This window comes from Daucus carota, chromosome 5, assembly GCF_001625215.2.
Source record: "Daucus carota subsp. sativus chromosome 5, DH1 v3.0, whole genome shotgun sequence".
Lineage (NCBI taxonomy): Eukaryota > Viridiplantae > Streptophyta > Magnoliopsida > Apiales > Apiaceae > Daucus > Daucus carota.
This window is the reverse complement of record NC_030385.2, coordinates 37,778,055-37,839,002: the sequence shown is the minus strand read 5'-3', so window position 1 is coordinate 37,839,002 and position 60,948 is coordinate 37,778,055. Positions and strand designations below refer to the sequence as shown.

The following is a 60,948-nucleotide window of genomic DNA, read 5'->3' as shown; positions in this document are numbered from 1 at the left end:
AAATATCACGTTTAATAAATCAGTGCTTTATTATCCATGAAATATTTCTTTTCAATATTGTACAAATATTTAGTTTTCTAATAAAGATTTTTCAAAATATTGTAAAAGTATTTAGTTACAGAATTAACTTGCGAAATCTATTTTAGCAAACTTATATGTTTTCTTGTTAAGAATTCTATAAAGTGCTTTTTAAATATAAATTAAGTTAGTACTATTTTTCAATAATAAAATTTTGAGATTCTTTAAAAAAAACTTAAATATAGTTCACCGTGTTAATATTCTTTCAATTACTTAAAATAGACGTTTTATGTCAATTTTATAAATAAATATTTAAAAATTATACTATATCCATTCTCCGATATTTGAGCGTATATTTTAAAGAATCTCAGAACATTTTACAGAATCTCAATTTTCATTTATGACCAATTATTTGATTAACATAAATAATAAGATATGTAATCAATTGAATTCTTTATTTATATTCTCCATATCTTAATCAATCAACCAGAGAATTTAATGTATATTAGCTTTGAATTTCAAATTTCAAATTTTCAAAAGATTGACCATGATGAAAATAGTTATTCATCAGAGATTGTTTCAAATATTGTGTAAATATCACGTTTAGTAAATCAGTGCTTTATTATCCATGAAATATTTCTTTTCAATATTGTACAAATATTTAGTTTTCAAATAAAGATTCTTCAAAATATTGTAAAAGTATTTATTACAGAATTAACTTGCGAAATCTATTATAGCAAATTTATATGTTTTCTTGTTATGAATTCTATAAGGTACTCTTTAAATATAAATTAAGTTAGTACTATTTTTCAATAATAAAATTTTGAGATTCTTTAAAAAAAACTTAAATATAGTTCACCGTGTTAACATTCTTTCAATTACTTAAAATAGACGTTTTATGTAAATTTTATAAATAAATATTTAAAAATTCTACTATATCCATTCTTCGATATTTAAGTGTACATTTATAGAATCTCAAAACATTTTAAAGAATCTCAATTTAATTTGAATTATACTTTATTATATATACTAGAATTTATTATTAAATATTCTTTTTATATAGGGTCTCGATCAATGCTTAAAATAGAACCATTAGGGTTCTGCTCACAGCCCTATAATTTTCATAGATTTTCAAGATTTAAATCTAAATATATGTTTTTTCGCATAATTGGGTGTTCAAAAGTAATTTCAAAATTTTCAAAAAATATAAATATGACGGTAATTAATAGATTCCCTAAGAAAATATAATTTTATTAAAATTCAATTATTTAGAAAGATAAATATGAAGTTAATTAGTAGATTTTTTTAAAGGAATATAGTTATGGTAAAATTCAAATATTTGAACCAATTTAGACAATATATTTGTGTATTAAAATAAAATACACAAGTATTTATTATAAAAATATTTTTTGTCGCGAGATTCTCTTAAGTGTTTTAAATAAATGAAAATTGTAATTTATTATATTCTATTTTAATAATGGAAAACTAGTTAGTAATTAGATTCCACAACTTTTCTTATACAGATAAAAAGATAAATATGATGAAGATTAGTAGATTCTTTAGGAGAATATAATTATATTAATATTTAATTTTAAAAAGATAGATATGACAGTAATTAGAAGATTCTTTAAAAGAAATATAACTGTAGTAAAATTAAATTATTTAAAACATTTGAGAGAATATATTTGTGTAATAAAATAAATACACAAATATTTGTTTGAGAAATATAATTTGTCGGGAGATTCTTTTAAGTGTTTTAAATAACTGAAAATCTTAATTTATTATATTCCATTTTAGTAATGAGAAATATGGCTTATTAGATAACAGAACACCTATTAGATTAATATTCTATAATATAAATTTTAGTATTTTAAATTTTATACTACCTCCATCCCAAATTAGATGACCCCGTTGACTTTGGGCACGTAACTTTAGGTGCATTGACTGTCTACTTCCGAAACTTATTTTTTTATTTTTTCTTTTGTAAATGAAAATTTTATATTTTAATTTTTATTTACAAAAATAAAATTTTACAAACAAGTCATATAGCTAGGGGTGTACATGGTTCGGGTTGGGCGGGTTAAAGAAATTTAACGATCTAACCCGATTAAATCGGGTTTTCAAATTTTCAACCCAAACCATAAAAATTAAATTCATAAGCCAAACCAATTTGTATGACTTCGGTTCGGATTGGTTCGGATCGGTTTGATCGGGTTATGAAATATAAAATAATTTCTTTTCCATATTCTAGCAAAACCAAGTTTCGACACATCAAAAGATTGAAACTTTAACTGAATGTATTACAACAAGCAGGTGAAATACCCGGTATATACAAAATGAGTTAAGCACTATAACATCTTAAAAAACCTGCACTACTGACCAAAACACTTAAAGCTCGATACCAAGTTAACCTCGATACTAAAAACTTCAGAATTACAACAATAAATTAAAAAATTAAGTTGAACGGAAACAATTAGCAAAACACAACAAATCAACAATTAGCAAAGCACAACAAATCAACAATTAGTTATATGGACTAGGCTAATATATTATGGGTTATTAAGGTGGGGTGAATGATTTTTATATGTAATTTAATATTTTTTAATCGGGTTGGGTTGGATCGGTTAAAAAAAACCGAAACCCGTGTCCAACCCAATTAAATCGGGTTACTCATTTTTTAATCCAATTATCAATCGGGTCAAAAAAGTTCGGATTGGTTCGGATGAAATATGGTCGGTTTCACCGACCCGTGTACACCCCTACATATAGCTATACGGTCAATGAACCTTAAATTGTGTGCCCAAAGTCAACGGGGTCATCTAATTTGGGATTGAGGGAGTAATAATTAAAATATTGGTGAAGTTGTTTGTGAGAACTTCAGAACTGTATCATAGGCAAGTAACATTTGTAAAAAAGATTTGGTCCACAGCCATCCTTTGAAGCATCACCATCAATAATGATTCTTTTGTCTGGGCACTGTGAAGCAACATGGAATAGACAAAGTGAGATTGTCATTAAAACTCTTTCATCGGAACAGAACTTGGATTCTCTTGACCAACATATTATATTTGCCAAAAATTGAAGAATCTTTAATGGTAATTATATATAAAACCTCACAACACATCTTAGAATAATGCTTAAAGGGATTCTTTACAAATATATTGTAGTCGTTTTTTTTCCAAGAATCACTGAAAATGTAGTGAAAGTGCTTTGGAACTTAATAAAATTACTGAGATTTCTACAGTTACAAACCTCACCCCCTTTGGTTATATCTTGCTTTTCAATTTTTGCTCCACAGCAATCCTGTGAAGCATAATCATCACTGATTATTCCTTCCTTTAGACCCTAATTAGCATTTATGAAATACACAACAGAAAAATATAAAATTGTGACTCTTTCTGGTAAACACATTTTAGAATCTGATGACCAACATATTATATTGACAAAGATTATAGAATAGTTTTTTTAATATGACATCATATAGAATCCAAGAATTCAAATCCTCTAACTATTCTTTTGGCTTGGTTTAGCAGCATGAGTTCCGTGATTGCCCGGCATAATAGCAATTTGCTTCTGCTTTCGAGCAATAAATCAAGACTTTGAATTTTCTTTCCATCATAGAAGTTGTTGCAGCCCATAGGGAATCAAGAGATGATGTTGGCATGCTGTTGTTGCTTCAGTTATATCAACTTTGAATTCTTGCAATGATCCACTAATACAAAGCTAAACAAACACAGACTCATAAACTTGAAAAGGAACGCAAAGACATCTATGACTTGGTACGCAGGATACGCAATCGAACCCCAACTCGGAAAAACGACTCGGCAAAAAAATCAAAAGAAAACGCACTGCTCAAACAACTTGGTAACCATCGAACGAAAATTGACAGAAAACAGGGGACGGGGTTGTCTTTGGTGTGGGTTTAGAAATCAAGCAGGGTGATGGTTCTTTAAAGAATCCAGATCAATGATGTTCGCATGCTGTTGTTTCTTGTGCACCAGCGCATCGATCGTCTTCACTTAACCACGAAGTTTATCACATGATAAGGGTATTCCTTCAAATTAAACACCACCACCGAATTAAACCCTGTCTGCGTAATCCGTTCTTTTTGGTCATTTGACAAACCCGATATACATCACATAACGAAACCAGTTCACACTGCTGAATAAAAACAACAAATCGTAGTTAGTGCTAAATTCATTGTTTCCCAAGAGATTAGTTAACGGAACCGATTAAAACACCCACTAAACATTAATAAGATAAAATGCAAACCTTGTAATTTTCTCGCTGTTCTTTATCATGGAATTCTGCAACTAAGTTGTTGTACGTCTGTGATTGTAGAAGATAAGAGTATGTTTTGTATTATGTGTGTTTCTATATATCTAAATAATGAGAATATTGCATAATCTTTCCTTTTAAAATTTTATTGTGATTGATTTGTATGCAATTAAATGTGATACAAATTTCCATGTTTAAAAGATTCTTTGCTGATCAGGTCCAAAATAGAAAGCCATTTACCCAGCATATATATGATTATTACAATAATGCCATTAAATTAATGGGTTTTAGAGCATCTCCAACCATACAAAGCCCTTGGCTAAAAAATGAGTTGGCATTCCAAAATTAAAAAATATAGCCAACGTCCTGAAAAAATAGCACTCCAACCACGTGAACCTGTTGTCTATAATTTTAGCCAACCTCTTATGGATGGCTAAATTTGTCGAACCTCTACAGGTCTGTAAGAAATCTGTAGGAAGATTGCACATCATTTATTACTATATTAAACTGATATATTCTATTTTAACAATCTAAAATATTAATAACATACTATTTTTAAATTATAGCCAACCAATATAGCCAATACCATTGAAGCAAAATGTATTACAGGTTCAGCAAATTTTACATAATGTCTTACAGGTCCAATTTAGCCATCGATTATAGCCAACACCGTTGGAGATGCTCTTAAATCGTTATAATATTAGAATATATCTACGGTTGTTATTAGATCTCTCAGTTCTCTTGATAGTAAGGTTCTCCCTCGAACCTTACTCATATATATATATTACTATATGTCTTTTTTTTTTCTTATTTTGAACAAACAAGCGAAGATAATAACGCCAAACAAGACTTTGAGAGTATAATTCTTCTGATCTACGCGGTAAGGGTGGGGAGTGGGGACATCAATATTTCCGCACGCGGCCTATGGCTTCTTGCTCTTATAATAGGATTATAAAAAGGGTTTGTCTAGTGTGTGCGGTGTGCCCATGAGCACATGCTAAGCACTAAAAACAATGAAATTGGAGGTTTTTGATTGGTTTGGTTGTTGTAATTGCAAGGGGGTCCACCATTATTCAAAAGTGTAAGTTAATCAAAACATAAGGAACTTATCAAATTTTGTGCTTAATGTGTGCCCATGGACACACCATAGAAAAACCGTTATAAAAAACCAATAGCAATAAGTAAGAACTGTGGGAAGTGAGAAGCAAAGGTTTTGCTATGTTTACAATTACAACACAAGAATGTCACATGTACCTAAGTTTTCATCAAACATATCTAAGATTCCAAAAGTATATGATTAAACTTCAACTCAAAATATACAGTTGCAAAGATACTAATAGTGGAGCTGAAAAGCACTAATAATGCATACCAATATGTTGCCGCAGCTTTACATCTGTAAAAAGAAAGTTATTTTGTGTAACAAATCTTTACAACTCTCAAGCCCTTCTATTTGCACAAGTGTTCAATTTTCCTATGCAAAAATATAAAAATTACAAATATAAACTTGTTGTAAACCTTATTTTCTTCAATCAAGGAAAAAGATACAGAAAATAATAGTAATTGCAATCTAGGCATCAAATCCTCATCTTGTTCGAACAACTCCATCAGTTCCAGCCATCATAGCATACTTATCCTTCCTAGTTAAACTTGTGCATTCAAATCCTAATGATCCGGCCATCACCCTTTGAATATAATTCGCAACTTCTATTGATGATTTCTCAGATTTCACTGTCAGCTCTGATGGCAATTGATTCAAGAACGTGATCTCGTATGTTGGCCTAGGATTCATGAAGGTAAAATATGGGTCGAGACACTTGTAACCCCTAGTCGTCGTTCCATAAAACAGGCTCTGCTTTGTATTGATGGCCACCGGGACAATTCTATCTGTCAGCTCTGCAAATAATGCACTAAACCTCAGTAGAAATGGTTCGCGGCAAGTTGTGCCTTCAGGACATATGACCAAGTCACCTTCCTCAAGTAACTTCTTTATATTTGAGGCATCTCTTTCGCGGTCTCTTGATAATGCAACCGCTTTAATAGGAGAAATCATTTCAGAGAATTTGCTTATGCTATATGTGACACAACTGATTTTTCTTCCTAGTGCCACGGCTGTGATGACAGGGTCCACTACAGTCCGGTGGTTACAAACAAAGAGAACCCCGCTCTGGCCATTTCGAGGGGCAGGAGGAGGATTGCCTTTAACGACTAGATTGATCCCCAGGATTTTATAGTTGTACCTGACAATTTTTTCTGGTAACCAGATATTGACATAAACTCTAACAACTGACAAAATGATGCCTAATGGCATCCATAAGAATGTCAGTAATGCCACAAATGGTGTAGGCCTTTGAACCAGACGACCCTCGTGGAAGATCACTGGCCTTAACAGCTTGTTTCTTGGTAGTGGCTCACGTCGCGTTCTTGGAACCATGAAACCTTCCTGCATTTACCAATAAATTCTATAGTCATTTCGACTAATGTAAACATCATATAATTTTTTTAATAATTGCTAATAAATGTAGAGTAGGGAGAAAAATCAGATAGTAGCGTTTTCATACACATTTGATGAGGTCAATATTATATATTCATTCACAATCCAAGACTCTGATTGAATGAACGAGTGGTTGAACATGATACCTACATGTTGGATTTATACTACTTAAATTTTAATCAGGAAATTAAAACAAGCTACTACTCTCTTTAGCATCTGAAGAACAGAGTAGGCGGAAAGGCACTTTTGGTAAGGAATTCTGGCTTATAAGTGAGAAAATAAACGCAGACAAGAAGTGATTGTACCTTGCAAACAGACATGAAATCATGGTCCGTTTCACGATCCCCGAGGCCTAAATCTGGAACATTTGTGCCGAATTCTTTGAGAATAGCAGCTTTTTTATGTTCACCAACCAGAACCCCTGGCTTCTTAACAAATCCAGTAGCTCTCCCAGATTTAGAAACTTCCAATTCTGTCCCCAGAACCTTATCAGCCCCTAGAAAATTCGTCACAAACGGCTCCACCATAATTCTTGGATTCGCCGTGACAATATACCTCTTCCCGAATGAATTAAATACTTCCCAAGTATCCGGATGAACATCTTCAGCATAAAACTTAGGCAACACGGAACGTGACACCAGCTCAATGTCTCCAATTTTCAAGCCCGAAACAGAAATGAAAATAAATACATTTATCGCAACACTTTCTGAGATAAACAAGTACGTCACATAAACAAACGGAACCGATAGCAAAAGCAAAATGGCACGAAAAATGCTCCCGGCTTCTAATGCAACAAGCATGTAGTAAGGAAAAGCACTTCTGGACACGAGAAGCGTGCCATCGAGATCAGCTGCGACAGTCTGATTCGATCTCCCAGCTGTGTTACATTTCGTGATAGGCTCGAAATGGCGGTGAGCAGCCATGACAGAAGAGAAAAATGCTTAGCAGTGAGAGCTTTAGGCCTGGTTTCGTTGTGTGAATTGAGTTATGTTATGGACAGAGTTGGATCAAGAGGCTTTATATAGAGAAGAAACTTTTAGTATTTTTTTTTAATTATGCATGGAAATTATATGAAGCTATAGTTATTGTAGTCTTGAATACATTGAATTAATTAGCCTACTTTTGTTATAAGCATAATTATGTTGAAATGTAGTGGCAGTTGAGGGTGGGAAAATGAGAGGTTTGAGTAGTTGAGATTCCATAACCAATTTTAGATTTTTGTGGACAATCTACGACCGATTTCTATTAAATAGTCCACTAGTTCAGTCTATCCAAAGAGAAAATTTACTCCAGAACTAACTTCACAAGGACTCAACATGCAAAATTTCATAGATAAGTTTTCTTCATATTAGTTATAATAAAAAAATTATTATTTAAAAATTGTTAAAAAAAAAAAAGACCCGCAAATAGGTTCAGATTTCGGGAAAGTGAAAATGGTTCCGTATAGATATTTCTGTGACCAATTATATACATTCATTATATTCTGTTTCATTTATTTTGACTTTATTTTTATTTTATAACACCTTTATTACATGTTTGGTTCACAAAAATTATCTAATTTTTCACCGACCTCAGAAACAATAAAATTAGAGTAAGGCTTTATTCTATACTAACCTTGATGACTAGCTGCTTCTTGTTTTGTTGCCAATTGTTGGTCAAAAGATTTTCCTTACCCTACTTTGAATTTGATAGCACACTTTTATTACCGCATATAATTTTCTTTGCCGTGAACTACGAACACATTGCTTGCTTAATTTTGTAAGCAAGTTAGGTTACGAGTTGAAATTTGTAATTGTGGTTATGAAGTTGTGCCACATCTCTATCTTCGCACATGAATGAAACAAATTGGTACGAATAAATATATTCACATGTTTGAAAGAGAATTTGCAGCTTGCTCGCTCATTTATTTTGTAATCATCTTCTGAACTACTTTGATTTCGTGGCTCTATTTTCAGTTAAGCCTTTAAGTTTGTGGCTCTATTTTTGGGTAAAGTTTGGGCTTACAAAATTAGAAACATTTATAATAGTAGTTGAGCTGAAAGTTCACGTAAATAACAAGTTGGACGTGGAGTGCTCATTTTTTGCCACTCAAACAGGTTTTCTAATTTTCTTATATCACAAAGTTTCGATAATTAGATGAGAATGTGGTCTCATTTTTGTTGAATATATATTATTAAATTATTCATTTTTATACTGATCTAGCGTTATATCATACTTCAATTTTCATGATATCAAGATCTTGTTCCATTTGAACACGCTTGGATAGTCGGGTTTATCTCCGGTTGTCAACAAATAACTAGTTATACGACGTTCAGAAATCCAATAAGTGGTCGCCCGGCAGGCTAAATGCACATTGAAGACCTGTATTTTGACATGGAAACATGTTCCGTAACCTCTGATTGCATGCTTTGCAACGAGCTAATTTAGGACACCTGGGTCTGAGCTAATTTAGTAAATGCAAAAGATATTCGATTTCATCAGGGTGGAGGGGACAGGAGCTCTCTTAAGTTTTAGGGGCCGATTGGGTTAGCTTAAAAAAAGTGACTTCTTGCTTATAATATAGAAGTGGAGTAGAAATGAGAAGTAAATAAGTTAATAAAATGTTTGGAAAAGAAGCATAAGCTGTGAGAGAGAAACTAGCATTCTCAGCTTCTTAAAAGTGCTTCTACTTCTTTATACAAACGGGTTAAGAAAAGCAGAAGCCAGAAGCAGGAGTTAGTTCTCGTTTCCAAACAGGTCTTACCCATCAAACATGTACACTCAATCTGTCTTAAATAAAAAAAGAAATCGTCATCAGCAATTTTTTCTTTTTCGTTTGTATAAATTAGTTACAATGAATATCTCTCTTAAATAGCGATTTTGAATAATACGCATTTTGTTTGATATGATTAAAAGAATGATATAAAAAGTTTTCGTTCACATTTAAAGAGCATGCAAATGACTATATTTTAACGATACTAGGTAAAATATTTATTAAAAATATTATATATTTAATGTATAAATAAATATTCAATGAATATAATTAATATATAACATGAGTAAAGTTCAATGGAGTACACAATATATTGGAGTATTGGAGTACAAAGTTGGATAAAATGTAATCTATCATCTAAATTTCAATTTTTTTGTTCAATAATATTCAGAAACATTTAATAACCTGCACATTATGTTCTACACAACATAAACATTGTAATCAAAAGGTAGAATAATGACTTTTATAAATTACAGGACTCTATGTTCTGCAATATAACTAATAAGCAGAACAATAATGTTAATACTTGTTAAAGTTGAAAGATAATTAAAGATTGATAGACAATTATGTGCAAGACAACTTATAAATGATAGATTGTATATAAATTTGTATAATCAAATATATTATTTATGATTAAACTAAAAAATTAAGACTTGTACTCTAATACTCCAATGTTTTTGTGTACTCCATAGAACTTAACTCAACATGACAATATGTAACATGTTGTGTGAAAATATTAGCATAGGAGTGAGTATATATTTATTTTGACAACTTATATCAAATAAATTAAAAAAAGATAAGAAAAATGAAAGTGTAATTCCATAGTGATTATTTTGATATTGGTATAAATAAACATAAAAACAAATGCACTTAGAAATCCTTTTTAATATGATATTTTATTTTATTTAATTCTATCAATAGTCAAATGGTCAACTGTAGTTAAAAAATATTATTTTAAAAATACTTTTATTTCGTATAAATATAAGAGAAACTCGTCTTTTCCCAACAAATAAAGAGAAGGAAAACTCATCTTTTATCAATAATAAAAGATATTTTTCATTGCAGCGATCTTGATTTTTTATCATAATTTAGTTTTAAAAAAAATGATGATTATTTTTATATTTGAAATTCAAAAAGTTTAGATCTTTCCCGCCCATTAAAAACTTTCTTTCAACTTATTTGATGTTAAGAAGTTAAACTTTTGATATATTAAATTAAAAAGTGTTAAGAAATTTACTTACAATAAAGTCTGAAATCGGAAAAGTTAATTATAATTTTTAAATATATGGGGTGTTTGGTTCGTCCGACTTATGTGTTTATAAGTTAGAATCACTTATTCGTACCGTTTGCGTCAAAAGTCAAAAAACACTTAAAAGAAGTTGGAAATACGGGCATGTTTGTTTGTAAGAAGCAGCTTCTGCTTCCGACTTTTGTTTTTCTTGACCCGTTTGTGTAAACTGAGAATGCTAGCTTCTCTCTCAGGGTTTCTGCTTCTTTTCCAAACACTTTATTGACTTATTTACTTCTCACTTCTAATGCACTTTTTTTTTCGCCACATCTAATGCACTTTTTTACTTTAAACAAATAATCACTTTTTTTAAAGTTGCCTAAACGGCCCCTTGGTTTTTTTCCGCAGCTTCTACTTATTTCCATAACACTTTAATCACTTATAAATCTTAACTTGTTTTTTTCAACTTCACTTTTTTATTTTAAAAAATAAACATTTATTTTAAACTCGTCAAACGACCACATATTCTACCAAACAAGAGACCTTTTTTCACAAAATTAAAAGTAAAAAAATAAAATATTCTGATATTTCAAATTTTCAATATTGTTTTCCAAACCATTTTCACTTCCATAATATGTATATACATATATTATTTAATAAATAGTCCCAATCCAATTTTTACCTCTCAACTAAGAGATAATTATTAAATTATTAAAAAAATGAAAATATTTAAAATTAAGTGGGCTTCAGTTTAAGGGTTAAGCAATCGGGAAAACGTTGAGGCCAAATATAGATCACACGCGTCGGTCCCGTTCTGCAGCCCCCATCATTGGAGTTGGACAGCGCCCTTCAATTCTCAGAGATATTCAAATTGCAAGTACCAGGCGGATGAAGAAATATGCTGATGACTCATGATTTCATTATATACGCACATGCTCTGTGAATATATAATCAAGTAAGCAATTTTATTTTGTATCGCCGGTTTTCTTTTCCAGTGATTTTAGTTTTTCAGATTATAAATATTCCAGGTAAAGCATCTGCGATGCACCACTCCGATGCCACCTCCCCATAGTTTGCAGTATTCATTCAATTATTACGGGTATTTCTAGTATGCCGCTATGGGCACACTGACAATTACTTTATGTAGGATGTTTTATGTTAGGGGGTACAAAAAAATTTAACATATAATGCAAGAAGATGAAATCAAATGTTCATTAAGAAGCAAGCAATTTATCTCTTAAACATGCAGTTATTACAATGAGACTCTTCTAATATCGAATTATGTGTACAATGAGAATGAAATGGTAGAGGTTTAGCCACTCTTCAATAATATTCATAAGATATATGCAGATATTTGTATAAAAAAGGTGAAAAAATAATGTGGTGTCATGTCCCCCCAAGAGCTCCAGGGTAGACCCGCCTCTGGTCCCTCGAGTCCATATATTTTCCACAAGTAAAATATAGCTTAAAATATTGCAAAACATATTATTTTCGAATGATGTTCTACAAACAACACTATGTTATTGAAAATATTGCGGATCCTGTACGCTTTACAAGTAGAACATTGAGAAATGTATTATTCTATAAAACATGCTTAGTTTGTGAACATACATATTTTACTTGTGTATGAGATTTGTAAGATTTTATCGAATTAATGATATTTGTGAGACATATTTTGCAAGATAACACTTTTTACAAGATATTTTTAAAAACGCATATCATTTTGGTGTTAGATTAAGTTGACAAGTGAAACTAAAAAGTGGCGATAAGTAGTAATTATGGTAAAAGATCCTATATTTGACAATGGTCTGAGCGGCTTTAGTTTTTTCTTAAGCTATTCATATTAATAGGTCTATAGATTAGCTGATACGCTCTATGTTTGGGTGTTTGGTTTGAAACAGTGTTGTAAAAAACGCATTAAGTGGGCACCTAAGTGGAATCGGCCTTAAAGCTCCAAGCTTGTGAGACATGAACCACTTTGTGAACACTTCTCTTTAATGAACCAACACTAACCATTTTTTTTGGCTTGATCCAAGCTCGAATAAAATTCAAGTTCGAACTCGATGCTTTTTTAATGAGCGATACATGATCACTCTACAGTGTAGTTCGGCTCGGCCCTTTTAAAGCCCTACTCATATAACGTACTCTATAGTTTGGTTCGGCTCAGCCCATTTAAAGCCCTACCCATATAACTTAACCATGCGTTGTCGATAAGAGAAAGACTAGGTACCTGAATAAAAAATAAGGAAAATAGTTCCTTATGTATTAAAATATTAAGGGCGCTACGTGGCCTTCTAGAAAATAGATTAGTGTCCATCCTGCCATGTGTATACATATAAGAAAACCATATGTGTTAATGTTAAGTAAGAGAACTGGATAAGTATGAACTTACCGAATATGTTTTGACAAAAAGTGGAGATCCATCAAGTTTAGATCTGGAAAAATAGGAAGGAAGCGAAAGGCCTCAAGCAGAGCAGCGGTGAAGGAAAAATAATAAATAATCAAATTTCTGCTCCAAGCTTCTACATTTCCGGTACCCTTACTCTCTATTGGTTTACATATTAATTCTTGTGTAATTTTATATTAATCGTATCTGTGTGTAATTGTGTGTTTGTGCTAATATGTAGGGAAAATAGTGTAAGAGTAGAGAAATTTATGTGATAAGTCATCTCAAATTAGTCTTGTTCATCATTGCCAAGTATGTGTATTTGTGGCCTTAGATTGAAGTGTGTGCACTTGTATTGATAGATTTAATAAGATAATTAAGCAATTAAATTCAAGAAATTCGTGGGTCTCCTGTTATGCACAAGAAATTAGCCAAAATAGATATGATGTTCTTAGCAAATATGCAAATATACATATATATATGGGACTAAAAATTTGTATATTTGATTTCAGGTATATTTACGAGAATCAGTATAAGAAATTTATATCAACCCTCGTTAGGCCAAATCTTAAAGCTTTTATGACTCCTCGTTATTTGTTTAGTCTTCATATTTGGTAAAAAAATAATAATTTGTATATTTTGGACATGGTGGTGGATACTGTGTCTAATTATATAGCAGGATTTTAATTATTTATTTTTGTTATCTGATTCTAATTGTCTTTCTAAACTAGTAGTCATTAATTAAGGAGCACAATACATGTATATAATATATTTGATTCTAGAATATGTGTTTAAGACAAATGGAAAATAAGTTAGATTCAAGGCTATGCAAGTAAAAAATAACAGATAGTTTTCCAAAGGTTTTAGTTTGTTAAATTGTGTGAGAACCTTGTTGCTATTGGATGTGTACACTTGTTTCCGATTTTTCTCTTGACATGAATTACAATTGTTACTCTAATATTAGTACTCTGTTCGGTGTCAGCCTATTAGTGTGTCTATTCTTGCTGTGGAACTCTACATCTGAGATATTTCGATATAACTTACTGGGTGTCTGTTACTCTACCTAGTAGGATATGGATGGTTACTCCTTTTTCCTGTTTTTATCCTGATATGGTATCGGTCAAAGCTTTTAATTGCATGTGTTTGATGCTTCTCATATCTAAAACAATTTTTCTCTCCTTTCTCCAGGTATTTTTACTTCTCATTTTAACCAGTTTGTATTAAGACAATGACGAGGGACTTGCAACTATCTGTAAAGGAATTGAACTTATCTGTGAGGGAGGCAACATCAATATTTGAGTTACCGGAAGAGCTTCTTAAGGAAATCCTCTCAAGACTACCAGCAAGATCACTTCTGAGCTGCCGATGTGTGTGCAAGCGCTTTAACATAGTGACCAGAAATTCTAATTTTATAGCTTCTCATGTCAAGCGTGCCAGCACTTTAAATACCACCAAGTTTTGTTCAGCTTTCATTTTTGGAAGTGATTTGATTGGAGGCTTATATGAGCACATTCTTCTGAAGAACACAAATGATTCTGTAACTTTTTCGTATGTGAGGCCAAGTAATCCTGTCTCATGCAACATCTCAATTGTAGGTTGCTGCAATGGTCTTTTTTGTGCTGAAGTTGAGTCCCCTTGTGTTGAGAATGGAAGTCACTTTTTGATCTGGAATCCTATTACCCGAGAAAATTTGTTTGTTCAGAAACCAGTTAACTCTTCAAGAAATCCATATATCATTGCTCTTGCATTTGGTTTCAGCCACAAGATCAATGGTTATAAGCTGGTAAGGATTGTTTCTTATCCTAAACTAGGGAAGTCTTCGGTAACTGTCGAGGTGTACAAGGTGACCACCGGAGACTGGAGTGTATTTGATGTAACAACTCTTCCATGTCATGAGCCTGATCAAGTGCCCCCGTGTTTCAATGATCCATTGATACTCTTTGATATCTCTGTTCCTTTTTTCATCCGACCTTTGAAACAGGCATTTCATTGGGTTACTGATTCTGCTGGTATTGAAGATAGACTTTCGAAAGCAGTAGTTTCATTCGACATTGAAGAAGAACAATTAAATTTTTTTTCATGGCTGGATCCTTTTAAAATTCCTCTAGAAGAGCCAGTGGTTATAGATACATTAAATGACTCACTATCTCTGATTGTTCCTCGCACTAGTTTTCTCAACTCAAGCTTTGATATATGGGTGATGGATGACTACGGGAAACAGGTGTCTTGGACTAGGCGGTTTACTGTTGAGCGGTTTGATGGAATTGCACGACCACTAGGATATTGGACAGATGATCTTCTTATAATGACAACATATGAGAGATATTTCTTTTTTTATAACCTTAAAACCCAAGAACTGAAGAACTCTCCGTTTTTGAGGTGTTTCACTACATTCTGTGATTATGTTGAAACTTTGGAAACAGTCAGCCGGGAGATTGCAGATGCAGGAAGGGCTGTTCAGTGAGGTACTTCCCTGCCCTGGCATAGTATATCTATTAACACTGCATGATCTAATATCTGAAGCATTATTGAAGAATGAATAATTATAGCATCCAATCAGAAACATGAAAGCAGATAGCTTTGCTTTTGTAGCGCACACACCCTGTTCAGAAAAAGTAATGTGGCTTTTGGGTGCTTTGCTCTACTTTGCATTGTAGCCAGTGGCGGACCCAGGAATAAATGTCAATGGGGGCACAACAATTCTTTTTTTTTAAAAATATGATATAGTAAAATAAAAGATATATTAAATGACTTGAAATTATTTGAGTAAAAGATGTGCATATATGTTGTAGACATAAAACAAGTTATAAAGTCGAGAGCTTGGCTACTTTTCTTTCATTCATGCTTGCCCAGTTATCCATTAGCATAAACTTGTAAAGGCAGTAGCTAAATTTATCACAAATATGAGTTTGGGCCAGAAGTTCACTGGGGGCCCATGCCTCCACTACATTGACTGTAGGTCCGCCACTGATTGTAGCACACACAGACATACTTTCAGTAAAACTAATGTGGCTTTTGGGGGCTTTGCTCTCCTTTGATTTGTAGCGCACACACCCTGTTCAGTAAAAACTAATGTGGCTTACGGGAGCTTTGCTTTGAAACCCCCCCTTCCCCCATCCACCCAACACACACACTCACACGCACACACTCTGTTCTGTAAAAATTCGTGTGGCTTTGGCAACTTCACTCGATTTTGCTTCAAGCTCGTGTGCACAGACACACAGACGTTATGGTCCTAATTTTGGTGAATTTTTGGAAAATATCGACTCTGTAACATGTTCAACTGTCTTTTTAGTTATTGGACAACCACTGTTTCTCATTACCCTGTCGAAAAGCTTAAGTTATTTCTGAATTAATCAAATGTAACATGTGCTACTTCTGTAATTGGGAGGACTTTTAGTTTTGTTATTTTCTTAACCACTTCAATTTCAATAAGCAACATGCAATATACAAGACATGCTATATACCCACTTTCTTGTTTGCACAAATGATGTTTGTTAAAAACACTATTATGGAGTAGTTTGGTCTGCTGAGTGGTATCGTGTTGTAATGAGGAATCGGGTTAACTACTGTGGGGTTGAGGCATCAAACCTGATATCATGTGATTGGTTAAGTACTGGAATAAACTATATATTTGAGCGAAAATATTATTGAATCATTGATTCAATTAATACAACTAATATATTTTTATATATTTTTAGTTATTTACATGTAATTATACAAATAATGATGAAAATAATAATAAAATTTGATTTCTCATACCCAAGTTTCATGCCCAACTCCTCCCTTGGTATCAAAAACTCATACCTTGGGGGTTTGAGGTATGAGTTCTATATTAGCTTTCTCAACAAAACGCAAGGTATGAGTTTGAAATGAACAGATCTCATAACTGATACCTAGAAAGGCCGAACCAAACCACCCCTATATGGTGAAATTGGTAGAGGTATGTCAGGTCAGAGGTCACCAGTCCCGAAATAAAAAGTTGGATTGGATTTGTATTCGTGACCGTATATAAATTTGGATTAGATTTGTATTTTTGTAAGTGCTTGCTCGAATAACAAATTTAGTGCAATTTGACTGGTGTGTTAATCTGTTGTGGGCTAGCGTCTGGTATAAAGTGTTAACATGAGTTTGTGAATTCATTAGATAGTACTAAGGATTTAGGAATATCTGGCATGTGTAATATTGATCTTACAATAAACAGATTTCATATCTCACTGACATATGTTATAATATCTGAAAGCTGAAAATTGCATCCTGGTGATATTGTTATCTGCTTTAATCCCGGTGTTTATATGGCATTCAGGCATAGAATCTGGAGCAGGAGGAGCTTTTCTGCCGATTTATAAAGACACTATTCTCTAGTTGCTGTTATTATCTCTGCTGCCTATGTGCACACTAGTCTTCAGCTGGCCAAACTGTTCAAAGGACTAGCTGCTGCCCATATCTCATTTCTGTTGTCCAAGGTTGGTGTTCGGGACCTCCATTCTCCAGCTTGACGGGGAGTATTCAACACTGCGATCTTTTCAATTTACTGCTAAGCAAGTTTCCTATGTGGTTTCTTTGTTCTATAACTTTCCAAAAATGCAAGGTCTATTATTCTGTTTTCCTATGTAGACAGCATTGTACAAAAGGTTCTGGGAGATGAGAAAGTAGAAACAATTACTTTTTGACTTTTTACCAGAGTTTTGCACAATGTATTAAACAAGTAGTTAAGCAGTTTGCTAGGTTATACTATATTTGTTTGATTATGATATATTTTTTATTCTGTTAATGAAAGCTATTTAGTAATGGATCGTAAATTCCAGCATCTAAACCTGTCAAATTAGACTCTTTTACAAAATGTAAACAAAAATACCTGAAACGGTCAAACCAACCTCAAGAAAAGTTAAACTAACAGCGACGGAAATTTCCTCAACCGCGACATATTAAAATTAAACGTGTATATAATTGATTTTTTTTTAATATATAATAGTTTTTCTTGATCTAATTGAAACTTCAAATTTATCATTTACATTGAAAATCATTGAAATTATTTAAATTAAAATAATTTATCACTTGTGTGTGCGAAATAGTAAAGTACTTGCTAAGGCGGGCAATTTCGGGTTTCGGGTCGGGTTCGAGTTGATTTTAAGTCAACCCGAACCCGAAAAACTCCAATCCAAATTCATATTTTACGGATGGAATTCGTATCGGGTTGCTAAGTCGGGTCTAATATTGCCACGCGTGTTGCTAACCATGGACACAGGAAGGGTAAAACAATACAGGAATAAAATGTGGGCGGGTCGTGGGTTAAGCTATTGATAAACACGTCTGGTCCAACTCTCCCCCAGCTCCATCATTTGAGTTTGATCATTTGGGTCTGGTTCTTGTAGTTTATAGACGGGACCCACTTAATTGGATTTGAAGCTTCTTAAGTCGGATCAATGTGGATCTCAAGCTTCTTACGTTGGATCAATGTAAGCTTACTTCGGCCTTGTTATACGCACAACTTTACACTTACCATGATCCATGAATTACACTTCTCGTTTGGCTACATTTAGTAATTAGAAGCAGCATTATAGATGTCACTGTATCTGTTATGTGTGTACTTTTTTAAACAACTAGAGCCAAACCAGGATTGTATCTTATTTTATCATCTTATTGTAGTTCTTATTCCATCATATGAAAGAACCAAACTAGAGCCATTTGTCTGCCTTGGTTGCTTTATTGGATATGTTGTTAGGATCCTATCTCTTAACGACTACGAGTTTCACGAAATGTGATATTTGGGAACACAAAATGTTCTCATTGTTTAAAATTGACACTTCCACTAATATCCCTCATTTTACGTATCCTTTTGTTGGTCTACATCCAACAGATGAAAATATAGATTCACTTGCATCTTCTTACATATTTCAGCAAATTCTCCAATTGAGCTCATTCAACCATCTTCATTTGCTAATATTCCTTCAACAAAAGTTTAGTCTGAAAAATCTGATGTTGAGCCTACCACTCTTCCAAATGAGCCCATTCACCGCTTTAGTTGGGTAAGAAAACCTTATGTTCAACTTAATGATTATTATGTTTATGGTGGTATACAATAGTTACATGAGTCTCAAACGTATAAAAAGGCTAGTGTCAACCCTCTTTGGCACAAAGCAATGGAAAAACTTCATGCCTTAGACAAACTCATACTTGGAATTTGGTTACTTTACCTCCCGTAAAAACAACGGATCTTCAAAATCAGATGGGTCCATTGCTAGATACCAAGCTCGTATAGTTGCTAGAGGCTTTACTCAAGAATATGGAATTGACTATGAAGAAACATCTGCACCAGTTGCTCTTCTCACATCCGTTCGAAGCTTACTAGCCGTTGGAGCTTCAAAACATTAGGACATGTTGCAAGTGGATGTCAAAAATATTTTTCTGAATAGAGATCTACATGAGGAAGTGTATCTAAACCTCCTCCAAGTTTTTCACACTCTCCAAATCAAGTGTTTAAGCCTAACAAGCTCTTTATGGGCTTACCCAAGTAGCTCGTGCTTAATTTAAAAATTTTAGCTCAATAATTCAACAATTGTGATTTTTTTTATTCCATGTGATCAATGCCCTTTTTATTCGACGATTAGAAAATGGAATTCTTGATGATCTGATCATTACTAGAGATGACATCATAGGGATTCTTAATTCTAACAATTTCTCAGTCAACAATTTGAGATAAAAGATTTTGGTTTATTGAGCTACTTTTGGGGTTTTCTTGAGGTCTCTTCTGTCACTAACGTCTGCATTCTTTCACAAGTCAAGTATGCATCTAATCTTTTGTTGAAATCTGGAATTAGTATCACTAAGTTTACATCTACACCTCTAGAATACGAGGCTAAACTCAATGCTGAAGATGATAAATTACTTTCCAATCCTACATTATATCTTTAATAGGCTGGAAGTTTAATTTATCGAACTACCACTCGTCCAGACATAACACCATGTTGGTCACATTATAAGTCAATTTATGGCAGCTCCTCGTACTCCTCACTATACAGTTGTCCTTCACATATTTCGTTAGGTCAAAGGCACCTATTTTCATGGATAACATTATTCATATAACTCTTCACTTGAGTTACATGCCTACTCTGATGCTGATTGGGGTGGTGAGCCATTTACTAGATGTTCAACTACATGATTATGTTTTTTTCTTGGTGATTCTCTTACCTCTTGAGGTAGTAAGAAACAATCACTTGCTTCTAAGTCAACTTCCGAGTCAGAATATCGAGCTCTTGCTGACACCACACAAGAATTAATTTGGCTAAGATGGTTACTTAAGGATAAGAATAAACATTCTCCGGCACTTATTGTGATATCAAAAGTGTAGTCGACCATTGCTCATAATGATGTCTTCCATGAATGCACTAAACATATTGAGATTTTACCCGTCAACAAGTTGCAAAAGGCAAAGTTTGTTTGCAAAGTGTGTCAACAAGTTGCAAAAGGCAGAGTATGTTTGCAAATTGTATCCAGTGCTGACAATACTTCAACTTTTTTTAAAAATCTCATTCTCCTTGCAAATTTTATGCTCAAGTTGATTTTTTACACGACTTCAGCTTGAGGGGGAGTGTTAAATATGTCTACAACTATCATTCATGTTCACAAAGTCTAAGCAGTGAGCAGTAGTAGTTAAACCATAAAGTAGTTGTTAGTTCACTAGTTATATTCAATAAGGTACAACTTTTTTGTACAGGCTTTGTACGCTATATATTAGTTCATAGTAATGTATCTCAAACACACAAGCTTGATAGCAACTTACAGTAATACAAAGTTTTACTCTCTCTGACATTACTCTTCATCACATATACTTATGCTTGCACTTATATATACACATGAGTAATATATATATATATATATATATATATATATATATATATATATATATATATATATATATATATGGGTCAGGTTCGAGATAGAACCAAGTTCTTGTTAGAACTTAGAACTCGCTGAGTACCATTAGATGTGAGTATATTATATGGTTGAGATTGAAATTACATTTAATTGTGAAGTACTATATGCATTAAATATGTACATATTTATGACCATTAACTAATCACTTTAAATAAAATGACTTACTTACCATAACTAGTTTTAGTTTTCATTTTAATTATTATATATTGCTGCAGTATACTCTATTTTGTGAATAAATTATTTTCTATGTGTTTTTAATTATATCATACTATTATTGAGGAACATATAAATTACAATATACAAATATATTCGATATATCATTTTTTATATATTTAAAATATATAAGAAATATATCTTTTTATGACATATATTGATTAAAATGAAAAAAAATACTATTGCGGTATGTCATAAATTATACTCTTATACTATTGTTGAACTAATACAAAAATAACATAACTATGGTATATACCATTGCAGTATATGTAAGTAATAGATAAAATAATATATTCAATTCAGAAATACGATATAAGCGAAAATGAAATTATTAGTGAATTGATTATTTTATCTGTAATTTAAATATACTGCAATGGTATACTATAGCATATTTATGAATTGAGTTGATTATTTTATCTAGTAATTAGATATACTGCAATAGTATACTATAATTATATCATATGTGATATATTTCCTGAAATAGTGAGATATGATATATAATTTATTACCTAATATAATGTAAAACATAATGTGTGCTTTAATAAGGGAAGATATTAAATGATTTAATATAAATGCCCTTTAGATCATAGCCATAGATTTTGAATAAATCTAACGGATGTCTACGGTCCTAAGTTCTAATTCTAGTATAGGTTCTGACTTGAACCTCACCCATATATATATATATATATATATATATATATATATTCACATAGCAGATAAGTATTCCAACATTGTGTATGTTATATAGGCTAGCAACCAATACATGTTTTTTTTCCTGCAGTTATTGTTCTTTTAATAATTTAGATTTGGTTGGTTGTTTGGTTTGGGAAAAGCTCACTCAGAGTTTAGTGCAGTTATAAATAAGTTGAGCTTGAACATATTTTTTGGGATCGATTTATAAATGAGCAGAACTTGATCACAATAGAATTTGGCTCCATATTTTGTGAATTAGTTCGATTGAATGTGCTTGTAGACATTTGCAAACAAGTTCGATAAGTAAATGTGTGAACAAGTTGGATATATGGTTTCATTAGTAGTTATAATTAGGCTCATACTCGATTATTAAAATATACTTGGTTCCCTTATCTTATTATATTAGTTTAAGCTTCTTATTTTTTTACTAGATAATATATGGGTCATGTTCCAGAGAGAACCATTAGAGAGAGAACCATAGAACTCTTACCTTATTAGGTAAGGGTTCTACAGCAGAACTTTTAAGTATTAGTTGGAGTTCTGCAGCAGAACTTCACAAAAAAATGTCAATATCTATGGATTATATTTTTAAATTATTTTTGAACACACACAACGATGAAAAAACATGAAAAAGACATGTATTTAAATTTAGATCCTAAAAATCTATTTAAAATTTAGGGTTCTGCAGCAGAACCCTAGTGGTTCTATGGTTCTATTTTAAGGAGTGGTTCTCTTTTGAGCGCGACCCTATATATATATTGTATTGTTGTGATGGACAATTTTCATTGTTAACAATATACAAAAAGCAATATTCCTATGATTTGAGCACAAGCTCGCGAAAATGTTTATGATATATTCATTACAACAAATTTACAAATATGCATGTGATGTTGATGAATTGTTCGTGACAATTAAGGTTGAGAGCTTCGTGAGCAATATTTATTATTTATTTGTTACAACAAATTGAAAATATGTTAGTGATGTTTATGTTAATGAGTTGTTTGCGAGCACATGATTGTAAAACATGAACCCTTTGTGAAGATCTCTTTCTTTACTGAACCAAACTAAACTCTCTTGTTTGGCTCAATCCAAGCTCAAATAGAGTTCAAGTTCAAACTCGATGCTTTTTTATTGCGCGATACATCATTACTCTACAATTTAGTTCGGTTGCCCATTTAAAGCCCTACTCATATAACTTAACTATACATTGTAATGCGATGAGAGAAACACTAGGTGCCCGAATAAAAAATAAGGAAAAAAGTTCCTTATGCTAAGTGCGCTACGTGGCCTTCTATAAAATAGATTAGTGTCCATCTGCCATGTGTATACATATAAGAAAACCATCTGTATATATGTCAACTAAAAGAACTTAATAAGTGTGAACTTACCGAATATGTTTTGACAAAAAGTGGAGATCCATCAAGTTTAAGATCAGGAAGAATAAGAAGTGAAAGGCCTCAAGCAGAGCAGCGGTGAAGGAAAAATAATAAATAAATAAAATTTCTGCTCCAAGCTTCTACATTTACGGTACCCTTTTACTCTCTATTGGTTCATATATTAATTTCTTGTGTAATTTTATATTAATCGTATCTGTGTGTAATTGTGTGTTTGTGCTAATATGTACGAGAAAGTAGTGTAAGAATAGAGACGTATATGTGATAAGTGTCATCTCAAATTATTTTGTTCCTCTTAGCCAAGTATGTGTATCACTGGCCTTAGTTTTAAGTGTTGTGTCTAAAAACTTTGTGTGAGCTTGTATTGTTAGGTTTAATAAGCTATCTAAGCAATTAAGTTCAAGAAATTCGAGGGTCTCCTGTTATTTACAAGAAGTTAGCCAAAACAGTTACGATGTTCTTAATTAATATATGCACTTATATGGGACTAAATTTGTATATTTGATTTAAGGTATATTTGAGATTCAATGTAAGAAATTTATATCAACCTTCATTAAACCAAATCCTAAAGCTTTTATGACTCATGGTTATTTGTTTAGTCTTCATATTTGGTAAAAACATATAGTAATCTGTATATTGTGGACATGGTGGTGGACATTTTAACTAATTATATAGCAGGATTTTAGTTATTTATATTGTTATCTGATTCTAATTGCCTTCCTAAAATAGTATTCATTAATGAAGTAGCTAAATACAGATGTGATTCTAGAATATGTGTTTAAGACAACGACAAGTAAGTTATATTCAAGGCCATGTGAGTAAAAAATAATAAAAAGAAAGGTTGTGGGTTGTTAAATTATGTGAGAAACTTGTTGCTATTGAATGCTTTTTTAATGAGCGATACATGATCACTCTACAGTGTGGTTTGGCTCGGCCCATTTAAAGCCCTACTCATATAACATACTCTATAGTTTGGTTCGGCTCAGCCCATTTAAAGCCCTACTCATGCGTTGTCGATAAGAGAAATACTAGGTACCTGAATAAAAAATAAGGAAAATAGTTCCTTATGTATTAAAATATAAAGGGCGCTACGTGGCCTTCTAGAAAATAGATTAGTGTCCATCTTGCCATGTGTATACATATAAGAAAACCATATGTGTTAATGTTAAGTGAGAGAACTGGATAAGTATGAACTTACCGAATATGTTTTGACAAAAAGTGGAGATCCATCAAGTTTAAGATCTGGAAAAATAGGAAGGAAGCGAAAGGCCTCAAGCAGAGCAGCGGTGAAGGAAAAATAATAAATAATCAAATTTCTGCTCCAAGCTTCTACATTTCCGGTACCCTTTTACTCTCTATTGGTTTATATATTATTTCTTGTGTAATTTTATATTAATCGTATCTGTGTGTAATTGTGTGTTTGTGCTAATATGTATGGGAAATAGTGTAAGAGTAGAGAAGTTTATCTGATAAGTCATGTCAAATTAGTTTTGTTCATCATCGCCAAGATGTGTATCTGTGGCCTTAGATTGAAGTGTGTGCACTTATATAGCAGGATTTTAATTATTTATTTTCGTATTCTGATTCTAATTGTCTTTCTAAACTAGTATTCATTAATTAAGGAGCACAATACATGTATATAATTATTTGATTATAGAATATGTGTTTATGACAAATGGAAAATAACTTAGATTCAAGGCTATGCAATTAAAAAAATAACAAATAGTAGTTCAAAGGTTTTAGTTTGTTAAATTATGTGAGAACCTTGTTGCTTTTGGATGTGTACACTTGTTTCCGATTTATCTCTTGATATGGAATCCGTGAAAGTCTCTTGGTCCATTCACTTGAAAGTGCTGGTTACTTCCTGTTTTTGATTTGAATTACAATTGTTACTCTAATTTTATTACTCTGTTCGGTGTCAGCCTATTAGTGTATCTGTTCTTGCTGTGGAACTCTATCTGAGATATTTCGATATAACTTACTGGGTGTCCGTTACTCTATTGCTAGTACGATACGGATGGTTACTCCTTTTTCCTGTTTTTATCCTGATATGGTGTCAGTCAAAGCCTCTGGTCCTTTTAATTGCATGTGGTTGTTTCTCATTTCTAAAACATTTTTTCTCTCCTTTCTCCAGGTATTTCTACTTCTCATTTCAACCATCTTGTATTAAGACAATGACGAGGGACTTGCAACTATCTGTAAAGGAGTTGCAATTATCTGTAAGGGAGGCAACATCAATATTTGAGTTACCGGAAGAGCTTCTCATAGAAATCCTCTCAAGACTGCCAGCGAGATCACTTCTGAGCTGCCGACGCGTGTGCCAGCGCTTTAACATAGTGACCAGAAGTCCTAATCTTATAGCTACTCATGTCAAGCGCGCCAGCACTTTAAATACCACCAAGTTTTGTTCAGCTTTCATTTTTGGAAGTAATTGGATTGGAGGCGGATATGAGCACATTCTTCTTAAGAACACAAATGATTCTGTAACTTTTTCGTATGTGAGGCCAAGTAATCCTCTCTCATGCAACATCTCAATTGTAGGTTGCTGCAATGGTCTTTTTTGTGCTGAAGTTGAGTCCCCTTGTGATGAGAATGGAGGTCACTTTTTGATCTGGAATCCTATTACCAGAGAAAACCGTTATGTTTTGAAACCAAATGTTAACTCTTCAAGAAATCCATATATTATTGCTCTTGCATTTGGTTACAGCCACAACACCAATGATTATAAGGTGGTAAGGATTGTTTCTTATCCTAATCAAGGGAAATCTTCAGTAACAGTAGAGGTGTATAAGATGACCACCGAAGACTGGAGTGTATACGATGTAACAACTCTTCCATGTTCTGAGCCTGATCAAGTGCCCTCTCAATTCAATGATCCATTGATACTCTTCGGTATCTCTTCTCCTTATTTCATCCGACCTTTGAAACAGGCATTTCACTGGATTACTGATTCCGCAGGTATTGAGGATAGACTTTCGAAAGCAGTAGTGTCATTCGACATCGAAGAAGAACAACTCAATTTTTTTTCTTGGCTGGATCCTTTTAAAATTCCTCTTGAAGAGCCAGTGATAATCGATACATTGAATGATTCACTTTCACTGCTTGTTCCTCACCTCAGTTTTCTGAACTCAAGCTTTGATATATGGGTGATGGATGACTACGGGAAACAGGCATCTTGGACTAGGCGGTTTACTGTTGAGCAGTTTGATGGACTTGCACGGCCAGTAGGATATTGGACAGATGATCTTCTTATAATGACAACATATGAGAGAAATTTGTTTTTTTATAACCTTAAAACACAAGAACTGAAGATCTCTCCATTTTTGAGGTGTTTGACTACATTCTGTGATTATGTTGAAACTTTGGAAACAGTCAGCCGGGAGATTGCAGATGCAGGAAGGGCTGTTCAGTGAGGTAATTCCCTGCCCTGGCATAGTATATCTATTAACTGCTGCATGATTTAATATTTGAAACATTGTTGAAGAAGAAATAAATTATTGCATCTGAGTAGAAATATGGAAGCAAATATCTCCATTAGAGATTCTATATGTTACTAGCAGTTTTGTAGCGCACACACACAGTTCAGTAAAAACTAATGTGACTTTCGGGAGCTTTGCTCTACTTTGCTTTGTAGCCCCCTCCCCCTCCCCCACCCAACACACACACACACACACACACACACACACACACTCTGTTCAGTAAAAATTAGTGTGGCTCGAATAACATATTTGGTGCAAGTTGGCTAGTGTATTATTCCACTGTATACTGGTGTCTATTATATAGTGTTACACATGGTTTTGTATAAGTACTAATGATTAAGAAATATATGGCACTGCATAATATTTCACTCAACAGATTTCATATATAAATGACATGTTATAATATCCGAAAGCTGAGAATTGCATTCTGGTAACATTGTTGTTATCTGCTTTTATCCTGGTGCTGATATGACTTTCAGGCTTTGAATCTGGAGCAGGTGGAGCTTTTCTGGAGATATATATGAAAAGACACTATTCTCTAGTTGCTGGTATTATCTCTACTGCCTATATGCACACTAGTCTTAGCTGGCCAAAGTGTTTACAAAAGACTAGCTGCCGCCCATTTCTCATTTCTGTTGTCCAAGGTTGGTGTTCAGGACCTCCATTCTCCAGCTTGACGGGTAGTATTAAACACAGCGATCGTTTCAATTTACTGCAGAGCAGTTTCCTATTAGTTTCTTTGTTCGCGTACTTCCCTAAAATTTTAGGTTTATTATTCTGTTTCCTATGTAGAGAGCATTGCGCAAAAAGTTCTGGCAGAGAAGAAACACTCACTTCTTTGACTCTTTACCCAGAGTGTGCAGAATGTATTAAAACAAAGTGGTTAAACGGTTTGCTAGGTATATTTGTGGTTTTATAAATCACAAATATATTTGCTAGGTTATATATTTGTGGTTTTATAAACAGTTTGCTAGGTTATATATATTTGTGGTTAAACAGTTTGCTAGAGTGGGCTGGCATTGCATTTGAGCCCGTGATTTCATACTTATGTTGGTTTTTCGGATTAAGGATGGACCCGCTTTTCGATTAAGCTTTAGGCACTTACCTCCATTTACCTATCATTTTTAGTTTTGAAGCCAACTATATTTGTTGCATATTCAACCGGAAGAAGAGATTAAATGAAGAGAAGTTTATTAAGATTGAAAGCGCTGCCAGGGATCTTGCAAGGTCATCTCATTAATCTTGTGAGGTTAATCGAAAAGCATAGTTCACAAGAATCTCTGAATAATCGCTTGAGATTAAATAGTTCGATTGATGTCATTGGATGGCTCATTTTTCAGAAATTCTCTCAATATATGCTGCCAGGGTAAAAGGAGCAATTCGTGATGAAATTGAAAATGCAAAATTCTGAATTATAGTCGATGAAGCCAACAGATCAAAAACAGAGCAAATGGCAGTTGTTTGCGATTCGTCCAATTGTGATGCTACTTGTTTTGAGCCGACTATTATAAATCATTTAACATTGAAGCTATATGCAGGTTAGCTTCTTGTTATTATCCTGATCATTTTTTCTGAAAATGATAAACTACATTTAAAATTTCCATCATTTGGAGAAAATAGAGATATCCATTATTTATTGAAATAATATTATTAAGCAGAGTCTCAACATATGTTTGACAAACAGTGAACGTAAGTCATATGTTTGTAGTAATTGTTGACATTTGCATATAAATAATAATATACATCATTTACACAAAATATTAAAAATAATATATTCTTATTAAACAATATTATACATTCATGTATATAAAATCATTTTAATATAATAATTGTAAATGAATATGTTAAATATGATAATTATAAATGAATATATTGTACAACTAATAACTAAAGAATTGTTAGAAGAAGTAATGAAATAAAACATGAGAAATCTTCTGATTTTATATTGTTTTATACGCATAACGGTAAAACAATTATAAGGAATAATGAAATAATAAAAAATTAATAAAATTAATGTTCACGTCAGTCTCTACCCCGCTTCTCTAGCATTATTCTTTTTAGCCGGGATGAAAGAAAATAGGACACAAACAGAGAGAGGAGGGAATATAGAAAAGAAAATGGGTACGACTGATATAATTTCACAATAACGCAGGGATGCATGAAAATAATACTCGTTGCTGCAACAGAACAGATATATAGGAACCTCCTAGCTTCCACGTTTTATTTACGTTCTCGTTGCTATGCCTCCTCTGTGTTTGATAGATTGCGCAAGAGTATGTTCTTGTTTCGTAAGTCTTCAAGTGTTTCATTTTATATTTTTGAGTTAGTTGCGTGTTTCTTATCAGTTGGTTGTTTACAACATTAGTTCAGTACCCGATTATTTGTATGTCTAATGTATCTACACAATTTATACATGTTTAGGTTTCCGGAGTTTACTGCATACCAAATGGTTGATAATAGTCATTACAAGATCAAAGTTTGTCAAAGAATCCCCATGACAACGTTCATGGCAATATATGTATGTTGAGCCTGTATGTATTACTATCATTCTATCTCACCAATTTGGTTTCGTTTTCAATATAGAGCCTGTTTGCCTGGGCTTTGAGCGCAGGCTTTAAGCCATTTATGACTTTAAGCTGAAAAATGTATGTTCTTGTAATAAGTCAGAAGTTGGCTTAAAGTCGGAAATAAGTCAGACACTGATTTAAAACCAGAAGTTAATTTGAGTTACTTTTTTCAGTCACTTATGTTTTTTTTGATAAGAATTTCTCGTAAGTCATAAGTTAATAATAATCCATAAGTCATTAATAAATCAAAATTACCCAAACATACATTTTAAGCTCCCAGCTTATCACATAAGTCACGTTAAGTCGTAAGTTACGTTAAATCATAGGAAACTGATTTGTGCTTACTTATTTTGTACAATAACGTACACTACTCTTGTGGACAAAAGAATTTGGAAATTCACAAACCCATATATTGCTATTGCTTTAACTAAGTCATGACGTGTAATGAAGAAAGAAATGTTCTGCTAATGTTTGAGATTGTACTAAACACAATTGTGTTTCTTTATATCCTTGCTACCTTAGCACTTAGCAGCAGGAAAACAATTTTAGGTGAAGTGGAATGTTACATACACAATTTGAGATGTCCTATAAAATTACAGGGACACAAATTTTTTATTTTCTGATACTGTTCTTGTCTTAGAATCTTTTATATATCAACTTATATCCGACATGAGAATATCAAAATAAAAAGGTCCAACACCCTTATGTATTGCAAAATCGTAAGTTTTGACCCAATGTATCCCACTTAAATACTGTTTGAAGTACATATTTTAAAAAATATTTGTATTTACCACTATAATAGGTGATATACATCTTTACCACGTATGTCTCACATATGTAGTATTAATATAAGTATGGTCATGTTTGTTTGAAAGGATTATAATCCCAGATAACTTTATTATTTTTTATAAATTTAAGGGATTATAATCCCATGAAATTGTATTGCAATCATTTGTTTTAATTCATTTTCATGGGATTATAATACCTTCTCTCACACGGTATTATAATCCCATAGAAATGGAATAGAACAATGATGTGGATATCAATTCATGCAATTATAATCCTCATTTGAGATTCTCTCTGCCCCTTTATGTGAATTGTTATAGTCGTTTTGGAAATTATATTCAAAAAAAGGCTCCAACCTTATATAGTATTGAGTTGACACTGAAGAATCTAATGGGGCTGCCAATGATGATGCATTTGGCACAACAAATTGAGGACGATATTATGGCCTTACAACTTCATCGAAGCGGAACCAATTTTTCAAAGCAACACCTCACCTCATCTGGTGCTAATTTCTCAAAAAATGTGACTCAACAACTTTATGTGGTGTCTAATCTCTTGCATATCCACTTCATCCAGTTTTCGCGTTTATCAAAAGTTGAAATGCTAGAGAAAAACAAAAAGGTCTTTGCTTAAACCGTGATGAAAAGATCAGGCCTGGACAACGCTGCAAGAAAAAGGAATTACAAGTCCTTTGGGTGCAAGGAGATGAACGGGACTTTGAGGTCAACGAATATGAAAATTATGAGGAAACAATCATCCATTCTAACCTTGAGGCCAAGGTTTCAGTTTGGGTGGCGAGTAATGTTCGTAACAACAATAAATGCAATAAAATATTTAAACAATTACAAATCTTAAAAATTAATTTGTGCATCATATACATAATTAAAAGGGAGGATTTGGTGGAGACAATAATGTTTCAAATAAAATCTGGGGATTATGAATTGAGGTTGGGATTATAAGTTGGGATGTCATATGTATGTTTCGGGAGAAAGAAATAAGAATGAAGTGTATGAGTGAAGAGTGGGTGCTCTCTCGAATACCACTTAAGCTTGTGTTGCAAGAGTGTCCGTAATTTGATTTTGGTCCGATTGTCTTCTACTCCTTTCATCCATTTTATCGGTATATATCAGTTCGTATCAGTTTCGAGTAAGTAGGGCCTTATACATACATGCATATGTACCATCAACCTAGAATGTAAAATCAAAACCACATAAAATCAAGATCAATGACCAAAATAAAATCTAAAAACATCCAAAACAACACCAACCAAGAATGTTAAATCAAAACCACCTAGAATGAATATCAATAACCAAAATTGATACTAAAAACATCCAAAACAAAATCAACCAATAGTATGAAATCAATAACCCTTGGTAGCAAAAATCTTCAAGAACAAAGAAAATCAAAAGAGAAACGGATTTAGATGATATATGTAAAGAATTGAGCGTAGATGATTCGAAATGAAATGGTTTTAAATGAAATGGTTTTAAATGAAATGGGTGTAGATGATTTGTTTGATATTTGAATCATGTTTGTGAAGAAACTGTTGGTGATATGAAGAAGTGAGGAGACGTGGTGTGCTTGGTCTCTACAAATGGTTGTGATATATAATATCACGGTAGCTTTTCTATGGTAAGAGCGTCAATATAAAAATTTAAACTCCTCTAATATTATTTCATGATTACAGTAATATAATATCATGGCAGTCACTGAATCCGGACCTTTTTTTATTTAACGGTGATAAATGCGTTGGCTAAACCAAAAAAGTATTCGACTGTGGTTGGTGAACAACATCCTTGTATTATAATCTATTTTAAAATTATTAAAAAAATATTTAAAAATAAAAATTATATAATAAATCATTAAAATTTAACTCGTGCTTTGTACGGGCTTTATGCTAGTATAACTAATACCTGATACAACTCAGCTTGAATTACACCCTGCCTAAACAAAAAACAACCTATAGTGTAAGGACGATTGGATTAATTTCCCATTGGGCATTATGTGAGATGTTATATGTAATGAAGAGGATTGAACGAAGCATAAAAAATGAACAAACAGAAAAGGTAGTAATATTAAAGTATTAGATAAAGGCGCGTCAGCGTGTGGGCGGGTGGGGGGATAAATTGTGTATTATATATGTATATATATATATAGGCTCATGATCAAATAGAAACCAATTTTAAAATAAAAACTAGAAACCAATACAAGTTAGTGATATTCTCAGTACAATTTAGTGATTATCTCTTTAGGATTTACTGATCTGTGCTGCAGAATTTAGTGAAAACTCAATCTCCAGATATTAACCAGCTTAGAATCTCCATATCTGTTCATGTTTTCGATTCAGATGGTGGTGATAGTGGTGGAGATGGTGGAGGTGAAGGTGGAGATGGAGGAAAGATGATTGTAGCGGAGGTTTGGGCGGCTTGAAGTAGGGGGTTGGAGCGTTGCCGGAATAGTGGCGGCTCCGCCTTTGAAGTTGAGTCGAGGCGGAGAAAGAAGTATGAACGAATCTGAAGGAGGTTGAAGCGGCGATTAAGATGGGCCTGGTGAAGATGGAGGTGTGGAGGTTGTGTTGTTAAAGAAATAATGGAGGTGGAGGCGGAGATGGAGATGGAGGTGGTGGTTATGGAGGGGGTGGGCGGCATAGAGGTGGTAGTGGTTATGAAGGAGGCGACGACGGAGGTGGTGGTAGTGGAGGTGGGGTTGGTGAAGATGGAGGTGGGTTTGATGAAGATGGAGGTGGAGATGGGGTTGTTTAAAAATTTAGTGGTATTTGCTTTAGGATTTAGTGATATTTCAGTTTGGTTTTTAGTTTCTAGGATAAAGAGGTTTCTATTGGAGTAAAACTCTATATATATATGTGTGTGTGTGTGTGTGTCTATGTGTTTTATATATAGAGAGAGAGAGTCTTTTTCTAGTACAAACTACTAAATAGAAACTAAAATACAAACCTATGCTTTCAAGAGAATGGGGAGTTTAGTGGGTCCTGAGAACGGACCCTGAGCTGGGCCTTGGCAAGGCCTAGGTGGGGCCTAGTGGGATGGGGATGAGGTCAAGTGTTGGCTCAAGAGCTTGTCTGGAGCCCATCTGGGGCATGTTCTGAGCCATAGTGAGGCTCTAGTGGGCTCAAGGTATATTGAGCGGAGTCGGTGGTGGGCCTCGGGTGGGTGATGTCATCTAGGGGGTGGGTGATGTCATATAGGCCTAATTTCTCTTGGTTTGTATACAAGATTGTATTTAGTGGTTTGTATATGATCACTAGCCTATATATATATATATATATATCAACGTGGCATGTTGTTAGGAGGACTAGTGTCCTATTTTGTTCATTGTGGTATATGTGTATATGTTATAAGAGAGAGTTGGGTAACGGAATATATACAATATTAATTTGCTTGGAAGGAAAAGGGGGGCTTCAACCTTCTATAGTTGTTTCACGCTTATGGTAATTAGGATCCGGTCGTCTTCCGGGGTAAGTATAGTTTTTGTATACATAACACTGAATTCTTGGCTCAACTTTGTTAGTGGTTTGATATAGTTAATCTATTTCACCTTTTGTGTATTCATGAATTTCATATGATACACGAGTGCATATGTTATATATAAAGGTAAAGATTTGAAATTATGCTCAAGAAGATATCCTTTTGAATGTATTTACTAGTTTGTTAAAATTTTATCTCGGAAAGAGCCATACTTGGTATGTTGTTGATTAGTTGTTTATACATTTGGTATCTTTTGTAAGATTGATTACTTATTTAGCTTTGGGTCTGAAGGCTGTGTTACTTCGACACGGCACTTCTAGTCTGTGTACCCTTGTCTCAACGGCAAGTCACACCGCACCACATGGAATCCGTATGGGATCCTTTGTTAGAAAATCCGAAGCTTCTTTTTCACCATAGGCTATGAGCTGGTAATGACATCGATATAAAAATCTTCTCACGAGGTAAAATGATATTTTATATTTGGCATAGTGTCATCTAGGAGATAATTTTCATATTTATTATGCGAGTGTTTAAGTTTTTGTCAATGCTTTTGATGTATAAACAAAATAAGAGGTATACTAGGATAGTAATGTAGTAATTATTATTCCAATAGATAAGCTGTACAATGTGCATCCTATATACAGGGATATAGGAGATCAAGTTGTATGTAGTTCTTGTAAAGGAAAAAACTTAAATGGGCTAGGTTTCTCACCTTAGAGGCACACTTAGAAGAGTCCATTAGTATGAAGCTTAGTGGCAAGAGCCTAAGGTCCAACTACAATCTAGGGACTTCATGAATAAGGCATTGACAAGTCAATACTAATCCACTACCAGCTGTCTCTTTATTTTGTAGCAGTAGGTATAACCATGACTCTGCAAATGGAAGGGGCATCTTTACCCTCAATGAGGATAGCTCACCAGACTATAAGGCGCCTGCCCTTCCAAGCTCTTCATAAAATACCAAAAGTCTCCCCGATGAGGATAATCCATTAGAATAGACAGCAGACACCAATGTACCCCAACAGTTAGGGCGCTCCCTAACTTCAGGACATCTCGCCAGCCTTCTGGTCTTCATTAGGCAGCTGTCATAATTGTCTTCAAAGCACCCACTCCTGTTAATAATATATGTATACTGATATAGGCCAGCTTCATACATCTGCAGAACTTCATAAGCAATTTCTATGGCTATCAGGCCACAAAGGGCGTCCTCTTATCTTCTTGTGATTTGTGACCAATTTAGGCCCGATATGTTGTGAGTGGCCTATCAAAAATAACCCATATTAATTTTTAGGCATAGCAATATGCTTTTACAGCATAGATATCCCTAGATTGGGTTTAAGAAATTGGTTTGCAGATAACTACGAAACGACACAGTAACTCAGCTGAATTTCAGCTTTTTAGTGTTTAGCAATATTATGCTTTTCCCCTGATCAAGTATCAGTATACTACTGTATTACCTTTAAGTTACATTTAAGCATGTATCTAGAATATGACTACTTCATTTTCCCTTTAGCATTTGGTTCCTAAATGAAGCGATCTGGTGGCTTGTCTTGCTTGCATGATGTCTTAGTTCTAGCATGTTCTCGTTGAATTTTCTGCAGGGACTGTTGCTGTATATAAAGTTCAAACTTTTTGTTCAGGTATCTACTGCTTTCATCGTACATAGGTATGGTAATAGTAAGGGAGATTTTAAACATTTCTGGGGGGGATCGATCACTATGCAATTTACCAGTCGAACTTCTAAGTGAAATCTTTTTAAAGCTTCCAGTGAGGTCGCTGTTGGCTTGCCAGTGTGTGTGCAAATCATTTGACAGGCTGATCAAAAGCCCTGCATTTACAGCTAGCCATGTCAATCACAACTCTACTTCTAGTACCAACACCTATTGTTCAGTCAATATTCTTGTCATTGACGAGGATTTTAAAGACAGATGCGAGCAAATCCTGATAAATAACGAAGGCGGTTCTGTAATTTCTACTTCTCATGTGAGACAGAGTAATCCTCTCGCAACCAATATCTCCGTTATAGGCAGCTGCAATGGTTTGTTTTGTGCTTATCTTAATATATTTGGTGAACCATGGGCATCTCGCATAATGCTTTGGAATCCTGTCACAAGAGATAATAGATTTCTTCCGAAACCCAAGATTGATGCTCCGCACAGGCAATTTTTCCCTGTTAATGCATTTGGTTTTGTCCCTGAAAGTAACGAGTTCAAGGTAGTGAGGATTGTTTCCTATTATACTTCAGGCAATATAGAATTACCCTCGCCTGGTGATGTTTTTGTAATGCAAGCTGAAGTGTACAAAATGAGTACAGATTCTTGGACTGTCTTGAACGCAAGTGCTATACCTTGTTATGGGCCTCAACATATGTTCTTGGAAATTGAATCTTTTTTACCGCTCAAGTTTAATCGGCCTACTAGGACATTGTTCTTAGAGGGAGCATTTCACTGGCTTGCTGTAAATCCAAAAAATGTTTATGATCTTTGTGCAGCAGTAGTGGCATTTGATCTTGAGCATGAGGAGTTTAAAATAATCAGCTTACTGGAGTCTCATAGAATTTTGCACTCAAAGAAGGGCCAGCTTGAGATTATAAACGATCTTCTTGGTCTAATTGTTCCTCACAGGCCCGGTTTTTCCCCAGACTTTGACGTATGGGTGATGAATGATTACGGGAGTAAAGAGTCTTGGACTAGGATGTATTGTGTTAAACAATCTACTGGATTTGCACGTCCATGTGGATATTGGAAAGATGATCTTCTGCTAATGGTTGAGAACGGCAGGCGTAATAGGTTGTTTTTTTATGACCTCCGTACCAAAGAAAGGCAGAACATCTTAAATTCTGGGTATTTCTACTACGAATATTTCTGTAGTTATGTTGAAACACTTGTCCCGGTCAGCAGAAGGAATGCAGTCGTTGAAAATGCTGATGATTAAGGTACAATCTGTATACCACTTTCAATTACCACAGTGTAAATTCTGCACCTACACACTTTCTAATAGAAAGCTTGTCACTTTCCAAATAAGAATTTTCATAAAAAACGCTTCCTACCATTATTACTTCCTTTTTTTTTCTGGCTGATGGACTCATGCTGTTGTACAAGATTTTTTTGACTTTGGGTAAGATTTTGTAATTTGAAACTATATGTGGTTAAGTATTCGTTAAATATGTGTTGGATCTTCATTTAACATATTATTCATAGCTAAGCTTTTGGTGCACAGTAGCATTCAGTGTGAAATATATAATTTTAATAAATAATTAGGGAGTCCTGTTATTTGTTTATGTATTACTATTTGTTTTACTTATTTCTGATCTTACTTTGGCACGTAATTCTCAGCACCACTATTTGTTTGTATGAAATTGGTATGGGAGCGGTTACCTTTATTTGTGCCAATATTTCATGGAGTTAGGTTCTACGGAGTACACATTTTAGTTGGAGTCTTAGAGTAATGGTCATAATTTTTCGATTTAATCATAAATAATATCTTTAATTATCTAAATTTATATATAATTTATCATTTATTGGTAATCTTAAACATCATCATCAATTAATCATTAAAATCCTTTAACTTTAATAATCATTAAGGTCATTGTTCTGCTTATTAATTTATTGTAGAACATAACGTCCTGCAATTTATAAAAATAATTGTTGTGCATGTTGATTACGTTGTAGAACATAATCTTCAGGTTGTCGGATGTTTAAAAATAATGTAGAACAAAAATAAAATAAAATTGGAACCACTAGTTTATATATTATCTAATTCTGAAGAATGTGGACTCCAAGACAGCGATGCAAGTGTAGACTCCATATAACTTTACTCATATTGAGTTTCATGCCCCTTAATTTTTGTGCTATTCACACACAGCGGAGTGGAAAAGATAATTAGTCGGTCTATATCTTGTCTTGTGGTTGACATGGATTAGGTAACTTGTAACTGCTCCACATATTACAAGTGTCCCAATTTGAAATTGAACACTGCAGCAAGCTAGATTTGTCGAGTTCAACTTTAGTGAATTAAACTTATTATAATCTTGTGTTATCTCTTATATTATAAAAATATGGAGTAATTTAGAGTTTGTGATCATACTGAAGCTTCTTGTGTAGAAAGTATTGTAATATATTGGTGATAGCATCTGAGATTCTTTTGGTAATCCAATAGTGGATATGAATCATTTATCTTTTTTTAGAAGAGATGCAAAGTAATTGTTATTTTTTTTCTTGTTCTAAATCAACAACCTTGTCCCAACAGTCTTGTTCGTGTCTTTGTTTGATCTGTTACATGTTGCGATTTCTGTATCAGGTGATGGTCAACGCTGGGTTTGAGAAAGGTTATATTGTTTATATCGTTGTTATGTAATACTAACTGAGTACTCGTGCAGTCATGCTACCTGAATACTACTGGAAGTGGAACTAAATGGGGGAGCTTTGCGTTGTGCATGAAGCTAGACATAACCTGAAGTTTGCCATGCATTTGAATCTGTTCTTGTTTTGTGCTTTTTAAGCGTGGACTGCTGTGTTTTCCGGAAGTTTGCTGTCTCATTATTGTATTCAGTGATTTAGTCTTCTAAAATTGTTGTTGAGAGTACTTTGTGATCTTTTATCTTCTTTGTTGCACTAATAAAACGATAGGCAATGGAGTTTGTTTTGCCTCAAATTTCATCTAGTTAACATGATTGAAAACGGACCCCTGATCGATGACCAGCACACATTGTATTTGTAGGTCATATTTTGTGCTTTGCTCTTTTTTAAACCAGGTGAAACAAAGGTCATATTTAAGCCTTACACACGGTTTAGAGTCATTTACTCGGTGAATGAATTCGGAGGAAGTACGGTACATGAATGAAATTTGAACTATGTTTGAACAAGTTCAACAATGTTCTAACAAATGTCTTGTAAATATTTTAAAAAAATACTCCCTCCATCCCAAATTAGATGAGCTCGTTGACTTCGGGCTCGCATTTTAAAGTTCATTGACCGCATAGCTACATTACTTATTTTTAAAATTTTATTTTTGCAAATAAAAATTTAAATGTGAAATTTTTGTTTACACAAAAAAAATTATAAAAATAAATTTCGGAACCAGACGGTCAATGCATCTTAAGTTACGTGCCCAAAGTCAACTAGCTCATCTAATTTGGGAAGGAGGGAATAGTGTCCTCGTGATTTGGGACACATGAACCTTATAATTGTGTTTTAATATTAAAATAGTAATATATTTGAATTATTATTGGAGGGAGGAAAACGATGAGAGTGGAAAGATTTAATGAAATGGAAAGAATCTAATATTTAATTTATAAAAATATTTAGGACAAATATAATGTGCCTTAAAAATAAAGTACTTAATTGAATATTTTAGTGTTTTAAGGAGCATCATTAAGATATTGTTTGAATACTTATTTCTTTCAAATGGATATCATTTGAGTACTTATTTCTTACAAATTTCTTATATTTTAATTTTGAACATTTTTGGAATTACTCAAGAAAATAATTATTTAAAAAATGTCATTCTTTCGCTCATTACATCCCTCACACCTTATGTTAGAATTCAGAAGTAACACTTCCATTTTGAGAAAAAAATATTTAATTCTCCCGTATTTCAATTTCTTGTCAAATCTCGTCATAATAATTTGAGTTTGATATCTTTTTTCAAATCTTCCTTCCATATCTAATATTTTGTTATGATTTTAATTCTATTCGATTTCATTTCATTCTTCATGCGTGTTAGGTCCAGATACGATTGTAGAAGGGGGGGTTGAATACAATCGTCACAAAATAATCGCGGCGGAATAATCTGATCGGAGTTTAACTTGTTAATCAGATTTAAATTAATTAATATAACAATTTTTAAGTCGTTATATAATTAATATGGTTCGTTTTAATGTCCACTAGTTCGTAGAATAAATTCGACAGGATGTATTCTAGTTTAGTGATTAAAACAACCGAATGATCAAAGCACAGGAAACTGTGGATTTAACGAATAGCAAGTTACAAACAACTTGAAAGTTTACAAGGCAATGAACATTGAACAAATGAAGTGGTGAAGCCATATATATAGGCAAACCATTGAACTTGTATGACAAAGCTAGGCATGACAACCCTTAGGAAGCCCTATGACAATTACACAAGTGCTATGACAAAAGGTATGACAATTACAAGCATTGTCATGGCACAAATGAGAAGGTATGACAATCTAAGGGAAGGTATGACAATCAGAATGACAATCAGTGGGAAGGTATGACAATTACAAGCATTGTCATGCTGATTTTGAATAGGTATGACATCCGTATGACAAACGGTATGACAATCTAAACTTGGAGGCTAAGGCTTGAAGTAGTATGACAAGCGGTATGACAAACGGTATGACAAACCGTATGACAGACCGTATGACAAACGGTATGACAAACCAAAGGTTTGTCATGCCTCCTGACTATGGCAGTTGGCAAAGTGCGGTATGACAATCAATTAGATTGTCATACCGTGCTCAAAAACCATTTAACAATTGATTTTTCCTATATAATTAATTCAATAATTATCCACTTAATTATATTAATTATATAAATTCATAAATTAAATTAATTCGAGTGTGAATTAATTTAATAAATAAATTACATAACTTATATAATTATTTTGAGATGTGAATTAATTAAAAGAATAATTATATTGAGCACTTCTTCAGCAGCAGGCCTTCTGACTTCTTTTAAAAGATCTGATTCTTTGTCTTGATTGAACGACCACCTATTGTTGATGCAGAATATTTAATCTGAGTAGCTGACACACAAATGTACTGTCTGGTTCATCTGTATCTAGCTGAATCAAATATTCTTTATCAATTAAACATTTGTGAAGTGGCTTGTTCATCGAGTCTTTGTCTTCGTAGTTCTTCTTCATAAGTAGAAATAGTTTGGAATCTTCTGAATAAATAAAGTATTAAAACTTTATACCTTCTGGACTTCTGGACGTGCTACAAAATATTATTTGTACACTGAGGCTTGAACATATTAATGAACTTCTTTCAGTGGTGTGCAGCAGCATCCTGAAATTCTTCAGACATATGATTTTAATAAATCACTTGACGTTCTTCGTACGGATTCCTTCAATAGTGCTTGCTAATTTACTTTCTTTCTTATCAGAGTTGAGTTGATACTCTTAAATACAAATAGGCTTAACATATGCCTTTCAATCTCCCCCTATTTGTTTGTTAACATAACATGCAAATTATCGAGAGGATAACTCAACTAACTGATAAGACAAAGGATTAAACATGAATTGTAAATAGCAAAAAGTTTCTGGTATTTCATTAAACATTCACCAGAATTCAAACAAGTACATTAGATTACATAAGGATGTTCTTATTGAACATATATTACAAATTCCTTATCAAATCTAAAGATCAACTTCTTCTTCTTCAATATCTGAACTGTGAAGGACAGGAGTTGATGGTTCTTCTCTGGATGGCACTTCTGATGTAGTGGACTCACCACGCTTCTTACGTTCCCGTGCCAGAGCCAGTTGATGTAACACTTCCAACTCTACAGGGTCTTCCTGGAAGTCCGATGGCTGAGCCTTTGTAACATTCTTCATCTTCCGGAAATATTGAGAAATATTCCTTCGGGTGCAGTAAGCTAGAATCACATCATCAGCATCAGACTTGGCTTTAGAAGCGAAGCCCTTGGTTCGAAGTAGAGTGGATGCTAGAGCCAGTTGCTTAGCAGGATACTTTGATAAAGCCTCTTCATTCAGATAGACAGTGCTTAAGAGCTCCTTGTGAACGAACTTTACACAATATGGATTCTTGACAACCTGTGGACTATTGAAGACAGCACAATCCAACAGCTTATCACGAAGGAGTTCGTTCAGGTTGGAGCATCGCTTTACCTTATTGCGAAGTACCCAGAGCTCAGACACAGAGAATGATTTAAGAAATTCAACAGATAATCTGAATGAACCATTTCTCCGTGTATATACAATCAGCTCCCACTGTTCTAGCAAGTTATTGACTCCAACAGTCAAGTAATCAATTTCTAAAGCGAAGGCATGCATAAAGATATCCTCGTCAGGGTTTACCTCTCGAAGATCGTAGATCAGAGATAAGAACTTTCTGTCATTGAAAGACTCCCTTTGAGGTCCATTGAAAATCCTCTTTGCGATGTCCCAGCTTTTTCCAACTTTCCTTCTTATATCAAGATTCTTCTGCTTGCACGCAGCATCATAGATTTTCTGCTTTTCTATCTTGATTTGCTCTTCAGTTATCAACTTGTCCTCTAGAAGTTTCTGGTAATCACGAAGCTTACGCTTCCTCGCTTCATTCTCAGCTTTAAACTTCCGGACATTCTCTTCATGTTCAGGGTCAACAGGTTCTTCATCCTGAAACAGATAGCTCTCCTCAAATTTGCCTTCTTCCTCTGCCTGACGGTAGGTAGCATCGAAGACGTCATCATCATCCATGTCTTGTGGAAAATCATCATAGTTATCAGAATCAAAGACATTCTCAGATTGATGTGCCGGCTCTTTGCCCTTAGACTTTCCAGAATTGTCAGGAGCAGATTCAGAAGTATTCCCTTTGTTACTTTGATTCGAACTATTGCCCCTGTCACCTTTGTCTCCATCTCCTCCTCTATCTCCTCTTCTATTCTCCCCCTTAGTTGAGGGATCCTCTCTGGAGGTATCAGCATCTGACTTTGAGTTCTTGAGGAGTTGATCCAGCTTTCTGTCGATATCATCAAATTTGGACATATACAGTGCATGATTTGATCTCATCTCGACAGTCAACACTTGAATTTCTCCTTTAAGCTCATCCCTGGAAGAACTGGATGGCCTTTCGTCAGCTTTCTTCTCTAGGGTCACCAACTGTGCACCCTTTAGCCTCTCATTTTCAGCTATCATCCGGGCTAATTCAGCTCTAAGCTTAGACATTTGTTCCTCAAACAGAGCCGGGTCAGTGTGTGCACTCACCTCACGTACACTCATAGCTGTTTCACTAGCCTCACGTGCATGTGTATCGCTCGGTGTTTGCCTTTCATCACTCATTGTTTGCACTCTTCCAGCTGTACCTGTATAAACTACCAATGCCCCCTGAGATGGGTTCAAAGGTAGTGGAGGAACAAACTGTCCTCCGGAAGCCTGTGAGGGCAAGTTTACTTGCACATTGCCAAGTACCGCCTGATCAGAAAAGAAAGTTTGATCAGAAAAGTTTTCATACATGATAAACTGGTTTTGAAAATCTGTGCAATCAGTAAACATTGGAACCTGTGTATTTGTTTGGTCTTGCACTAGCGTGAGTGCTAGCGCAGTGCTTGACTCTGTACAGGGTACCGTGGCAGAGCGGTCAACTTCAATGGCTTCATTCTGTTGAGAGAATGAGTCCAGAGACTGTTTCATTGCCTGTTCCAAGTCCAAGCCTTTTTGGGAAGGCAAGGATGAGGCTGCAGATGTCTCCAGGGCTTCCAACCTTGGCTTCTTAATGGAAGACAGAGCTGCGGGTTGACTTGTTAAACTACTCGAACTCCGTTTCCTTGCAACTTTACGAACAGGTTGCATTGAAGTGTTGGTTGATGTGTTTGGAGAATCGAATATTTGTTGAAGAGAATCTTCAGCTAGGTTATGAACCTGTGTGTTGTCAGGTTCATTGCTGGTAGTCTGGAAAACAAAATCAATGTCACCAACAAAATCAGATACATCAACATTAAAATTAGAGGAGAAGTCAGAAAGTACCTGAGCTACCTGTAGGTCCTGTCGAAAGGACTGCAACTCTGGATTTGATGTTGAGTCAGCAGGTAAAGGTTGGGAGGTTGATTGTGTTTGTGGTATATAGTGGGTGTATTGTTGTTGTGGTAGTGGTTCAGATGAAGACGGTTGAGCTTCGAAGAAGTTGTATTCCTGAGGTTCGTCTTCAAATGATTGTGATTGATGTAGAGGGGAATGGTGTGGTGATTGGTATGGAGATTGATGTGGTGATTGGTATGGTGATTGGTGTGGTGATTGGTGTGGTGATTGATGTTGTTGTAGTTGTTGCATTTGAAGTGGTTCTGGTTCTTGTGGTTGCTGTTGTTGTGGTTGAGCTTGTTGAAGCTGTTGCTGTTGAGGTTGTTGCTGTTGAGGTTGAGCCACTTGGAATTGATGAAGTTGTTGTGGCTGAGCATTGATCTGCTCCATCAGGTATGGAGTCACTATTAGTGGAAGATTCTCATATTTTCTTTTGTTTGTCAGAGCTTTCATCAACTTCGTACAGACACGCTGAGTTGGTGCAATTGGAGAGTTGAAGTATGAATTCTTCTCAGCGTCCGTCATCTTATCATTCAAAAACAGCATTAAGAACCGAGGGTAAAAACAGACAACCCTGGGATTCTGTGCAACGGATCGACTACTGAGTGGTCCCAACTTCTTTAGAATCGACTGAAGAATCAACTTGCCAAAGTTGATTCGTCGATTGTGAACAATGCAGAATCCAATGATTTGAAGAAGGGAGGATATGATATTGAAGTTACTTCGAGTGGTTGGGGAAAAGACCTTTGCCAGAGTATCGAAGAATAAATCCCACTCAGGTTTCAAGTTCCCTTTCAGCATTCTTGGTAGATGTATCTCTCCCTGATAAAGAATGGTCTGAAAGAATTGAGTAATTTCAGCATCTGTCGGAATCTCAGCAAAGTTGTTTCGTGGAAACCCAAGAATTCTGTTGACATCATCTACTGAAATGGTAATGCTCCGACCTCCAGTAATATTTCCCGAAACCCTGTAGCTGTCCAAGAGAGTGGTATTAAGTGCAGAGGAGTAGAAGTCTTGGAGTGGACGAATCTGTAAATCAGCATGAGCAGTGATGGCCGTGCTGACTAAGCTTTGACTATTCAGAAACCTCACCCAAGGTCGGAATCTCTCTAAGCTGGAATCAGGGTCCAAATATCCGTTGTAGTTTGTCTCACCGATAACAAATTGGCCAGCCATTTTATAATTAAAAATTGAATTAAACGAGAATTTTTCAAATAAAATGTTAATTCTCAAATTTCTCGCAAATTTCAATTAATAATTAATTAACAATTAACCAATTAATTAATAATTCGAATTAATTGATTAAACTCGAATTAAAAATTAATTAAATTGTAAATGGCCAATTCAAATTCTCAATAACTCAATTAAGTCCCAAATAATCTTACTTAGCCAAACAAGTCCCAAAATCCACACGAACCCTTCAAAATTCGAAACTTCACACCTCAAAGAATTCGAAAAGATACAAACTCCAAATCTGTCAAACTCTTCGCAATGCAGATGGAAATCCCAGGAGAAGATCACAGTAAAGATTTGAAGTCCCAAATTCGAGCAAGAGTCGCGTATTACAGCCTCGAAATCGTGAACGAGGGTTTGATTTTTAAGAAAAATTTGGCATTATAACGGCTTAGAACTTGATAAATCAGTAACCAGCAAGCGATTTAAGCTTGAAAAGAGAGTAACCAGCAAGTTTATAACGAGAAAACTTGAAAAACTCGGCGAAGAAACAATGGAGTTGTGTGTATTTCGGCAGTGTGTATATATATGAATTAAACAGCGGGTATGACAATGATAAGCATTGTCATAGGGGATTTTGACTTCGGTATGACAATGCTTAAGATTGTCATACCGAGGTTTTGATACGTCGTGTGGTAGGTGAATAAAAGACTCGGTATGACAATCCTTACGATTGTCATGCCGAGGTTTTGAAGCGTATAGGATACACCACTGAAACGTTAATATGACAAAGCAAAGTTTGTCATACCGAAGTAACACAGAACTCGTATGACAATCGATAATTGTCATACCGACGGAAATTAACAGAAATAAGCACACGGTATGACATTTTGAACAATGTCATACCGAGTTTTAAAAGAATAAAAACGAAAAAATAAATACAAATATTATGATTTTTGACTTTCTTTTGAAATAAAACCCTTTTACACATAAAATCAAAAATCTAATACAAATAATATCTAAAATATTACACAAATATTCTGTAAAATTCAACTTTAATTAAATATAAATATTTATGAATTTAACTTTAATTCATTAAAATGAATTAACTTAAAAACTAATATTTATGCTTAATTAATTTTGAAAAATACAAGATAGACACAAATAATCATCTAAATGCTTGATAAATAATACAGGGGAGTGTGCAGCACTTAGAAAATTAAAAGAGACATATATGAACATGCATAATTACACAGAAAATTATCAGATAATTTACAAACAATTATATAAAATCTAATAAAATACATATAATTACACTGAAAATTCACAAAAATATATAATAATATATAAAACAAATATATAAAATATACAAAGAGAATCATGGCATATTTAACATCCCTAGCTCACAAACCAACTTAGAGAAAGTGGATTCATCAAGTGGTTTAGTGAAGATGTCAGCAATTTGATCAGCTGTGGGTACAAAATGTAACACCACAGTTCCATTCATGACATGTTCTCGAATAAAATGATACCTGATATCTATGTGCTTGGTCCGGGAGTGTTGCACTGGATTGTTTGAAATGGCTATGGCACTGGTATTGTCACAAAATATTGGAATTTTGTTGACAGAAATACCATAATCATTTAATTGATTCCTGATCCAGAGAATCTGAGCACAGCAACTGCCAGCAGCAATGTACTCAGCTTCAGCAGTAGAAGTGGACACAGAGTGTTGCTTCTTGCTGTACCAGGAAACCAACCGACGTCCTAGAAATTGACAGCTTCCAGACGTACTCTTTCTATCAATCCTGCAACCTGCATAATCAGAATCTGTATAGCCGGTTAAGTCAAAACCAGTATTCTTAGGGTACCAAATACCTAAACCAGGTGTACCCTTAAGATATCTAAAGATTCTTTTGACGGCTATAAGATGTGATTCCTTAGGATCAGCCTGAAACCTAGCACATAAACATGTTGCAAACATGATATCTGGTCTACTTGCAGTAAGATAAAGTAATGAGCCAATCATACCTCGATAGCTTGTGATATCAACTTTCTTACCAGATTTATCCTGGTCAAGCTTTGTGGCAGTGGCCATGGGTGTCTTTGCCGGAGAAGAGTCTTCTAGATTGAACTTTCTTAGAAGATCTCTGACATACTTTGACTGGCAAATGAATATTCCATCTTCCTTTTGGCTTACTTGAAGACCAAGGAAGTAGGATAGTTCACCCATCATACTCATCTCATAATTACTCTGCATTAACTTAGCAAACCTCTTGCACAAGTTATCGTTAGTAGAACCAAATATAATATCATCAACATATATTTGAACAAATATCATATCATTATCATGCAATTTGTAAAAGAGAGTTTTGTCTATGACACCTCTAGTAAATTTATTTTCAATCAAAAATTCAGAGAGGGTGTCATACCATGTTCTTGGTGACTGCTTAAGCCCATAGACAGCTTTGAATAGGAAGTACACAAAATCAGCAAATTCTGGATTTTCAAAGCCAGGGGGCTGTTCCAGATATACTTCTTCTTCCAGCTTTCCATTCAGAAATGCACTTTTCACATCCATCTGATAAACTCGAAAGTTGGAGTGTGCAGCAAATGCAAGAAATATTCTGATGGCTTCAAGACGAGCAACTGGAGCATAGGTTTCATCGTAATCAATTCCTTCTTCCTGAGAATAACCTTTTGCAACCAGTCTGGCTTTGTTTCTCACAACAATGCCATCACCATCTAACTTGTTACGGAAGACCCATCTAGCTCCAATAGTAGATTTTCCTTTTGGTCTTGGAACCAGGGCCCAGACTTCTTGTCTCTCAAATTGATTGAGTTCTTCTTGCATGGCAAGAACCCAATCAGGATCAGCAAGTGCTTCATCTATTTTCTTTGGTTCTAATTGTGAAAGAAAACCAGAGAATAGACATTCATTTGTCGTAGCACTTCTAGTTCTTACACCAACATCAGGATCACCAATAATCAGATCAAAGGGATGATCTCTGCTCCAAATCCTTTCCCTTGGAAGTTGTGTCCTTGATGATTTAGCAGTATCATCATTAGGCTGATGTGTATGACTAGTTGATCCACCAGCTCCCCCTGAGCTGTTGCCAGGTTGACTTGATGATCCACCACTAGCATTAGTGGAATCTCCAGCATTATTGCCATTTCCTCCACCATTGCCTGGATCATTATCATTGTTGTCATCACCTGTTGCAACCTCAGGTGTCACATCATCATCTGAATCAGAATCTGGATAGTTATCAAACTTCAGAGATTCAGATGGATCAGCAGATTGTAAACTTGGTAGTTTAGTGTCATCAAATGTGACATTGACACTAACTTTCACTGACAGAGTATCAATTACAAAAACTCTATAAGCATTGTTTGTATAACCAACAAAAATTGCTTCAGATGCCTTTGGTTCAAACTTGTTCAAGTTCTCTTCACCATCCTTGAGAACATAACACTTGGATCCAAAGACATGAAGATGTTTGACATAAGGTTTCTTGTTGTTATACAGATGAAATGGAGTTTTCATATGATCCTTATTGATCAAAGTTCTATTCTGGGTATAGCAGGCAGTAGACACAGCTTCAGCCCAAAAGTACAGAGGAAGCTTCGCTTCAGCAATCATAGTCCTTGCAGCTTCAATCAATGTACGATTTTTTCTTTCGACGACTCCATTCTGTTGTGGAGTCCTTGGTGCTGAATACTGCCTTCTAATTCCCTTTTCAGAGTAAAAGTTGATTAGAGTTTGATTCTTGAATTCTGTGCCATTGTCTGACCTTACAGCTTTGACTGGCACACCTTTATCCAATTCAACTAACTTTATATGATCAATCACTGTCAACGGGGTTTCATCCTTAGAAGCCAGGAAGTAAACCCAAGTAAATTTTGAGAAGTCATCCACAATAACCAAGGCATATCTTCCTCCATCAATGGATGCAACATTTACAGGGCCAAACAGATCCATATGTAACAAATGAAGTGGATCTGTAATGGTATTGATGGTTTTGCCTTTGTGAGATGCTCTCTTCGCTTTTCCTTTCTGACAAGCTTCACAAAGATCATCAGATGAGAATTCCAGGGAAGGCAAACCTCTCACTAGATCTCTCTTGACTAGAGAGTTCATGGTTTTGAAGTTGAGGTGTGAGAGCTTCTTATGCCATAACCAACTATCTTCAGCAGATGCTTTGGCGTAGAAACAGTGAACTTCGTTTCCTGGTCCTGAAGATAAATCAGCTACGAATATATTGCCTTTCCTTATGCCACATAGCGAAGGACGCTTATCCTTGATATGTTTAATGATACATATCTCCTTTTCAAAATGAACATAATATCCTTTGTCACAGAATTGACTGACACTCAGGAGATTATGTTGAAGTCCTTCAACTATTGCAATATCTTCTATGATGATCCTTCCAATTTTGTACTTGCCATATCCCACAGTACGACCTTTGCTATTATCAGCAAAACTGACTGTAGGGCCAGCTCCTTCTCTTATGTCCTCCAGCAGGGATTTGTTGCCAGTCATGTGCATTGACGCTCCACTGTCAAGCACCCAGGTAACACGAACAATTCCACTGGCACCCTGCAAAAGACAACTTGATTAGACATTCTTTGGGACCCACACTTGATTGGGTCCAGCAAACTTAAAAAACTGATTTCTATCAGGTGTAACAACAGAGCCCCTTGGACTGATACTTGGTTCAGATTTGACTGAACTTACTTCCTTAACAACAGCCTTATAAACCTTGGTTTTAGGCTTTGGAACATAAGTTTCCTTTCTCTTGTGAGAAGGACTAGCAGTCTTTGATCTAGCATGCTTGTTGTTTGTGTGTTGTCTAGGTGATGTGTTTTCATTTTTCGCATGCAAATTTTTAAAATAAGCAGACATCAAGTTGAAAGCACAAGTCATACAATTATCAACACCACAGTATTTATGACATGCATCAAAAGCAGGAACAACAGGAGTATCAGTCATAGTAGTAGGAACATCAATAGATTCTACTCTAACCTTATTATCAGATTTAAAGTTCTCAGTAGAATGACATCTATTGTTCTTGTTCTTACTATTCACAAAACTATTAGGCTTGTTGAATTTGGTTCTTTCAGAGTTGACACCTAAACCAGCTTTAGGCAACCTAACATTGCCTTTCACTTTGATTGGTTTTAGTGATGTCGGGATCTCATCTTTCTTCTCATTACTCTCTTTCATTTTAAGGTCTTCCTGTTTGAGTTCATATTTAATGACAACAGGAGTTTCTAACAGAGGTTCAGCTTCTGAGGCCTTAAACAAAGGTTGAGGGGAATCTTTCAAAACAAAAGGAATTCCTCTCTCCTTTGCACTCTTCTTAAAGGGAGTAATGTTACTAGCCTTACCTACAGATTTGTTATAGTCAAAGCCTATTCCAACAGTTCTCTTGATCTCTTGTTTATCATTAAGTTCTTTGACTATCATGGAGGCATCTTTAAAGGCTTTACATTTCACTTTCTCTTCGTCTAGCTGAAGTCTTAAAGCAATCTCACCTTTCTCTAGAACTTTGACTTTAGCACATTGTAATCCTAAATCCATAGTCAATTGTTCTATTTTAGGTTTTAATACTTTCATCTCATTCATTTTATAAGCATGAATATCCAAGACTAAAGTATCAATTTTAAGATTGGCAGCTTTCAACCTTTTAATAGCATCATCTCTTTCGAGTCCTAATTGCATAAACAGTTTAGGGCATGTAGGATCTACCTGAAAGCTTCCAGCAGGAGGAGGTGAAGATGATCCAGCATTAGCCATGAGAGCAACATTCCCAATCTGCTCTTCTTCATCACTATCTGTATCATCCCAGCTTTTCCCTTCTGCTAGATATGATTTGCTCTTGAAGCTTTGACTTCCAGAAGTACCATGATGCTTTCTAACCAGTGCATCATACTTCTGCTTCAGCTCATCATACGAATCTTTTCTTTTTCCTTGAACCTTGGGCTGTTTGCATTCAGTTGCAAAATGTCCAGGTTCACCACAATTGAAGCATTTGAACTTGCTTCTGTCCACCATCCCAGTCTTGTATCCTCCTTTGCTTGTAGAAGATGAATAACCTCCTTTTTGAAACTTGTTGACAGTAGGTTTGTACTTGTAGGAGGGGTTCTTCCTGAATCTCATGTTTCCAAACTTCTTGGCAAACAGGGATAGAGATTGATCTTCTAACAGTTCAAGCTCTTCCATTGTATAGAACTCTTCGTCACCACTGGAAGAAGCAGTCTGACCCATCTCAGGTACAACAAGCTCCTGAGTAGTCTTAGAAGGAACAACAACATCCTTCTTCTTTTCTTCCAGTACAGGTGACTCAACAACTAGAGCTCTCGAATGGTTCTGTGTTTTACCCCAGCCATATCTCTGTTTACTCTGAACTTGCTCCAGTTCATAAGTTTTCAAAACTCCGTAGAGTCTTTCCAGAGAAATCTCATGCAGATCTCTGCTTTCCCTGATGGCAGTGATTCTGTGTTCCAGATGTTCGGGAAGGGTCAAGAGAAACTTCAAGTTGACTTCTTTCTTGTCGTAGAATTTCCCATTCAGATTTAAATTATTTATCAAATTATTAAGTCTGATAAATACTTCTGAAATCCCTTCACCGGGATGGGAACCAAACTGTTCATACTGAGCCATCAGTATCTCTTTCTTGTTTTCCCTAACTTCCTCTGAGCCTTCATTGATAATCTCTAATGTATCCCAGATTTGCTTGGCGTTCGTACAATTTACAACAGCATTGTACATCACTGGATTTAGAGATTCAACCAAGATTAGTTGAAGAGCATCATCTAAGTTCATTTGATCACTCTCTTCATCGGTGTACTCAGAAAGTTCTTTCGGAATGACCTGATGAGGTATCAACACACCATCCTCTTCGTGTGCTAAAATGACCTTCATCGGAGTAGTAACACCTTTGTCCAAAATCCCGATGTATTTTCTGTTCGCAGTGCGGAGGAATAGGAACATGTGCCTCTTCCATAGGCCAAAGTGTTCCTGGCTGAACGGTGGGATTTTAATGCTACTGATCTTTTGCGTACTCATTTTTTAAAGATTAAAATGAATAGTGTTTGGATGAGATTTGGATTACTGAAAGAAAAATATTTTAAATCAAAATTAATTTTTTTTAAAAAAAAAATTAATTCGAATTAAAAAATATTTGAAATTGAAGTGAATAGTGTTTGGAGAGATTTGGATTTTTGAAAGAAAAAATATTTTAAATCAAAATTAATTTTTGGAATAAAATTAATTCGAATAAAAAATATTTGGACGTTACAGAGTGTGTATAGGATCTGATACTGAAAATGGTATCAACCTCGCTCTGATACCAATTGTTAGGTCCAGATACGATTGTAGAAGGGGGGGTTGAATACAATCGTCACAAAATAATCGCGGCGGAATAATCTGATCGGAGTTTAACTTGTTAATCAGATTTAAATTAATTAATATAACAATTTTTAAGTCGTTATATAATTAATATGGTTCGTTTTAATGTCCACTAGTTCGTAGAATAAATTCGACAGGATGTATTCTAGTTTAGTGATTAAAACAACCGAATGATCAAAGCACAGGAAACTGTGGATTTAACGAATAGCAAGTTACAAACAACTTGAAAGTTTACAAGGCAATGAACATTGAACAAATGAAGTGGTGAAGCCATATATATAGGCAAACCATTGAACTTGTATGACAAAGCTAGGCATGACAACCCTTAGGAAGCCCTATGACAATTACACAAGTGCTATGACAAAAGGTATGACAATTACAAGCATTGTCATGGCACAAATGAGAAGGTATGACAATCTAAGGGAAGGTATGACAATCAGAATGACAATCAGTGGGAAGGTATGACAATTACAAGCATTGTCATGCTGATTTTGAATAGGTATGACATCCGTATGACAAACGGTATGACAATCTAAACTTGGAGGCTAAGGCTTGAAGTAGTATGACAAGCGGTATGACAAACGGTATGACAAACCGTATGACAGACCGTATGACAAACGGTATGACAAACCAAAGGTTTGTCATGCCTCCTGACTATGGCAGTTGGCAAAGTGCGGTATGACAATCAATTAGATTGTCATACCGTGCTCAAAAACCATTTAACAATTGATTTTTCCTATATAATTAATTCAATAATTATCCACTTAATTATATTAATTATATAAATTCATAAATTAAATTAATTCGAGTGTGAATTAATTTAATAAATAAATTACATAACTTATATAATTATTTTGAGATGTGAATTAATTAAAAGAATAATTATATTGAGCACTTCTTCAGCAGCAGGCCTTCTGACTTCTTTTAAAAGATCTGATTCTTTGTCTTGATTGAACGACCACCTATTGTTGATGCAGAATATTTAATCTGAGTAGCTGACACACAAATGTACTGTCTGGTTCATCTGTATCTAGCTGAATCAAATATTCTTTATCAATTAAACATTTGTGAAGTGGCTTGTTCATCGAGTCTTTGTCTTCGTAGTTCTTCTTCATAAGTAGAAATAGTTTGGAATCTTCTGAATAAATAAAGTATTAAAACTTTATACCTTCTGGACTTCTGGACGTGCTACAAAATATTATTTGTACACTGAGGCTTGAACATATTAATGAACTTCTTTCAGTGGTGTGCAGCAGCATCCTGAAATTCTTCAGACATATGATTTTAATAAATCACTTGACGTTCTTCGTACGGATTCCTTCAATAGTGCTTGCTAATTTACTTTCTTTCTTATCAGAGTTGAGTTGATACTCTTAAATACAAATAGGCTTAACATATGCCTTTCAATGCGTAGTATAAGAAAAACGATGAGCAGGACTTATGAAATTTTAAGCACAAACATGGGGTCCGTTTAGCTGAGTTTATGATTTATGACTTAATGTGACTTATGTGATAAGTTGGGAGTTTAAAATGTCTGTTCAGGTAATTTTGACTTATTGATGATTTAAAGGTTATTAAAAATATATATAAAAACAATAAAATTGATTTATGACTAAGTGATGATTAAGGGATAAATTTTATAAAAAAAAAATTATAAAAAAAATTAAGTCACTAAAAATATCCAAACTAATTTCAAGTTTAAGCCGACTTCTGACTTATATTTTTTTAGTTTAAAATTAGATACAGTTTTAAATCCTCGCTTAGAACTTAAAACGGGAACAAACACACTCGTAGGAGCAGTGGCGGAGTTAGCACGGGACGAGGGTGGTCTATAGCCCCCCCTGGATTCTGAAAAAAAATTATTTTTTTTTTTTTTTTGGTGTACAAGATTAAAAAAAAAAAATTAGACCCCTCTAAATATTTTAGTACATACTAATTTATTTTTAAAAAATGAAAATTATTTTCAAAAAGTCAAATGAATACATAAAAAATATTTTTATCAAACTTTTTTAATAACATTTTAGTTTTATATTTTATTTTATACTTTAATATTACATTTGTAATAGACTAATAGTTAAATTTAATTATACTTTAATATTACATTTATACTTTAATATTACATTTGTAATAGACTAATATTTTATACTTTAATATAAATTGATGTTGAAGACATTATAGTGAGGTTTCAAAATATGGCACCTAGGAGAGTGTTATTGTGAATTTGTAAGTTGTAACAATAATATGTCAAATTTAATTATATATTATGTACCCAAAAATTTTTTTCCCGGTGGGACTAAAATCCAGCCCCCTCTGGACTTAAATCCTGCATACGCCACTGCGTAGGAGTCAATTAGGCAGGTCGTAACCTTGTTGTTGTTCTTTGATTTGAAGTAAGATATCTTTTACGGGTGACCTCTGACATAAAACCTGAAAAGAAAAAAGACGTTTCTCTTTTCGTTTCCTTCTCGCTCCAAAAGAAATTGACAGGAGAGACCATCGGAAGAAAAGGTAGTTTTTGAAAATATCGATCTTCACTTCCTGCCCTTATTAATTTTCTCATTAATATGTTTCTTTGTCAGCTGATTGTCTTATTTCCTCAGTCAAGCGCATGTACTTCAGTAGAAAAACATATGTATGTGTAATGTATGTGCAAATTCTTCACAGGTTTTAGGTTTTCAAGATAATAAAAGTTCACTGCCATGATTATTAGATGTTTGAGTCATATGATTTCATGGGCTGGTTGTCGCAAGATTGAAGATTCTCCAAGCACCTTCCTGACAATGTTCATGGCAATGTTTATGCAACCCTGTATGTATTACATTCTATCTCACCAATCTTCTTTTCAATACAGTCATAAACTTCTTTGTACAATACCATAATCTGCTTTTGCGGGTAATATCAAACAACGATTTGGAATTTTATCAGCCCGTGTTTTGCTTTAAGTTAATTACGATTGGTAATGAATACTCTTGGGGTCAAAGAATCTTGGACTGTGAAGCTTTCTGTTAAAGAGTCTCTAAGAACTTTGTGAGCAAGTCCAAGAGTGTCCTCATTGAAACACTAAATATAATATAAAATATCATGTGCTAGTAATTTAGGACATATTTTACCAACTTAAAATCCAACAATGTGCCTTATTCTTACCATGTGTTTAATATTTTATTATTAAAGATTCTCTTCATTATTAGAACATAATATAAAGTAGAGAGAGAAAGAGAATGTTCATGAAAATTTATTATAAAATATAGGATAGGGCAAAGAGAGAGGTGCCTCAAAAATAGGGCTTGAAGAGGTTGTCCTAGTGATATAAGGCATCACTAGGTCATTATTGGATCAACCTTTTTCATCAAATGCCCTAAATTATAACTTAGGCATCTCTTGGACTTGCTCTTAGGATGCAGGATACCGGAACGGTGTGAATATGGAATTTGAGATGTCCTATAAAATTTTAGGGACGCAATATTTAAATCCTTGTACTTTTCTGGACCTAGACTGTTTTATTCAACACCTTTTCTTATTGCCTCTGTTTTATATGATTTATGTACTATATACTTATAAATATTGTTTGGATTCTTTAAATTGTTACAACCACTTGAATCACAATTTTGTAGCTTTTGTGTGGAGGTAGGGTGTCCGAATGGGTTCCACATCGCAATATCATTGGATCCTTAGGGCAGGTCCTAAATGTTTATACTCTATAAATTTGCTATTCCTCCACCGAAACCTAGAGTATTCTCTCAACTTTGTCCAATACAACTTCTATAACGTTGATACCAGAGTAGGTTTAATATTATTACTTGCTCTAGTAACTTGAGAGAGATGATCATGTTTTTTAGTTTATATCCAGTGTCAAGACACCAAGAGTTTGTCAATGTACATTGTGCATTTTTTTCTGTTTAGTGGCTTGGATTTCCTTTGTTGTTTGTGCACCATAAATGTGTTCTTTGTTTTTAAATTGACAACGCCTTCTTTAAATGTATATTGACATTATTGTCTCCTAAATTGACCTATAGGTCAATTTCATCTGCAATATTGACATATTTTTTAGGCATGAGTGGGGGAGTATTTGAATATATGTAATTGACCTCTCCCAGAAAAACTGGACCTCCTTTTAGTGTCACAGTCTTAGCCTTGTTGTATTGATATTAAAATAAGATTACCTTATACATGACAGATACACATACAGGCTTATCTTAGGTTATCAAGTAAGATAGTAAAGTTTGCCACTGAAGTTATCAACATAGTATATTGACGTCAAGTACAAATATTAGTATTTTATGTCGTAACCCTGCAGGTATTTAAACATCTACCCGGAAACCCTTGCTTCCAACCATATTTCCTGACAGTCACAAATGCCTACATACTGTGTAAGATGCATTGGGTTTGGCAAACACATTTATATTTGATAGCAAAGACCCTACAATTACTTGATTTTGATGTGCATTTGTGTATGAAAATCCACACCGTAGCAAAGGAGGTAGCAGCAGACCTACATTGTCGTACCAAATAGTAGTTGCAGAGGATTGCCATATTTTGTAGAATCTCTCCAATTGCTATCAGTACACCAATAGAATATTAAATGGTTGCAACTTTATACAATCTTTATAATTATATATCATGCAATCTCTTTGTTGATTGAAGCATGGAAATATTTGTATGTAGTTAATTAAAATCCCAGGCTTTTTCTAAATTGTGGTTGGTGCAAGAATTTTATTTCCTTGACACTGCAAGATTTATACAAGCCTCCATCAGGTGGGTAAATTGCAATATTTCTGCTATCACTTGGTGTTATGACTACTCATATATGAATCTATTCGAAGAAAAGTTTTTATGTGCGAACCTTCAATGTCTTTGGTTTAAATTATTGGATGAAATGTAGCCCAGCTTAGTAATTACAAGGTTCCTTCGGTAAAACCTATAAATGACTATGTTTAGTTCAATGAATTTTAAATTGGACAAAGAAATTGTAACAACCCAACTTTTAAGACCGTTTACTTTCAGTTAAATATTAAAAGAAAACCTCAAAAATTATATATCCATGGAACAATATTCTTAACAATAAGACCTATAATTTAGATCGAAACTACAAAACAAATTATAATGTAAATGAAAATCCATGGACGGCAGCTCCATAAATTACTTAAACATTAAAAATATTAATCAATATCTAATCCAGTTTTGGCCAATTCCAAAGTTAGCACCTGAAATTCATAAGTAATGAGTTATGCAAGACCACAAGAAAACAATTGAACAAACTAACAAATGAAATCACTATAAAAAAGAGATATTTAGGAAATGTACTTTAAAAAAATAACTAGCAGACACGAATAATTAACTTACCTTTGATTTGCTATTTACCACCTGTACAAAAAAGACCGAACCTAAACACATGTCAAATAATAATAAGCTAAACATTAATGTACAACCAAAATAAGTCATTTAGATATTAGACGCACATATAATAAAACACACATTTTCAACCAAAAATCCATGTATATACTTTTATTAAAATAATATAAACTTAAGTCAAACTTTTACACTAATGTGACCACCAACTAGACGCATAAGCATACATATTACATTATTTTGTTAAGGCGGACACTAATAACATATACTTATATTAGATATCTAATACTAATTATTAACTAAATGATCAAATTAGTGTACACCAATTTATCAACTAAATAATATCGTAAGTGTACACTAATGACATAATATCATTTTTAATTGCATACTTGACAAATTGATGAGTCTACTGACAGATTACATGCTTTGCTTACAAGAATTTACATTTAAATTAATTGTGGGATGTTTGTGTGACATCTCAAGTTCGCTTGAATAACTAAAATGGAGATCCATAATCTTATGACTATATTTGCCATTTCAAGAGCATTTTTAATTCATTGATTATAAAATACTCACATATTGTGCCTTGAATTAATAGTTTACATGTCTAGTTAAGATATATATATATATATATAGAGTCATGCTCCAGTGAGAACCAATGTCATTGTGAGATATGAGATCTAATCTCAGCCACACGTTTTATATCTTATATCAATCTCTCGCCCCCCATTAATTTTTTATATTTAAATATTTTATTACCATCTCATTCTAATTCCACCACCTGCCACCTCCAACCACCACCAACCACCATTTCCGGACGCCACCACCTCCGGCCACCACCGGTAAACATAAAATCACCACCGTCAAACTAAAAATCACCACCGGAAAACTAAAAATAACTCGGGAAAAATGAAATCCACTGTCGGAAAATGAAAAAATCACCACATCACCGCCATCTACAGATCACCACCACCATCTACGGACCCCCAAATCTAGAAAATCACCAACTACAAAGCAAAATCAGCACCAAAAAACAAAAAATCACCACTGTAAAACTAAAAAGCGCCACCGTAAAAATAAAAATCACCACACCACCACCATCTACAAACAACCACCACCATCCCAAAATCCGAAAAACCACCAACTACAAAACAAAATCACCATCGGAAAATCAAAAAACACCTTGATTTAATTGATTTCTGTCACATTACAGAACAGATCTGTTTCCCATCGCCCCGACCTACAATATCTTTTCCGACACCTCTCATCTTTGCCGACGTAAAGCACTCTCACTGACAGATCAGAAAGCGTCGTGTAAGCCTGCGTCGACGGAGCCAGCCGTGTTTCCGGCGAAAGAATGGAGTCGCAGGCTGAGTAGAGAAGGAGAGCGGAGGGAGAGAAACCGTCGGTGGAAGGTCGGGGATGGAGGCTGGGTCGGCGATGTGCTCGTGAGGGAGAGCGAAGTGACGACGCCCATCCACGGAGATGCTGGGGAGACGGCTGCAGATCAGGTGGCGGCGATGCCGCAACAGCCATGGGGAGAAAGAGGGAGAGAGAAGGCAGTGGTGGCTGGTGTGGTAGGTGGATAAAAGAGAGATGAAAAAATGTAATGGGGCAGCCAGCAGGGATGAAGACACGAGAAGAAATAAGAGGCTTGGATTAAAAGTTTTTATATAAAATGGAGGGCTGAGATTAGATCTCATATCTCACATTAGTTGGGGTTCTTATTTGAGCACTTGCCTATATATATATATATATATATATATATATATATATATATATATATATATAGGGATAGGATCAAATAAAAACTTTTTTAAGTTACAAACTTACAAACTTTTTTTTATTCTTTCATCGTGTTAATCCTTAGTTATATAAAGTATCCATGATGAAATTTTTTCGAAAAACATCACAATTTTTAAAAAAAACGCATAAATAAATCGCGTTTTCAACACATTTATAACTGGGATTCAACATCGGGTGTTGAACACTAATTATCATTGTGTTGAATATATCTAAAAAGATGTTTAAACTATACCTCTGGGGTTTGGGTAGGGTCTAGAATTATAAATATTAGTTATATAACATGTTTACCTTAGTTCTTACATTTAAAAATTGGTTTACGTACTTCTCCACTACTATTTTAATCGATGTTCAACAAAATATGTTAAAAAAATGTTGAACTCAAGTTATATATGTGTTGAACAAAAAAAGTTTGTAAGTTTGTAAGTTTGTACCAGAACCCTCCCCTATATATATATATATATATATATTCAAATATTATTTACATTGTGATATATATTATATTTTGTTAATAAACAACAAATATCTGTACTCAATAATTTTAACTTCAAATAGACGTTTTTACATAGAATATATTGATGGAGATATCAAAAACACCCTACCTTGTTGGGTCTATTGGGTTGACATGCTTGTCAAGCCCACAAACAAACTAACGAACCTCTTGTGGTGTTATTGCACTTGTGCTAGGGAAAGTTCTGATACAAATTGTGACACCCCAAACCCACAACTCAAGGCCGTTCAACAACCCTCCACATGTCGATCCAAAAGAGGTAAACAACTTTGGTATGCATTGGAAACTCCACATTTAAGAGTCCTCAAATTGAGATGTTATATGTAAAGAGGACGGTTGGAAAAGGTATAAGAAAAGAGAAAAAAAGGGAAATAATAATAGTGAATAAACATATAATAATAATTATAAGGTGCGTGTGTGGGGGGATAAGGTGTGTATATATATAATAAATAAAAAAGAAATTATAAATTGGCACACTATTAGGCGGATTAGTTGTCCATATAGTTTATTATATTTTTCTATGTGTATGTAATAAAATAAGGTTGGAAGAGAAACGGGTGCCGCAACCTTCTCTAGTTTTATCACTCTTGCGGCAATTAGGGTTCGTTCATTTTTGGGGGTAAGTTTCTTGGTTCCATAAAACAGTGTGTTCTTGCCTTTACTTTATGATTGATTAATTTGCTTCCAAACCTCATCTTTACATGTAATAGCTATATTCATCATTTCACATTTGTTATGAATTTCATATGATATAGGAGTATATACGATTTATCTTTTAGTTTAATAAAGGTAAAGATTTAAATATGCTCAAGAAATCATCCCTTGAATATATATAACAGTGTGTTGAAATATACCGACACCGGGTATATTGTAGATTCATGATTTTATGTTTTCTAGGTCTCATAGGTTTAATCAAATATGATCTTGATTGGTTTATATATTTAGTATCTTTTAATAAAATTGATCAATTATTTAGTGCCTTTGTCCATGGAAGCACATTAGGTGTACCTTTTTCGACATGACACATGGAATTTGTATCGAAACTTGAAAATTGAAAACTTCTCCTATCTTTTCTCGAAATAAATTAATGTTGCCGGAATCAATTTGAGGTGATCTTGTAATGAGATGATTAGACTAGAATTGAGGTCACAGCTGGGAACGAGAAAGGTATGGATGAAGAAGTTAAGATTCTTACTAGCAATTTATTTAGAAATCAAGGGGAAAGATGATAC

General features: G+C 34.2%; 5 protein-coding genes across 30 annotated transcripts in view; 4 read left to right on the top strand and 1 right to left on the bottom strand.

Moving 5' to 3' along the window:
• Positions 1 to 5,636: 5,636 nt before the first annotated feature.
• LOC108221060 (glycerol-3-phosphate 2-O-acyltransferase 6) lies at positions 5,637 to 7,796 on the bottom strand. Its single transcript, XM_017394961.2, has 2 exons — positions 7,093 to 7,796; positions 5,637 to 6,736 (listed from the first exon to the last, which is right to left on the bottom strand). The coding sequence occupies exons 1-2, from the start codon at positions 7,708 to 7,710 to the stop codon at positions 5,879 to 5,881; spliced, it is 1,476 nt and encodes a 491-aa protein (XP_017250450.1). The 5' UTR covers positions 7,711 to 7,796; the 3' UTR covers positions 5,637 to 5,878.
• Positions 7,797 to 11,520: 3,724 nt separating this feature from the next.
• On the top strand, positions 11,521 to 17,944 carry LOC108222921 (putative F-box protein At3g25460). Of its 5 annotated transcripts, XM_017396904.2 has the most exons (5): positions 11,521 to 11,722; positions 11,796 to 11,866; positions 13,181 to 13,300; positions 14,342 to 15,618; positions 17,460 to 17,944. In XM_017396904.2, the coding sequence occupies exon 4, from the start codon at positions 14,382 to 14,384 to the stop codon at positions 15,615 to 15,617; it is 1,236 nt and encodes a 411-aa protein (XP_017252393.1). In that variant the 5' UTR covers positions 11,521 to 11,722; positions 11,796 to 11,866; positions 13,181 to 13,300; positions 14,342 to 14,381; the 3' UTR covers position 15,618; positions 17,460 to 17,944. The 5 variants fall into 5 exon arrangements, with proteins under 5 accessions (XP_017252393.1, XP_017252390.1, XP_017252394.1 ...); XM_017396901.2 differs by lacking the exon at positions 11,796 to 11,866; XM_017396902.2 differs by having other exon boundaries at positions 11,522 to 11,722; positions 11,796 to 13,300.
• A 477-nt stretch (positions 17,945 to 18,421) lies between these two features.
• LOC108222920 (F-box/kelch-repeat protein At3g23880-like) lies at positions 18,422 to 27,914 on the top strand. 5 transcript variants are annotated; one of them, XM_017396898.2, is made up of 5 exons: positions 18,424 to 18,612; positions 23,407 to 23,524; positions 24,611 to 24,731; positions 25,526 to 26,805; positions 27,350 to 27,914. In XM_017396898.2, exon 4 carries the CDS (start codon positions 25,566 to 25,568, stop codon positions 26,802 to 26,804), a length of 1,239 nt encoding a protein of 412 aa, XP_017252387.1. In that variant the 5' UTR covers positions 18,424 to 18,612; positions 23,407 to 23,524; positions 24,611 to 24,731; positions 25,526 to 25,565; the 3' UTR covers position 26,805; positions 27,350 to 27,914. The 5 variants fall into 5 exon arrangements, with proteins under 5 accessions (XP_017252386.1, XP_017252385.1, XP_017252387.1 ...); XM_017396899.2 differs by lacking the exon at positions 23,407 to 23,524; XM_064093375.1 differs by lacking the exon at positions 18,424 to 18,612 and having other exon boundaries at positions 21,661 to 23,524.
• Positions 27,915 to 28,867: 953 nt separating this feature from the next.
• LOC108220851 (F-box/kelch-repeat protein At3g23880) lies at positions 28,868 to 38,578 on the top strand. Of its 9 annotated transcripts, none has more exons than XM_017394726.2 (4): positions 28,868 to 29,143; positions 29,292 to 29,401; positions 35,349 to 36,643; positions 38,008 to 38,578. In XM_017394726.2, the coding sequence occupies exons 2-3, from the start codon at positions 29,391 to 29,393 to the stop codon at positions 36,640 to 36,642; spliced, it is 1,305 nt and encodes a 434-aa protein (XP_017250215.1). In that variant the 5' UTR covers positions 28,868 to 29,143; positions 29,292 to 29,390; the 3' UTR covers position 36,643; positions 38,008 to 38,578. The 9 variants fall into 9 exon arrangements, with proteins under 9 accessions (XP_017250215.1, XP_063950857.1, XP_063950855.1 ...); XM_064094787.1 differs by having other exon boundaries at positions 28,870 to 29,143; positions 29,292 to 29,388; positions 35,310 to 36,643; positions 38,087 to 38,574; XM_064094785.1 differs by having other exon boundaries at positions 28,870 to 29,143; positions 35,310 to 36,643; positions 38,087 to 38,574.
• Positions 38,579 to 53,856: 15,278 nt separating this feature from the next.
• Positions 53,857 to 60,948, top strand: part of LOC108220083 (F-box/kelch-repeat protein At3g23880) — a 15,152-nt gene continuing 8,060 nt past the window's right edge. For 9 of the 10 annotated variants that reach the window (XM_017393746.2, XM_017393745.2, XM_017393744.2 and 6 more), the window contains exons 1-2: positions 53,857 to 54,564; positions 54,721 to 54,864. The gene's annotated coding sequence lies outside the window, so the exon portion shown is untranslated. Of the gene's footprint in view, positions 54,565 to 54,720; positions 54,865 to 59,714; positions 60,336 to 60,948 lie in introns of those variants that run through there. The other variant, XM_064094400.1, reaches the window with a different exon arrangement.

What these genes read in the sequence shown, in the direction of transcription:
- LOC108221060 (XM_017394961.2), bottom strand. Translation starts at nt 7,710, where the DNA reads ATGGCTGCTCACCGCCATTTCGAGCCTATCACGAAATGTAACACAGCT. An exon ending in ATTTCATGTCTGTTTGCAAG is followed by an intron (nt 6,737 to 7,092) that starts GTACAATCACTT and finishes TGGTAAATGCAG; the next exon opens with GAAGGTTTCATGGTTCCAAG.
- LOC108222921 (XM_017396905.2), top strand. Translation starts at nt 14,382, where the DNA reads ATGACGAGGGACTTGCAACTATCTGTAAAGGAATTGAACTTATCTGTG.